The sequence below is a fragment of the Nothobranchius furzeri genome, chromosome 11, assembly GCF_043380555.1.
Source record: "Nothobranchius furzeri strain GRZ-AD chromosome 11, NfurGRZ-RIMD1, whole genome shotgun sequence".
Lineage (NCBI taxonomy): Eukaryota > Metazoa > Chordata > Actinopteri > Cyprinodontiformes > Nothobranchiidae > Nothobranchius > Nothobranchius furzeri.
Genome location: NC_091751.1, coordinates 54,479,616 through 54,539,965, shown reverse-complemented (window position 1 = coordinate 54,539,965; position 60,350 = coordinate 54,479,616). Strand labels below are relative to the sequence as shown.

The 60,350-nt window shown below is 41.3% G+C and overlaps 6 protein-coding genes across 13 annotated transcripts; 4 read left to right on the top strand and 2 right to left on the bottom strand.

Moving 5' to 3' along the window:
• Nucleotides 1-3,270: 3,270 nt before the first annotated feature.
• On the bottom strand, nt 3,271-16,615 carry rc3h1b (ring finger and CCCH-type domains 1b). 5 transcript variants are annotated; one of them, XM_015956985.3, is made up of 20 exons: nt 16,458-16,615; nt 14,952-15,364; nt 13,393-13,513; nt 13,040-13,279; nt 12,782-12,957; nt 11,883-12,083; nt 11,629-11,761; nt 11,386-11,504; nt 10,262-10,374; nt 9,939-10,175; nt 9,594-9,799; nt 8,853-9,247; nt 8,598-8,756; nt 8,310-8,465; nt 7,886-8,108; nt 7,583-7,673; nt 7,379-7,472; nt 7,000-7,269; nt 6,804-6,907; nt 3,271-6,710 (listed from the first exon to the last, which is right to left on the bottom strand). In XM_015956985.3, exons 2-20 carry the CDS (start codon nt 15,180-15,182, stop codon nt 6,554-6,556), a joined length of 3,426 nt encoding a protein of 1,141 aa, XP_015812471.1. In that variant the 5' UTR covers nt 15,183-15,364; nt 16,458-16,615; the 3' UTR covers nt 3,271-6,553. The 5 variants fall into 5 exon arrangements, with proteins under 5 accessions (XP_015812471.1, XP_015812473.1, XP_015812475.1 ...); XM_015956987.3 differs by having other exon boundaries at nt 7,000-7,218; XM_015956989.3 differs by having other exon boundaries at nt 7,000-7,191.
• Nucleotides 16,616-17,832: 1,217 nt separating this feature from the next.
• On the top strand, nt 17,833-28,103 carry si:ch211-13f8.1 (uncharacterized protein KIAA1614). Its single transcript, XM_015956990.3, has 10 exons — nt 17,833-18,180; nt 18,711-19,858; nt 21,023-21,095; nt 23,527-23,676; nt 24,024-25,195; nt 25,599-25,746; nt 26,660-26,879; nt 27,269-27,381; nt 27,485-27,675; nt 27,750-28,103. The coding sequence occupies exons 2-10, from the start codon at nt 18,742-18,744 to the stop codon at nt 27,929-27,931; spliced, it is 3,366 nt and encodes a 1,121-aa protein (XP_015812476.3). The 5' UTR covers nt 17,833-18,180; nt 18,711-18,741; the 3' UTR covers nt 27,932-28,103.
• A 2,717-nt stretch (nt 28,104-30,820) lies between these two features.
• Nucleotides 30,821-35,600, top strand: tal1 (T-cell acute lymphocytic leukemia 1). Of its 3 annotated transcripts, none has more exons than XM_015956994.3 (4): nt 30,838-30,995; nt 31,910-32,589; nt 32,896-32,984; nt 33,777-35,600. In XM_015956994.3, the coding sequence occupies exons 2-4, from the start codon at nt 32,039-32,041 to the stop codon at nt 34,304-34,306; spliced, it is 1,170 nt and encodes a 389-aa protein (XP_015812480.1). In that variant the 5' UTR covers nt 30,838-30,995; nt 31,910-32,038; the 3' UTR covers nt 34,307-35,600. The 3 variants fall into 3 exon arrangements, with proteins under 3 accessions (XP_070397793.1, XP_015812480.1, XP_015812479.1); XM_015956993.3 differs by having other exon boundaries at nt 32,896-33,014; XM_070541692.1 differs by lacking the exon at nt 31,910-32,589 and having other exon boundaries at nt 30,821-30,995.
• A 2,888-nt stretch (nt 35,601-38,488) lies between these two features.
• On the bottom strand, nt 38,489-53,431 carry otol1a (otolin 1a). The gene is made up of 6 exons (XM_015956991.3): nt 53,297-53,431; nt 42,453-42,564; nt 41,352-41,824; nt 41,184-41,264; nt 39,708-39,779; nt 38,489-39,608 (listed from the first exon to the last, which is right to left on the bottom strand). The coding sequence occupies exons 2-6, from the start codon at nt 42,488-42,490 to the stop codon at nt 38,740-38,742; spliced, it is 1,533 nt and encodes a 510-aa protein (XP_015812477.1). The 5' UTR covers nt 42,491-42,564; nt 53,297-53,431; the 3' UTR covers nt 38,489-38,739.
• On the top strand, nt 43,921-54,461 carry ppm1la (protein phosphatase, Mg2+/Mn2+ dependent, 1La). 2 transcript variants are annotated; one of them, XM_015956980.3, is made up of 5 exons: nt 43,921-44,050; nt 44,355-44,821; nt 48,515-48,689; nt 49,848-50,009; nt 50,314-54,461. In XM_015956980.3, exons 2-5 carry the CDS (start codon nt 44,423-44,425, stop codon nt 50,664-50,666), a joined length of 1,089 nt encoding a protein of 362 aa, XP_015812466.1. In that variant the 5' UTR covers nt 43,921-44,050; nt 44,355-44,422; the 3' UTR covers nt 50,667-54,461. The 2 variants fall into 2 exon arrangements, with proteins under 2 accessions (XP_015812466.1, XP_015812467.1); XM_015956981.3 differs by having other exon boundaries at nt 43,921-44,596; nt 44,720-44,821.
• Nucleotides 54,462-54,776: 315 nt separating this feature from the next.
• LOC107384003 (ADP-ribosylation factor-like protein 14) lies at nt 54,777-55,586 on the top strand. The gene has a single exon (XM_015956982.3). It carries the CDS (start codon nt 54,777-54,779, stop codon nt 55,374-55,376), a length of 600 nt encoding a protein of 199 aa, XP_015812468.1. The 3' UTR covers nt 55,377-55,586.
• Nucleotides 55,587-60,350: the final 4,764 nt, after the last annotated feature.

Genomic DNA, 60,350 nt, shown 5'->3' with positions numbered 1-60,350 from the left:
ACCGATATACTAAAGAATCAGACTTACTTCCTACAGCAGCGTAAATAAAGACAACAGAGGAAACTAAATTCAAATGAATGTTGCACATCAAAATCATTCATGCTTAAGTGTCAAGATTATATAAAATTCTATGTTTTTTAAATGGATTTCTAATTATTGACGGAGAAATAAATCAAATATCAGTTATTATAATTGTTGATTGTAGTTTATTTTAATAAAGAACAACATGCATGCAGATTTATTGGCAGACTGCGCTGAATTAAAAAGTGAGCTTTTTTTTAGAGCAAATAGAGCAGGGACAAAAGGAAAATTACTTAAGATGATCATAAAACAAAGAAAACTTAGTTTTTACAGCGTTTAGGAAGATTTAAGATAAAAAAAAAACTTCATTGTGGCAACAGGACATGTCTCACCTGGAATGAGTCTGAGCTTTTTGCCCCATTAGTCCAAGAACTCCAAAGCACTTCACACTAGTTAGTCATTGTAGGAGTGGCATACATATATATTTTGGGTGCTTTTTAAACTCTGTATACTACACTACACTTTGACCAGTAAGATGTGAATTTCTATATAAATATGGAAATTCAGTCTGATTGGTCTTTGAATTTTTAACCAGAAGGTTTAGAATTCTTTGTTTATTCAGGGATTGGAAGACATTTCGTATCAATTCAAGAAGAGAATCATAAAAAGTTAGAAATTTATTTTTCTAAACAATTAAAACATGACAACTAGGAAACACTTTATGTGATGGATGAATCTAAGTGGATGGAATGTGAGGAATGATGATGTGTGAATGTGATGTTATCAGAACCTCTCGTATCTGAAGAAACGTTTTTGACAGCTTGTCAAAAGATGCTCGGGGTTAAAGAGGTTTTGCTCCGGATAGCTGGTCCGAAGCTTTCTCAAGAACTGACTCACGGTGAAGTGAGTCCTGTTTTAATAATCATCATATTTTGATTTACTAACAAATCAGAATTTGACATGTTCTGAGTGGGAGTGAATTTGGTCTGCTATAAACTATAAGTTGATGGTTTATAAAACCACATCAGACACAATCTGTCGAGTCTACGTACCAGCTCGAAGACACCCGTGGTAGATCTTGAATGTCTGGCAGTTCGTAGACCCCAAAGGTACCGAAGTCCGTCGAAGCAACCGCAGTGCCATTAAACCGTTCTCAGAATGTCTCCAGGTCACAACAGGTAGTTATTTGCGTCTATGGAAGGACTCTTAAGGAGTCGAAGTTGGTTCAGCTTTATTCTGAAGGAACCGTTTGTGGTCAGCTGTAGCGTGCAACAGGTTTTTGACAGCTTGTCAAAAGATGCTCGGGGTTAAAGAGGTTTTGCTCCGGATGGCCGGTCCGAAGCTTTCTCAAGAACTGACGCACGGTGAAGTGAGCTCTGTTTTAATAATCATCATATTTTGATTTACTAACAAATCAGAATTTGACATGGAAAAAGGGTTTTACCAACAAACCTCAGAAAACACCTTGCTTCAGATACAGGAGTTCTGATTGGTGGAACAGAAAACAATGTGTCATGATATTAGTTTAACCTTGTCATCGTCACGTGTCTGAGTGCGTGAGCTGTCAGTAGATAGATATTCACTTGTTAAATCTAACTTTACTGATCATAACATAATAATATTCATTTCAACCACAGTAATTTAAACACAGATTAATCAAAACACTGTTATTATTCTTCTACCATTATTGTTCATTCAACCATATGATTATTTACTCATCTTGTTCATTATGATTTAATTATGAAAGTTCATGCATCTTCTGCTGTGAAGCAAAGCAGTCTTAGATAAGAGGGACCTTGGGCAAGCGCAGTATCTTTCTTGCAGATTAAAGCCCTAGTTAAGACTTATGTCTCCATGTGACCCGATACTAAAGAGATCAACCTGTAGATGGAAAAACAGATCATTTCTGGAGGCTACATCATTCAACAACACCGACGTTGATCAGTTACGCTTACTGGTACAGGATGTAGGAGGGGCTAAAAGTGTTCATTTCTCTGAATGATAAATCTCAGGGAACAAATGTTCTAAGATCTGATTAAGATGTTTAAACAATGCCGCATGTCAACTGTCAAGTTAATGAAGTCATTGATCAGCAAAATAAATGGTGTAAGCTGTCAATACCAGCCAAAGATTATGCATTAAATTATCACACACAAGACCGCATTAATATTCACTGTTGTGTGAAGAAAAACAAAGTAAGTTAAACTTAGCCTAGAAATCTAGGTCGGTCTAGCCACGCCCCATTAGAGCGTCAGCGGGCCTCAACAGTTTTGTATTTTGTCAGTCAGAGCAGATAGTCTGTCTACGGTTGTCTTTTAAGCAGTCTCCGCATGCTATTGGACAACGAACAGCGTGGCATTCTCACCGCTACGGCTGTCAGTCAATGGGGCTGTCTGCTGTACATCGTCAAAGACGGAATTAGGTACATTTTCTAAATAAAGGACTGAAGTACCGCTTGACTCAAATTAAATGTGTCTAAATAGTCCAAAGCCATTTCAAAGGAAGTCGTCGCCATTTTTGCCATTTCGCTCAGTCGCAGTAACATCCTACTAAACCGATAAGAGCCCTGTGATTGGCAAGACAAAAGTGTTCAGTCCAGTTGTAGACCTGCTGAGGCTAAAAGGGTGTGGCTAGACCAGCCTTCAGAGCAAAATCTTTTTGTCCATGTCTAGGCTACAAAAACACTGGTAAATACACTAGCACACATATAACAGTAATGGTGGAAGGAAACCCTCAGAAAGGTGCTACACCTGTTGTCCTGGAAGGAAACGGCTTTGCAACGCTCCTCAAAGAGAGGTCCAAGGGGGAAACGTCTTCATCAATGCATGTGCGTGATTCTGAACCTGAGCAGATGAAGTATAAATCAGGCTGTCGGCTCTTTACAAAACTTTGTTGCATTTTGCTGGCTGTTGTTGAACTACAAATGCCGGCACAACTGCGTTCGCTCAGCACAGACTGCAACCCTGCAGACTCACAGATAGGACATCTTGGCCTCTTTGGTCTTTTTGAAAGGAGAAAAACTGAAAACCCTCCAGCCAGCTGAGAAGGAAATCCACTTTAATGCAACTTTCAGTCTGCTCTCAAGTCAAGTTCGCTACATTTTAACAATTATATCTTAAAATATGTAAACTAGAATAATATGAACTGTGTGGGCTTCTTGGTGGTCCAAAAGTGATGAACATTTTCTCTCAATGGAGGGTCTCCTAACCTCATAAATTAATAAAAGAAAAGAAAAAAAGACTAAAACAATCAGTTAGCAATATCATTTAATTTTTCCCCTCAGTTTAGAATCACTGTTGCACATAAGTTACATTTTGTTTTCTCGGATTCACAGGTTTTCCTCTCTTCAAACGTCCAGTTTGACCTTTCTCGTATCAAACAACAAACAAAAAGAAAGCAGATTGTATTATACAAAAATGCAAACCAATTTTCACACAGTGAATTCTCTTACAAAGTCATAAAATGGCGTAATAATGGCTACATCCACATTGGAGGAAGATAATTCTAGACATTCCTTAATGGAGTATAATATACATATAAAAACCTTTTTTTCTTGCTGAAATCAAACCTGTACCTTAATTTAAGAGATATTTTACAAGGGAGTAATAATATAAAAAAGCCATTTGTAAATTTCCCCAGAAAGTCTGAGAATAAAACGTGAGCCTCGAACAGCAGTAACAGAGGTCAGTCAGTGGTCAAAGGGTGTGGATGGGGGATTAACCATCAACAAGGGGTGTAGGCAGCATGTCCACTCAGAAAACAAAGCACACAGGACTAAAATAAACATCTTTGCCTTTTACTATCTCGTTATAATCTCCCCCCGATACATACTGCATGAAAGCTCTGCTAAGCTAAAGGTGTTTTAGGCTCAATTAGACCTGCAGAATCAGTTTTGGTTGTCTCAAATACAGAAGTGAGGGAACATAAAAGGTGTTGCAACTTCCCCTTCCTCCTTTCAACTTGAAAGGTGACCCAAATATAAAAAGAGAAAAAAATGTCACGTGGACTACTGAAGCTGTTGATCACACGTCATTTAAGAGTTGGGGGTCAGTAAATTAACAATTTCCTTAAAATAAAGTTAATTTCAACTGTTGCTTTTTCTGTAAGAAAAATATGTGTGACTGAGCCTGTTGGATACTTTTCTCATACTCCTTAAAAAAAAGTCCTTTAAAAGGAGCATTACAGACCAGATTAAGGCTAACCTTTCCTAAGAGACTTCCTGGTGTATCTCTTTGGGGCAGTGGCGGGCAAAAGCACCAATAACTCTTCTAAAGTCTCAACACTGTTGCCCAATACAGCACAGTTCAAGGGGAGGTAACCAAAAAAATAATAATTAAGGGTACATTTCCTACAATACAATCTAGCACACGCACAAAACATCTCCATATAATTTTTTTTTTCAAAGTTACAGATTTTGTCTTCTTCGGAAGCATAATCTATAAAGAACATCTTTGTTTGAACACAAAAGTTTAAGTGAACACACATCAATGCACACAGAGGTCCTTCGTCTGGGAAAGGATAAAGTCTGTGTTGGCAACCAATGGACACAAAACAAAAACAAAATAGAAAAAAAAAGCTGATTCTAAGTAGAGATCATTTAATATAAATGCTGAGCAAGTAGAGTAAAAGGTGGCACATTAATAGTGCTTTAGTATATTAATGTATGTATACATACTCATATGTATAAGTGAGCTGTGTACCTAAACAATAATTGTAGCAAAGAGCAGCCCAAGTGTGGTCGGAGATGAAAACAAATTAGATTTTTTTTTAAATGCTGTTATGGCGCTGGAAAATTGAAAGAGGTGCACATCAAATCCCAAAGTGGACACTGGACACAAAAATATTCACGAGTAATCAGGGATTTGTCCAAGTGTCCGTTTTTCAGTTCCCCTTTGACCAAAGTGAAGGCTCAACTATAAGCTAGAGCAAGTTGACCCAGAGCGTTTCTTGTTTATAACCGTTTAAGCACAAGGACTCGCTGTCGGCAGAGGTTTGAAACTGTTGTCAAATGTTTACAGAAGGCAAAGAGCAGCTGAGCATCAGAGGTAAACAATCGATAGATTAGAGAAAGAGTATTAATTGTACTGATGGTGATGAGGACAGTGTCTTATGATCCGGAGACTGACTGGTCTTTTCTGCCAGCTGTTCTACAAATACACAGCACAGTTAAAAATGACTGTATGAAGAATGTTTATTTAGTAACTCTCGCCACTATTTTTAGCTGTAAACATGACGTTGGATGTACTGCGCGCTGCTGAAACTGCAGCCGTAAGCTTTTGATGCAACTAATTTATAGCTGAAAGGACGCGTCCTCGGTGGTGTTCTTTAGCGTAAACTACACCGCCCAAAATCGTAACAATGTAAAGCACAAGACACGCAAAATTAAAGCAGAAGAAAACAAACAAGCAAAAAAAATTTCAATAAAAATAACAAACAAGGGAAGGCAACTTCATAGAAGTTATGAGAACAAATGACGAGATAATCCCAATGGGGAGGCCTTTGCGTGACCAGATTAGACACCCAGACGAGGGAAATGCTCTTTATTTATTTTTAAATGCCCCGATGTTTTGAAGTTAACACTTTTTTCAAAAAAAACTCCTGAAATAGATGGATTTACTCCCAGCCTGGTAACCCTCAGAAAAAAATACTGAGAATTTTTACAATCGACTGGAGCTAAATGCACTCAGAACAATAACAACTGCCTTGGGCCACACCACAACCAGGAAAAGCACTTAATATTCCCTCATGGAAAACAAAGGTTGTTGTTCTTTTTTTTTTTATCAAAAAATGTTTTGCAATCTTTAAAACAGAATGCTTTAATTTTATATATACTGCTTTCAAGTATGAAACAGAAACATGTTCATAAAAATGCATGACATGGCAGATGAAGAAATGTGTGGTGCAACTATTTGTTTTTAAAACAACCACCGGGTCAATTCTGGCTGAACAAAGGTGGAATTTAAACAGCATTTCCCTCTTCAGGCATCTAGATCTGGCCAACTTCTCATTACGATTTTGGGGGTGACTTGTATATTTGTACGCTTTTATTTAAAAACGCTGTCACAAATCACAAAACTTTAAGAAATGTCCTCAAAGAGTGTCTGATGTGACAGTTAACCGTTTGTTTACATGTATGCTTCCACAACTGAAGAAAGTCTCAGAGGGAGAATCCGTGTTTGCCTCGACTGCGCTGTGGGAAAATAGAGTAGTCATACCTAGTTTGAACAATAACACTGTCAACATCACCACCATGTTCTCTACCTGATAGATCCATAGTGAGCCTTGTTGATTAAATCCCAGTACAAAAAAATAAGTAAGAACACACACAGGAAATGTTATCATTTGCTCTGGTTTCCAGGCAAGGAAAGTTATTTAAAAAAAAGCTCATTCACAGAACAAAAAGAAAGAAAATTCATCACGGCAGATACTGCTCATCTTCTAAATAGAATGGGTGTATTGGTGCCTGTGCATGCATTTCAAATGAGCAGTGTGTGTGTGTGTGTGTGTGTGTGTATGTGTAAATGTGTAATTCCTAAGAGCAGGAATGGACAACACCATTCTTCTGCATCTCTGACCCAGAGGCACCTGAATCAGAACACAGGCTCAGTGCAGATGTCTTGTTTGTCAGTGACAGCATGGACCCGCCCACTGCACTTTCTTGCAAACTGCTGGAGCCGTTGGACACGTCACTGAATTAGGGACAGAGGGGGAAATGATCCATAAAGCTTTAAGTAAACTGGCTTCTTCCACCACTAAATTAACTGGTTTTAGTTCACACTCACCCAAGAGCCAGAGACATTTCCTCCAGCTGAGTCTGGTGCTCTGGTTGTCCATTTTCTGCAGGCATCATCTTGTATGGCTGAACATCATGGGCTACTTGGTTTTCCTGAATAAAAAAATAAAAAAATAAAGGCGGTATAAATTACTCATCATCTTAAAAACCACGTCCAAAGTGGTGCTCAAAAATGATTCTCATACCATAGCCATTTCACGAGTCCTTTTGCCAATTTCTCTCTCCACCTGATGGAGCTCCAAGCTAAGCTGTTCGCTTGATACAGCTGATGCACTTGCACCCCCTGCTGGCCACTTGGGCTGTTGCTGTTGGGATGCTACAGCTGTCTGGCCCTGGCTGGCCTGCAGAGGCTGACCTGCCAATGCACCAACATCCCTCTGCAGGAGCAAAGAGTTACTGGCAGTCTGCAATTTTGAAACAGGAAGTGAGGAGTGGAAGTGTGCAGGCTGGAAATTCTGGGAAATAATTAAACAAAAATACAAGAACATTTCTAAATGTGGTGACAAAATTCACAAGCTTAGCTATGTATGAGTGTTTTACTCGGCCCTACGGTTTCACACGCACCTCCATGTTGTGCATCTGAGTCTGCTGGTTGATCTGCTGGTTGACCTGCTGCAGCTCAATCTTTAACTGCTCTCTGTCTGAGGCTGCCGTGAGGCTGCAAGGACACACATACATTTACAATGATAATATGCTAGGTTGCACCATTAGTAATTTATAAATTCATATAAGTAGAAATAAATGATAAAAAAAGGTAATGGGGCTAACCGCTCAAAGTGTCCCTGAGAGGAAGAAGCATTTGGGTGGGAGGGATATGGAGCTCCACTCCAACCACCATGACTTCCATATGAATATTCTGCTGGAAGCAATGGGGCGAAAAGAGGAAACAGAAACAAAGCAAAAAGATTTATCATGTTACAAAAAGCCAGCAGGGCTTACAGTACATTTGGGTTTAATAAATATTAAAGTTTTTGGGAAATAACTGGAAATTTCAACTGTTTGTGAACAATTTTGTAAAACAGTAGTAACTCAAAAGTGTTCAGCGACGTAACTGACTGCGTGGCTTCTTACCCGGCATGACCATATGTTTAGAGTTGGGGTTCTGGGGGGTGGAGGCTATAGCTTGCACCGGACCAGTGTTCTGGTAGCCCGTCTTTGAAGTGCGAGAAATGGCACCAAAGCGTGATACTGTGGGCTGGGGACCAAACGGTATAATCGGGTCATCATCCTTTACTTCTGCACTCCTTCGAGGAGCCTCCAGTGACGGTTCTCTCAGACCTTTGGCCTCCACATTCTTAAAAAATATACAAAAGGTAAACGCAAAATGAAGAGAACGTTTTTTTTTTTAGAAATGGCATTAAAAAAGTCTAAGGTTGCATTTAGTGAAACTAACTCGTACAGCACAAAGCTTTAAATAAACACCGTACCTATTCGTTTCTTTTGCATGGTTTCTTTTCCCTAATTCATTACTTATTAATCATTATTCCTAACTTACCATCATCTCCATAGTTCCAGGAACCATGACATCTTTGGGTTTGGGGTCTTTTGTGCCAATATATGAACCAATAGTTTCACAGGACCAGGGGGAGTACTGCCCCGCGTAGTCAGGCTCCCTGCACTTCAAAACTGCTTTGGAGCTCTCATCCCCATACTGCAAACAAGAAAATATGGAAATGAGCACTTTTACACACTACATTAAAATAATATTTTGAGCTGTAAAATTGCTGTAAAAAAAGTAAAATATTGCTGTCTGGTGTTTGTAGAGGATTGATTTAGTGCTCACCTCAGTGGGGTAGTCACTGGGGAAGGGATGTGGAAGTGTAGGGGAGGCAGCGAACGGCGGAGGAGAGATCACTTTCCTTTCTTCCAGTTGGGATATCAGCTCCTGTCGTCGTCGGTGCAGGTAGTCCAAACTAGGCTGTGGACTACAGTATGATGGTCCCTAAGAAACAAACAGATATACACAGATAAATGATGCTGGTTTGTAAAAGTAAAAAAAAAAAAAAAGTTTAATACAAGAGATTTCAATTAGCTTTACCCTGACATAAGTCCTCATATGTGGAGACTGGTTGCCCGGTGGATAGTAGCCATCTGTTGGATATCTATCCCGAGGACTAGGCTCCTGGTGGTACAGCGGGTTGGCCGGCCCCGTTGATGATGGGGGAACATCCACGGGTGCTTGACTCATTTTTACAAGGCTGTTACTCTGAGGTGGGTAGGGCTGAGGTGGCGGGTTGCTGTAGGTGCCGGGGCGACCTCTGTCATAATGAGGAGGATGAGCATAGGAGAAAGGTGGGCCGTGGTGTGCTGGGTACGGGCGCTCTGGAGGACCATAACCAGTGTAAGGGTCATGGTAAGGGGGTCCTGAATCACTTGGGGGAGGAGGGTTACGCATGTATGGATCTCGAACATACTGTTGCTGGTAGGGGTAGCCTGGTAAATGAACAGACAAAGTCAAGAAAATAATTAAACTTTCATCTCTCGTGCATTAAAAACAACACAGGGTACCAACTTCCAAAAAGTTAAATGTTTTTTTAAAACAGTGCAAAAGCTGTGCTCTCACCCTTCTTCGACAAATTACTTTTAGTCACATTTTTAACCGTCAAAAAAAAAAGAGAAGCAAACTAGAAGCAAGTTACCAGATTACTGTGGGAAGCTACAAATGGCTGCAAAACTATTTATCTTTTGAAGATTTATCAAAAGTAAAACCCAAAGACCTGGTTCAAGTGTCCCTGCTTCCTGTAAGGGCTGCAGCGTGTGGATAGCAGCTGAAGCATACCTGGTGCATACTGTGGAGGCTCATACTGAGAGGCAGGTGGGGGACGTGGGTCATAGCACATATCAGACGGCTGCGATGGGGGATAAACAGGTGATCCCCTCGCTACCATTGACACATGCTTAATTCCTTGGAGGTGGTCTGCGGGCATCCTGGCAGACATTGCATGAGGCGTCAAAGACATTCCAGATTTGGGCATAGGGTCCAGTCTACAGAAAAGAAGCATGTCAAAAAAAATACATCCTCTTAGTTTTAAAGCGGTGTGTATTATCCAGTAAATGTCTAACCCATAAATCAGTTGGTAATCAGACACCAACTAAAATAATTATTAGGTACAAGTCCACTCACACATCAGGCGGTGACCCTGGGATACTTGGACTTCCTCCATCCAGCTTAACTGGCTTACGCATGATCTCATAAGAGACTGTTTCAGTGCCTCGAGCAACTAACTGTGGCAGATTTGGTGTTCCACCGCCATTGATGATCGGTGAGATCTTCCGGGTTACTGCTACATCAGGAGGAAGGCCGTCATCTGGTAAAAGCCCCCCAGAGCGAGCAGCCAGGCGCTTATTCATCTTACGGTACCTGATAAAAAAATAAAACACACACACACACACATTACAACAAAAGACAAAAACGAAATTGTTTTAAACGTTTGATTTTGGACTCACTTTTCCAGTTCTTCCTGAGAGTGGGCAAAGGTGCAGCTGGCTCCACGAGGACAGCCTCCCTTCTGCTTCATGTCACGACACATGTACGTCTTGTATTTGCTGTGCTGAGGTGGCTTTAAAATGAACAAACAGGTGACGCTAAGCTTTCTGTACATGGATATAAACTTACCCATCAGAGATCAACAACAAATAGAGCCCAAGAAGACAATCAGCGTCATCGGGCTCAAACATGGAGCAATCTTTTTTTACAAATAGCTCGTCTCCTGTGTGCTCCTGAACTAGCTTTGGACATTCACATTTGAATTAGTAATCTGATCTAGCAACTCGTGAATTTGAGAATCTGGATCTCTATACAGGACTCAGGAGGTGAGGCGCTTATTGAAGAAAAAAATAAATAAATAAACATCTTAGAATCTAAAGTAGTCCACAGATGTTTAGGCATAAATTTGACCAAATTTTGTTTTAATTAGCTAGTCGAGGAAGTTGGTAAAAGTAAACGTTTCTCTGTAGAAAAAAACATAGATTTTTGACTCATTAGCACTGTTGGACCCTACAGAGCTGACCACACTTAGCAAGTGATCCAGTCGGCTCAGGAACTGTAGTCATTAATACTGCTGTGCTTCAGTGGTTTCAGGTCGTGTGTAACTTATTAATGATTTAATCCTCTGCAGGTGCATGAAATCAGCTCAAATAACATATCCCCTCAGAGAAGGCCAGTTAGATGGTAAATGATTTTTACAGTCACTAGCTATGTGGCATTGATCCATCTGTTAAAGAAGCAGAATTCAGTTGTTTATGTGTGTGGTCACTTGAAGGTAAACGTTAATTACAGAGACGCAAAAAGATCAACTACCTTACAGAATAATTACCAGTTGGACAATGTTTCTTTTTTCATTAAGTCAGATGCAACTGCTGCAAAGCCCAACAGAGATCAAACATTTCCAGATGGGATTTCGACCCAAAATAAACAAAATTCAACAATAATTTCTTAATACAACTCATATTTTCATATATTAAAAGGTTTGCTTCATGTTTTCATGCATCAAGTTTCTTTGAGTTGAATTATCAATAAATAAATAAATAAACAAATATTTTAAATTCTTTGAAGATTTGAAAACACTGACCTGTTGAGGGTCAGCTCCTTTCTTGCTATGGTTCTGGATGAAATCCACCAGGCCGTGTACTACGGTTTTCACCGCTACCAACCCCTTCTCCAGCTGATCCCAGGTAGGAGGAGGAGCATCTACATGCAGACAAGAAATCTTATCAGAAAACTATGAAATTAATTCTTAGGTTTACAATTACAACTGGCATTTCCTTGCACCGCTTTGTAAAACACAGATCTGTAATGTAGGCGTGTTTCTTACCAGGACTGGGATCGATGTTTGCCAGTAGTTCTAAGTGGGGCCGCAGCCTGTTAAGGTTGGCTGGATCTCCAGTCCTTTGCAGTGCGATCGTCAGTTCCTGGACGCTTTGAGCAAAAGATGCTGGGGTCTGCAGCTATGGAAGGAAAAAGAGAAATAAATAAAATACAAAGTATGCCACAAACAAAAAAATAAAAACCTTATTCTGGGGAGTTAAACTAACAGAAGTGAATATGTATAAAAAGTCTGTCACGTACCTTATCGATGATTGACTGCATGTGAGACTTGTGAGACTGATCTCCGTACAACAGAGAGGACCACTGGTCGGGTGCAATGCGCAATCCACCCTCCATGGCTATCTGAACAATCTGAGAGTCATGCTCACGCCGTAGAGCCTCATAAGTACGAAACTCTTCTTTCAGTTGCATCAAGGATGAATCCTCATCACGTTTGGTGACCTAGAAAGGCATTTAAGAAAGGTTGCACCATACAGGTCAATTTTATCTACAGCTCACATGATAAACTTACAATGCCTTTAAGTTGTACTCTATGGAAATAAAGCTCTGGTGCGCCTGTTTCAGCATGAAGAATTCAGCCAGAGGAGAAAGTAGCTTCACATGACAGGATTTGGAGCCTTATTTCCTGATATTTGGACATCTTGCCTCATATTGGCTAACAACAACATGACTACCGCTGACTCCGTTTGCTCTACAACAATGTTTTATCTCCACATACAACAAAAGCCTGAAGGAGTTCTGCCGTGTGGTGGAGTTGCTAATGTTAACGGTTAGCTTCTACTAGTCTAGACGTGCTCTGCTGTTTCTGGGTCACTAAACCAACAACAGCATTCACATGTTGAGTCAAGATGTGTGAGTACATGAATGTAAAGCGACAGTGTGACATAGATCTGTCAGGCTTTTCAAATCCTGAAGTTTCACCTACTATTTTCTATCAGAAGCTAATGCAGGAGATAGGTGTAGGAGACTATTTTCCTGTTCAGCCTGCATGTTAAACTGAGAAGGACTAATCATTAAAAAATGAATAAATAAAGTAGAAAAGTTTCTCAGGAAAGGACCTCTTTTAAGAACATACTTCATGAAATTTTAGCCCATTTTCCTCAATGGAACATAACCAATTAACCTCATACAAGTCTTACCTTAAAGCAGGAAGCTCTGTAAAGGAGCTGTACCACGTGGCCTATGCTTGTTTTAGAGGCCTGTGGGAAGCGTGGCTCAAGTCTCTGGACTACAAAGAGAACTAAGACCTTCCTGGACAATGCAGAACCATCTTCTAAAGCAAGAAGAACCAGCTTTAGCGCTTCCTCTTGCATTGCTGGATGAAGAAAACACAACGAGAATAGACTTAAGCAATAGATAATTATAAAATCACCCGAAATTTTTTGTTAACTACCTACCAGGGCCAAGAAACTGACAACCTCTTGCACGGACAGCAGCCCAGAGATTGGAGGAGAGCTGCTGAGGATTCTGGTGCTGCAAGATGAGCTCAGTAACTGTTCGCTCACCAAGAGAGCGGGCTGCCCTCATGGCTCTAATACGACCTTCTTCCTCAACCAGCTGGCAGTGGACGAGAGTTACCAACTTCCTCTGCATGGGTCGACTCAGCATGCTCTGGGCCGTGCTGCTCAGACCTACACCTGGTAGAAACAGAAGAATCACTACAGACTCCTCTTCACTCGTCAGCATCATTCTGACAAGTATTTGACGCAGTATGTCAAAGGCGACGCTGATCTACAGAAAGTTTAGGTACCTCGAGTGTTGCTGAGAGGTTTGAGGTAGAGGGCCAGTTCCTCCACACACTGCCTAGCCATCTCATAATTCTGTGAGTCCTCTGGACTGGTAATCAAGGCAACAGGCTGAGCCTTAGGAACCTAAAAGGAAACTCTACATGAAAAAAGTACAACCCACGCAAACATCCAAAACATCTTAGAGCAGTTGTTTCTCGGCATAAACAACACCATGTAAATATTACCATCTTTGTGTGCAAATACAACGGTTTAGAGGCCATTTAGGGCATTGTATTAATAAACTAAATGAGCAGTTTCTCATCATTAATCATAATAAAACTTAAAATGTATTTGAAGTGTTATGCAAACACAATTTTATGCTAAATTACAATTTTTTGTTCAAAAACAAAAATGGTTTTCCATTGGTCTAAATGTAGTATACTTTAACACTTGTTTACTTCTTATATACACACATATAGCTGTTAAAACAATAGAGGATTTGCTTTTTTAAATTAACAATATTCCACAGGATTAGAAAAAAGAGGGAATGCCTCATGCAGAGAGGTGTTTATTATTAAACACAGTCCACCATGTTGGCAGAGTGTGGATTATTAATTAGCAACCATACAAGCTGGTGGGCATCATCTCCGACTTAGACTCATGAATGCATTCCTTATATCAGTGCTGATGATGCACTAAATAACTATTAACTAAAGGCCTTCAGGCACAGGGTGCAGAAGGATGCTCTGTTGCCCTTGGTGCAAAAGGATCACATGCTGTGAGTTTCCCTCTGGGTGAAATGAATGCTCGCAGGATTGAGAAATCTGACAAAGCACACAAGGTGTGCTGTTAATCCTATCTCCACAGGACCAGCACTTTTGAGGAAGCCATGTCTAAACTTTCGGACTAAAAGTACAACCACCACGCAGAGTCTTCTGTCTCCCAAATCTTCCAACATTTACTTCTGCAGCAGCATCTGCTCAACTGCTGGTACTTCCTGGATATTGGTTTAGTTATAACTTGCAGTGTTCCTGAACAGTGATGATAATACAACTACCTAATAATTAAAATAATAAAAATGACTTAAATTTAAAGCATACATTTTGACATAAACAAAAAGTTAAAAAAAAGTGGTATTATTTTAAGATTTCTCCCCTGGCATATTATTTTCATCAAGGAGGTAAAAACATGTTAAAACATTACGTTACTAACGATTGAACGGTTCAGCTTCATTGCCAATGCACTGATCTTTTCCATTACTACTAAGTCTAAACCTGGAAACTGTGGTAATAACATCAACTGGGACTCGCCCTGCAGGTCAAATATTACCTAAAAGAAATACAGTTACTTATGAAGGAAGCACTCGGTAAAACTAATTTCAAGCAGCCGCTTAATAACTCTCGTGCAACTCATAAAGCCATATAAAAAGCTCATGCACCAGACTACAAATGACAAGCACCTCAAAAAGGAAACAACAAAACATAACAAGGAAATAACCTGATCTGTGCACAGGTTATCTAAGCTTCTATCACTACACTTGTATGGTAATTAAATGTCAAATACACACGAACTCTGGTCTTACCTGGCCTCCCACCAGCTGCAACAGGGCTGTGTTGACAGGTAACTGCTCAATGTCAGTGCTGATGGCCGTCTGGTCAAAAGGACAGGCCTTACGGTGCAACTTGTTCAGGCACATCTTGCAGACAGTATGTCCACAGCCCAAACTGATGGGCCGGCGAACAGTCTCCTCAAACGTCTGCGTGCAGATTGGGCACAGCAGAAACTCTGTCCATTGTGGCGCTTGCACTGGCATGATTATATGTTGGTGGGTTGGGTGCGTGTATATTTAGGAGTTAACACAAAGAAAAATATAATAATTATATATAGATATAGATGTATGGAAGATTCCACTGGAATCGAGATTGTTTTCCGAACTTAATTGTTCTTAAATGTCCTCACACATTGTGGATGTTGGATCACATCTCGTGATGAATACTGTAAAAGAAGAAAAAAATGAATCAAAGTTGTAAAAACATTTCTTGAAATAACTTGTTTTGAATAAGAGCCAAATGCTTCTTTACAATCGTTAGTAATCTTTGTATGTGCCGACATGAACCATCAAAATATTACCATGATGGCTATATATGCATCTAGCAAAAATGCTCTAACCTAGAGGGTGGCAAAGTCGACAGCTAATGCTTTTGTGTCGACTTCTTTTCTGCAATTTCCATTTTACACTCGCAATAACAACTAAAATATCAGTAAATAAACACAATATGATTTAAAAACAAGGCCTACTGAACAAACGACAACAACAGCTGTGTGGCCTACTTAAAGAAGCTTGTAGCCTCTCTGGACAAAGGGTACAGAAAGAAGCTAACTTACAAGTCACTGCTATCAAACGCAATGAAGCTAACATAGTTAAGATACACTCTACTTCGAGAAAACTTAGTTGAATATAAACAGAATATATTGTTAACTTTGCATAAAGTGCTACAATGATCCACTTAAGACAATATAAATAGTAATATTAGGCGATGCGTTAGCTCACTTTAGCAATCTAAGCTATGGGTGGCTAGCTGACAATCGTAGCTAACAAAACGTAGTTGGATGAAAAACATTCGCTTCACAACAATCTCGAACCAGATGTTTCTTCGCTATTATGTAGTAGTTTTTCTAACGCTAATCACACATGTGCAGCTATTACAATATCAAAAACATCAGCTGCCACTCGTGTATAAATATACAAGGAAATGATACCTAGTAGAGACCGAATAAAACATTCGACTTGTATAATTATGTAACGCTAGTATCTCAAACTAACAAGTAGATATATTACCAAAAATGTATATTAACAAGATCCACTAACTAAATGGCGACACTTGGTAACTACAGAAATAGTCTTGGCCAAAGCGGCTGACTCGAACGCTTTTCTAGTGAGACAGCTAGCTGGCTAATGAACAAATGTTGCTCCTCCATGTTAACAGCAAATAACCATCGCTATGCGTCCGTGTGACTTTAACTAATCATGCAGCGCTTCTATCAGTTTCCGATATGATACCGACGACATTTTGTCGATAATACTCACTTATTCCAAATGAATTGGAAGTATCTCATCTTTCTTTACAAAACTGTTGCGATATTTTCCTGCCATGTCGACTGCGCAGCTTCGCTGCTCTTAGGGGAGGGGGTTGTCAATTCGAAGACAGACTAGCTTGAAGGTTGGTGTTGTGACAAAAAATGCAACCCTTCCGTAAAAAGGAACCAGTTACGCGAAGCGAATTTCTAGATGGCTTTATTCGCACATAAAATAGATAAAAATGAAAGCAAATGAACAGGACTGAAATTTTCATTTAACTTATTATGCAATCGTTGTTATTTATAAGAATGGACCCTCAGAAACAAAGGAAAAGCGAATATCACCATTCAGTAGGGATAGGCTGCCAGCGTTGGACCCACTATCCACTCTGTTTGGTATCATCACTGCGTTAAATATTTACTATATTTATAAGGTTTGCAACTTGTGTACGTGTGAAATATGTTTTTTTTACGTTTTTTTCTTTTTAATTTGCTGCATGGACGTAATTTTCACTTTAGATGTGGGGGGGACACGGGGGGGGGGGGGGATCTTTACAGTATGTTCTAATGGGAAACAGGCTTCAACACAAACGTTTCTACTTGGTCCTAGAGCTCAACCAGTGTCAATTTAATATAATGTAATATTGCTTTTGGATGGTAAAAAGTGCAGGGGTCAAAACTTGGCTTTGGAAAAAGTGGGGGGGACATGTCCCCCCTGTCCTCCCCCAAAATTACATCCATGATTTGCTGTAAGGAAGAAAACATGTGCCTTGAAAATTTTGTCCTGCGACGAGGGTTTTCTTTTTCAGCACGACACCGTTCAGGGCTGCGCGTGTGCGAGCACCATGGCGAGCACACGTTTACCTGCGTTCGTTGAACGCCCCCTATCGGCGATAAGCCGCATGCACAGCCAAAACCAAACGATCTCTTAAGTCTGGTGAAAACGACAGCAAAAACACTCAAATGTGAGTCAAAAGAAACATGAAACGACGCAGAGAATGAAAATGACACCACGGTAACGGTTTCTGATAAAAAAAAACTGATGTATTTTTTTCATGATGTCAAAATCTCATAATAGAAAATTAACAGATACAATATTGCTCAAATGACACACACACCAGACCCAGATCCAACAGATAAAAAAAATTGTGAAATTATTATTTTTTAATCTGGAAGCAAAATGTCAAAAGAAGGAATAACATAATCACAAATAAACAGACAATTAAATAAATGGCAACCACGACTGAGTAAACACACGTTTCAAGGGGGGGTTTCCTTTTTTAATTTTCCCGGGCTGTTATAATGTTTATTCCGTCACGATTCCCGTTGGAGGGCGCAGGGAGGAGGAGGAGCGGGGGCGAATAGGATAAAAGGAGACAGAGGGAGGGCTCAGCCATATCGACAAGTAAGAATCAGGTGACAGCACACAAAATCTGTTTTTCATTTTCAAAACCGGGCTCTGTCTCGTCATCAAGGTAACCCACGAGACAGAATTACTACTTTTATTTCATCCGGTTGCATTTGGATGGACAGTTTGCAGAAGCTCTTACGCAACAGAAGCGTGGAGTTCGTTCGTGTGGCAAGGAAGAAGGACGAAATTAAAGCAAACATTTCTGTATGCATTTTTTTTATTTTTGTTAATCCCACTGATTTTTGAAAGGATTACCGGAGCGAAGATGACAGAGAAACGGCTGGCTCGCGTGACATTGCTGGGACTGAGAGCTGCGTAGACAGTAAGATATAATCTTATATGATCTAAAAGCACAAGGAACTTTTATCTGGACATCATATTAATCCGATTTGTTGTTGTTGTTATTATCATTGGCTTTTTTTAACTGCGCTGATAGTATGGCTGCTTTCAACAGATCTGTGCAGAATCTGACAACTTTTTGCTGATCCAAGTTCAGTTTTCACCATGTGTTAATATTCCTGTTTTTATTCTTACTTAACCTTTTTATGTCAACATTTTCCGAAATGCAAGCTTTTGCTATAATTACTCATTTCTGTTTCGATGTGTGAAAGCCTAAAGAAGACTTTTTGCTTTTTTGTTATTGTGCTTAAAGGAAACAGAAATATATTCAATTGCTTAGGCTCATAGGGTTTCGGTAGCAGACAGCCGTTGCTTATTCTCATTCTAAAGGATTATCCCATGCTTTGCAGAGTAATCACTGGCTATAGCAACGTGACTGAATCTACAATACATATCTCCTCCCTCCTGAGAAAGACAGTAACAACTGTAAAGCACTGTTATTTTCCCCCCCAGAATCACCTTGGATCTCGTTTAGCACGACCTAATGGAGCAGGGACACGCTGAAAAGATGCATCCAAAGTCCAGCTGCCCTGCACCCTCCGGGCTCCCCATTAACTGGGGACTCATCACCGGTCCTGTTCCTGAGCCCATTTTCCCCACAGCCTCTCTGCACACCTCCTTTCCTCCTCCTCAGAGTTCGGCCGTGCATTCGCTGCAGACCAAAGTCAAGTCGCTGACTCAAAGAAAAACGCGAGGGAGAGAAAGAGACAAGGACAGAGAGAAGTTGGACACCGAGGCGCACGTGAGCGCTCCTTCTGGGCAGATTTCGTCCGAAGTCTTTCTCAGGCAGAGACCCAGAGGTAACGATCAGCTCTCTGTGCCTTCGTCCTCCTGGAGATCAGGTGCAGTGAAGGACTCCAGTAGTGATGAAGAGGAGGAGGTAGAGGTCCAAGTCAGGCTGGAGATCCACAGTCCTCCAGCTGAAGTGCAAACTGAGGAGGAAAAAAAGTTGGTAAAAAATGAAGGACAGAGCAGTTCTATGATAGAGAAAATGCGTGGAGAGGGCACCAGTTTGGAGAGTCTTCTCTCAGACAGCTCGAGTAGTAGTAAGGACGATCCATCTCCTCCTCCTGTTCCTCCTCCTCCTGCGCCTGTGCTCTCTTCCACCTGTTCATCTTCACCGAGGTCCTGGGCTCCTCCGAAGGGCTTCTGGAGAGTAGCCCGTCCAGAAACACTGCTTCTCAACGGGGTTGGACCCCACAACATACCCCCAACTTTACCTCTAAAGGACTACACTCAGATAGAGGTGCAAGCAGAACCTCAGAAAAAGTCCAGACCATCCAAGACCGGATCCAGGGATGAGGCAGACGATGCCACGTTGAAGTTCAAACACTCCGACAGCGCAGAGTTATACCTGAACAGGTGTGAGCAAAGAGAGGCGGACGTGGGCGATGTGGCCAAAGCACCGTGCACTTCTGACAGCTGGGAGAGCACGTCTTCACAAAGCGGGGTGCTCTGTGCTGACCTGAAGCTCAGGGTGAAGGAGAGGGCCTATGCAAAGTTACGGGAAAGGCAACGATCCTGCAGGGAGAATCACGATCAGCCTGGAGGAGAAAGTGTCGATTACTATGGAGACATAACATACAGGGTGGATTATAAAGGTAAGCGTTTATAGGGAATCTGTGAAAGAAACAGAAACACCATTCCCTCATTACCTCAATCCCGAAGTGGCTTCATAGTCATCGTGTTTATGAATGGTGGGGCTGAATGACATGAGTGATGAATGGATAATCACGAAGCCTCTGATGACAACGTTAATCTCATGTTATATAAATAATAACATCTCTGTAAAGTGCTGTGCATTTAAGGACACATGAAAAAAAATCAGACAGCAAACATAAATATTTTTAAAAAGGCTTTTAGCTCGGAGCTCATGTTTATTTCATCATCACTGTCTTCCTTCTGAAAACTCAGCTGGTTGCATCTGCGCCTGAACTCCATCAAAAGGCTAAAATCTGTGTTATCATTCTAAATAGTGACAAAAATCCAAAACATATGTTGTTCCTGTAGCGTGTTTCCAGTGTGAACATGCTTGTCAGTCCAGGTTTTTCATCTGCTTTTGCTATTTCACGCACCCTTCACAAGCTGCTGCCTGCACGTCTAACCTGGGATGCTGTACATTCATTCAACTCAGTATGCAACCTGGCTGGTTCCCAGAACTGAACAGATGTCAGATGTGCAGATGTGCATGAAGGCTGTTGCTATTATTAGCAGTCAGAGCGGCGGGGGGAAGTGTCCCTGTGTTGGTATCTCTCTGTTGGATGGATGCTTGGTGTCTTTGTATGCATGTAGGATGAAAGATTATGTGTTATCCAATGCTGTTGATGTGTGAATCTGCACATGTCCACCCTGTTAATGTAGAGGCCAGACAAAAGGTCAGTGCAAGACGAGCCGACCCAAAGTTCGGCCTAGTCGGGGTTATTTTTCCTCGTTGTTTATGCAAATCCACTCTTAGTGGTTGCATAACCATGATTATTTATTATTTTTTGACTGACACAAAGTATTGGCCAGGTGTATTCTAAGAAATGAACAAACTCACAATAATTATGCAAATCCTCAAAAACTTTAAATGTCCTAAATGCCCATTTAGGATCAGAGCACGGATGGTTGCTTTTCCTCCGAGCAAACACCAAATAGGAACTGAACTTTAAATAAGTTGATGCTGTAACATGTTAGATGACTTAAATAGGTTAATAAAGGGGGTGATTTTTACTTATTTGTGAGTTATAACCCATTGTAACCCACATCTGCTCTTTTCCTCCCAGTTTCAGGTGACCAGGGGGTTCTGGACAGCACAGACTCGGCCCTTCTTGCTCAGGAACTTGAACCCTATTTTAGGTGAGCGCAAAGAAAACCTGATGACGCGTTTTCTTTCTTTAGAAAATTAACTTTTACATTACTTTTTGCTCAATATGTGTCTCTTTTGACAGAAGAATAGGAAATATTTGAAGCCAAACACTGATTCTGATGCTATTTATGTTAGTCTTCCATACTCTTCACGTACCAGAATAAAAATTTCCCTCATCAGTTTTCTAAATGTTAGTTTTGTTGTGTGCCAAGTCACAGATCACTTTCCTGCTCCTCCGCCCTACTGGTTGAAAGTGGAGTTACAACTGCCGTAAACAACCCTGCTGTAGCTAGCGCTAATAATGAGCTAACAGCAGCCAACTAATACTAAAATAAACCACGAAGTAACAAGATCCACACTGTTGGACAAAAAAATGTATTACCTAATAGTCCTGCAGCAACAAAGACAGGTCACCATCAGTCCATTATTTTGTAGCCTTCTTTAGCTTGCTCAAGCTAGTGAAGCCACACTGATGTTTACTCCAGTGCTAGCTCTTTGCTTCGCCTCCAAAGGCATTACTCTCTTGCTCCTGCTGCACACTGTGTTATTTTTTATTGAATGAAATAAAGAAAAAAAATAAAATAAAAAAAAAGCGGCCAATCCGCCAAACTCCTCGCGAGATCACGCGATCCCTCGAGACTTCAAAGGTTACGGTTTGTTTACGCAATCTGCCAATAAACAAAAAAAGGGAACTCACGTTTGATATTGCTGTTTGATGCCATATATGATGGTGTTCCTCTTCACTGCCAGGAATAAAGCCATGAAAAAAACACAGCTGCACTTCTGGAATGATGCTGTGAGTAAATAAGTCATTAGGTCACACGTAAGCTTCACATATGTGAAAATGCAATGCTGCAATACGTTTATTTAGAAAATGAATGGCGATTTTACACTGAAACTGTGTGTGATTTCCTGTCTAGCCCTAGGTTAACTGCGGTAATTGACGCATCCCAGGTACGGATCGCAGCAAAAATAAAACCTGATCCCATCCTTAGCGGTGCGGCGTGCCGCTTCTGGGAAGCGGCTGAAAATTGCAGCGACGTGCCTGGTTTGTTACTCTCCAGAGACTAATGGGTTATATCTGAGGCAGTGCCGTTTCGCTGCCATTCCCTGCCACTGATGCTTCCAGTGTGCAGTAGACGTTATTTTTATTTCCAGACTCGGCCACGATTCCAACACAAAACACACACTACCTCTTTTTCTTCTTCTTGTGCTTTTTATTGATGATTGGCAAACTGAAAATGCTAACTACTAGCGTTACAGCTAAGAGCCATAAAGCAGGTAAAGAGCTCCCCTAGAACACTTTTCCATTCCAAAAAAAACCATCTAGTGCTGTTTTTGGTCGGCAGAGGGCTGCAGAGTGGTGTCAAATATGAATCTGGTCAAGTTTCTAACCCAACAGTCTCTGACATCCATGTTAAAACTCTTGCATAAAGTTTAAAATATGATCTGTTGCTACTTTAATGATAATGAAAAAAGGCCTGTATTTATTAAGTACCTTCTAGGGTTCTACAACCCCCCAAGGTGCTTTACAACTAACCAGTCCAAGCTGTAACATGTTAGATGACTTAAACAGCACACACAATAAGCCCAAGCACACACACATTCACACGTTGGTGATGATGAGCAAAATTTTAGCTGCAGCTGTTCCAGGGCACTATGACAGAAGCGAGGCTGCTGTACACAGGTGCCACCACCAGACCCAACCCCCACGACTACCACTAGCAGGCAAACGGGTGAAACATCTTGCTTAAGGACACAATCACTGCATCAGATGGGATGCAAACCTGCAACCCGCTGGTTACAGGGTGGGTTCTTAAATCCTCTGCCACCGTTACCCCTTAATCATGAACACTAGAGCAGATCGAGACACCAAAGTGGACAGCCATTTTTTTTTTGTTGCTGTTATTGATGCCACATAAGTGACAGGACCAAGTCTAATCTTCTGAAACACATCATGTTCTCGTCTTGGCACACAGGAGAAAGTGAATCACACTTGATCCATTGCATTGATAATCCACGTGGCTGGTGTATCATGCTATCTTTATCACTGGGCCAGGGGATAAAGACAAGTACAGACGATGAAGCATAATGCAGAGGAGCTTAGCTGCTTGGCCCGAGGATAGAACGGTGCATGGCGTTTCCCGCTGCAGCTCACGGTCGTGACCACTCCCCAATCTAAGTATCTTATATTACACACGACAGCTTAGAAACATTCATTTTGACTCACTCTGCATTGAGTCAGTTTTTGGGACAATTGATGATGTTGCTGGAAATGAATCATCAAGTATTAGAGGTAGTCAAACAAAAAAAAAATCTAATGTTCTTGAAACTTACAATATTTCCGGAACCATCTATCCCCTAGCTGTTTGAATTTAATTATTTATTTTTTTTTACTAATTAACATGTTTCAATCATCAGGTCACTTCTTGTAATCAGCGACGAGCTACCTCTAAGTCCTCGACATGAACAAGCCAAGCGTCTTCTGGAGCGAGCCAGACTGAAGGCTCGGTCCACTCACGTCAAGGGTGACCGTACCAGACGCTCCCAATCTGACCAAAGATCCACAGCGTGAGTCACATACATCTGCTTATCTAACAGATCCCTGCTTTGTTAAACATCATCTTGCCTTATCTGACTCAATTTAAACCTGGCTGCACTAAAAATGTTGTCTTTTATTCCGTTTAGGGTTTAGGGTTAGTTTTTGTGAGCAGAACACATTCATGTAAATCAGGATTAGAAGTAGTTGCAAAGGATTCAGCCATTAGGTAATAACATACGTGGTGACTGAGACGATTGCAGAGTAAATCTTTGATCGCCATGTAGTTTGTGGATCTGATGTACATCCATGAAAATCTGGGGTCCGTGTTATTTTTTTAAGATGTCGCTAACCTGCACATTTCTAAACTTGTTTGCAGCAAGAAGCCAGAAAACGGATCTCCCGGTGGAACAACAGAGCAGAAAGCTGTTGAAACCAAAGAGGACCCTCCAGCTCAAACGGTGTCTGGTCCCCTTCTTGTCCCCACTCAAAGAGACACATCTCCCAGTGACCAAGCGGGTCCATCTAGGCGATATGGCTGTTCGCCCACACGTGTGCGCTTTGAGGATGAGTCTGAGAAAGAAGCGGAGTCTCGCTATTTGGACCGAGTGAGACAGCGAGGCAGACCTGGGATGCCCAAGTCCAAAGCAAAAGAAAGCACCACGGATTCCAGCAGCAGCGGCTCAGAGAGAAGCAGAGGCCAGAGAAGTGTTTCTATGCCACCTTCTCAGAAGCAGGAAGACCTGGTTCCAAGTAACGAAACAAAAGTGATCAAGGAAATAATAGTGCTGGTGAAGACATGTGAAGCCTGTGGCGCTGTAGTTAGGGAACCTCAGACAGTCTCATCACCGTCAGATCCACAGAGCAATGAACCACAGCTGTCTGCCAGCCTGGAGGAGCCACGGGGAAGAACATCTCTGTGCTCGGTGCTGTCAAACAAAGTGGAGACAAGCACTCGTCCCAAAGCTCCCCTTACTGTCACGTTTGCTGGAGCTTATGTACTGGGTGAAGATAAAGAAACCAGCACAGGGTGGAAGCCATCAGGCTTTGGGAAACTCAGGAGAAGAAGCAGGAAGGGAGAAAGTCGGTTGGAATCGGGCCACGGCCCTTACGGCCCGTCGTGGGCTCAGAGGCGTAACTCGAACCCACGGAACAGGTTGAACTTAAACACAGCCGTTTCCCTTGCTCCTGGAAGCCCCATCACGTTGGAGCCCCAGCTACTGGAGGCCTCTGGTGGACTCAGAGAATCACCCGCATCTTTACTGCCTATAAAGTCAGCACTAAAGTCAAGCTCAAAACATCGCCCTGCTACGGGTCAGTCCACAGTTCAGTTCCAGATGTCCTCAAATCAAGGAGACGAAGGCAGATCCCAGTCCCTTCTGGACTCTCTAGAGTCAAGAAGAGAGTCTCCGGTTACTCTTAACCAAGGAGCAGCATCAACAAACAGCCCAGTGCCCTTCATCAGGCCCTCTACCCTGAGGTACTCCCCAGTTAGACTCGCCTCAGATCTGCCATCTGCTGAGCTCTGGGACATCACTCCAGAAGGAGCAGGTGAGCGGGGATAAGCCGAGCCACTGTAGAGGCATCTAAACCCTTGCAGTTCCAGCTGTTAATTTTATGCTGTAATGCTGCCTCTTACATAAGTGGATCAAACAGATTACTTTCTCCCTGTCTTTAGTTAAGTGTAAGATTAAACCGTTCTAAATCATCAAGAGTTCAGCTCCTTTTTTCATTGATGTGTTTTCCTTGTTTTAATGTCTCACTTTGTAGATGTGGAACAAGTTCTAATAAAATGTTTAAACCATAAATGCACCGTCTATTATAAGTGGAACGTTGTAACAACCCAAGGTGTCGGCACCCAGCTGTGATGTACAGAAACAAGTCTCAATTTTTAGTTATTAAAAAACGCAAAAGAAAGTTTTAGTCCAATATTGTGGTCGTTCTCTGTCTGCAGGTCTCAGCGGAGAGACTGGTCCTGGACCAGAGTTCCGCTCTCTCCGTGGCATGGCCATGTCTCGGTCCGAGGACCTCAGAGCTGAGCTGTTGAGATCAGAACATTTGAAAGCTGAGGCATTATGGGAGGAAAGCTCAGATGGTTCCAGGTAGGACAAAAACCCTCCATCTCAGCACCGTTCGGAAATTAAAACTCTGACCTACACTTGGTATTATTGTTCAAATTAATCAGTGAAAACCACAACAAAGCTGCCCTCTACTGGCGATACAGATTTATTCTTGATGCCCTAAATGATGGACATTTTTTTTAGTATAACCCAAAACAAAATGCTGATTTATTCCATTTTTACTTGTTTTTGTAGTTTTATTTTTCATTTTGGTAATAAAAAAATCACTCTTCCAAAGTGTTTTTGTATAAATATTAGGGATATTGGCTTTTTGCATTATTATCTGACTCCTAATTTCCTACACTGATATAAAACGATACTGATTAATGCGGCGTCCCTTCTCATAGATAAAGAAAAATTTAAACATTTGATGTTACTAACATCACATACCTCCTATCATGCATGCTTAAATTTTAAACATGTTTTGTGCAAAGTGACAACTACTTCTATTTAGGTAAATAACAGGAAAACTAGCTGTGCGGCTGCATGTAGCTACGTGCTGTGAGGACAGGGCAAATTTCTACTCCAAAAGTTGTGCCAAATAAACTTAAACATCTCAAAAACTTTACCTCAGAGATGTCATCTTTTGATCTTTTGAGAGAGAAGAGAAGAAGATGAAGAGTTTGATGGGTCATATGTGCCTGGATGCAAACGCTGTGTCATTAAAAGACTGAAAACTGATATTTTTTGCAGATATGGGCCGATATTAATGGTTGACCGATAATATCAGACGTCCCTAATGAATATCTAAGTTTTGCTACAATCTGACAAAGCAATGTCTTATATACACGCCGATTAAAGGTGTTTATAAGCATTGGTAGAGCAAAACATGCATGCTAAAATACAAAACCAAACAATGTTTTCACTTTTTATCACAATTGAACTTCTCTCACAGAAAACTGGACGGAAGGCCGAAGCTCTTTCTGCGTCGCTTCTTTTCCTCCATTGGACTGAACAGCGTTGGCAGGCTTGTGAAAGGGGGTCGCTCCAGTAGCATGGAACAGCTCAGCCTACCCACAGTCCCACGGGCAAGCTCAGCCTCACCGAGCCCCACCCGGAGACCTCAGCCAAGCATCCGGATACAGAGGACTCCCTCGCTGCAGACCCTGCACACGGTCTTTGTTTTTCACCTTAAATTGTGGAGATATCACGACTCGACCTGAGCTTCATTTAACAGTTAACTGAAAGTTTAATGTCTGCGTTTGGATGTAAAAGTAATGGGATAATGAGTGTCAGGGGTATTCAGTTGTGGGCCTGGAGGGCAAGTCTCCAGCACGTTTGAGTGGTTTCTCTACCTGATTCAGTGGTTGAATCACATGTGCTCATCAGGCTCTGCAAAAGCCAGTTAGTTACCTGCTGACTGATATCAGGAGTGTTAAAACTTAAACGTGCTGGATACCGGCCCTCCAAGCCCAGATTTGAATACCACTGTCCTCAATGATGCATCACACTGACCCACAGCTTTTAGGAAACATGAGCTACAATACCCTGTTTTTGCCACTAGGTGCTGCCACTGGCCCAGCTCCGTAAAGCGTCCTCAGTGCAGAGCTTAGAAAGAAGAACTGAGCGTTCAACAATACTTGGAGAAGTCCAGATACCTTACGGCCTGGCACCCAGGTGAATATGAGAGGAAAACACAACACAGAGAAATGACTGGGTAAAGCCAGTGTGCTTTTATTTTCTTAAACGTGTCTAATGAAATGATTGTCTGCTCCTCCAGCCCTGAGAGCCCCCAGCTTGAGCTCCACAGGACCCTAAGCGTTGAAGACGTGGTTGTCTCTAGAATGGTGCGTCCGGTGGGCCGAGTCACCCAGGCTTTCCCTGATGGCACCATCCTCCTGGAGCTCATCAAACCCCCAAACGGCCCATTTGGTTTTGTAATATCAAGGGGGAAAGGTCGACCAGACACAGGTAAGCTTGATATTTCTCACATCTGGGGTTTGGGTTTACAGTCCTAGTGTGTTTTTATCTTGTGTGTTTTCAAGGTGTGTATGTTGAGAAGGTTGGTGACGGCAGTGTGGAGGGCCTTCTTGGCGTTGGAGATGAAATCCTGCAGGTGAACGGGGAGGTGGTGGCTGGACTCAGTTTGGACCAGGTGACGCGACTCATGACCCGGGAGAGCAGCGCCTCGCTTCGGATCCTGCCTGCTCGACGAAATCAGCGCTGAGTGGTGGGAGGGACACGGCACGCCGCCGCTTCTTCTGGAGAACACAATCCAAACATGACTAAATGACTGCAGCGTTGCAGTTTGAAGTAATGGTTCATCTCTTATGAGAATTGCATAAAGGATCTTTACTTTTTTATGAACAAGATTGGATTGATAAAGGACTGTAATATCTTTTCAGTTTTTTTCTTTCTTTTTTTGCTCTTTGCATTTCGAAGCAGCAAAGCTTAGACTGATCAGTAATTTAGTTAAATCTAGTGTAACATTATTTTCTCATTTAGGATCACTATGAAAAAGCTGCACATTTAGAGAAAATAGCCTTTCTCCCATCACCGGCTCTTTGCTCCCAATCTGTGCGTCTATTCTACCTCTTAGACTATTCAATTAGATTGATGTGCTTTTTATTTCTTCTGAAATAAAGCATTTTATTTTGGCAACTCTTTTATTCTTGGATTTCATTTCATTTTAATAAAAAAAAAACAGAAAAAAGAGACACTGTGGCTCTTAGATCATGTTCTGGAAACTTAAGTGCATCCTGCCAAGAACTGTGGTCAGAAACCAGTAACATTAGATAAATAAAGAATTTGTTGTCTACATTTTTTACCCAAGCGTTAGAAGGAGCAAAGAAGGAGAAGGGGGGGGGGGGGGGGGGGGGGATTGTCAAGGTTTGTCAGAAATGCTCAAATAAACGATCTATGATCGAAATGTGAACTCATGGCCTCATCTTATTTACATATTTTCACAGCCTTGCACTACTTTCATAGTTTTCATAATGAAAGAGGAAACAATATATTAAGCATTATCTATGTGACTGTGCAATTTCTAAGTTCATTTAAAAATATTTGGGGTGTTAAAATAAGGGCGTTGTTGCATTTTGAGAGAAATAGAAATTTTTTTTCTAACATAAACGTTTTAGAGGCGAACCTGCAGTGAACAGGATAGTTCCAAAGAAAAACTTTTTTCCGTGTGGGATGACGGTCGTGACTGCTGTTGCAACAGCCCTGGAAGGTCGTGACTGAGCGTAGATCCATTTAAAGATAATAAAATCGCCTGCAGCGTTTTCACCATTCATTTAATTGCTGCTCATCAGAAGTTCACTAATAACTGATTTATGTTCAACAGCTGAAGAAAGCAACAGAGACCCTCAGACTGCGACTGATATAAGTGCCTTTTGGCTTCCTTTAGCCCCGCCCACCTGAGAGATTCAGTAAAGTCGGTATATTTTCGAAAAGTATGAGAAACTTGGCTCCAACTGAAAACGATGCATTAAGGGCAGGAACATGAAGCTAGGGTCATCTTTACATGGATTTTATTACAAGCAGCATGGAGTCAGTGAATAAAGTCAACTTAGAAAACGTAAACACTTGTTCATATGATTATATTTATTTTTGTTCGATTTGGGCCAGGATGTTGAATTGAGATATTTTAAGTGAAAATTATTGTTGCTGTCATAAAGTGTGTAGACTTATTTTCAATCATGCGGTTCTGTTTGAAAATCGATTAAATTAATTATGTTTTTAAAAAAATTATCTGACTTTTGTTTTCTATCTATCTATCTATCTATCTATCTATCTATCTATCTATCTATCTATCTATCTATCTATCTATCTATCTATCTATCTATCTATCTATCTATCTCTCTCTCTCTCTCTCTCTCTCTCTCTCTCTCTCTCTCTCTCTCTCTCTCTCTCTCTCTCTCTATCTATCTATCTATCTATCTATCTATCTATCTATCTATCTATCTATCTATCTATCTATCTATCTATCTATCTATCTATCTATCTATCTATCTATCTATCTATACTGAAGATAGTTCTTAATTACTTAGACTGGATATGTTTGGGGTCACCCACTTTGCATTTTGTAAATGATCCAAATAAACGACCATTACTAAATGACTGAAAGCATCCTTTGTTTACAGCCTTTAATCACCAGCCTGACCTGCCAGACACGTCCTCTGTTTACAGAGAGCTATACTTCCCACAAAGACGCATAGGCTGGCTGGTCAGGCTATTTTTTACACCTGCCTAAGGTAATTATATATATATATATATATATATATATATATATATATATATATTCGTTTCACCTGCAGAATGAATATATTCGTTATTAGGGATGTACCTGCTGGCCGAAACGTCACCGTGATAGAGTGTCACAGTTGATGCTCTGCCCGGTTATCTGATGCCTCCAGAGCCAGAGGCCTTTTCTGTCTTTTTTTTTTTGTCCTTTATCTCTCCAAGCCACGACTACAAACCCCCAAGGGAGTGGTGGCCGGCAATTTATTTATTTATTTATTTATTTAGTTAGTTAGTTAGTTAGTTAGTTAGTTAGTTAGTTAGTTTCCTTGTTGTCTATTAATTTAGTTATTCATTATCAGTTGACAGAGTCGCTCCTTCAGACAATTATCCATCCCGGAGCAAGGGGAAAACTCAATGTAGGTTCTGTGATCATAAACAAATGAGCAAATGATCACGTGATTTTATCAGGTTATTGTTTCATAATTGGGCTTAACTAGTGCCTCCTTTTCTCAAGAGAATATAATTTAAGCGCTGGGCTCAACCCGAGCTTTTGTTTATATCGTGAGAAAATAAAAAAATAAAAACACCTTAATGCAGCTCAGGCAGTACAGTCTGCTGCCTCACGTTGTTACAGGCCGTTGCGCTGTGTCTGTTTGCTTTTTTTCATGGCTTGCCCTCCACAAGACTATATAGCCCACGACAGCCAAATAATAATGAATCATTTCATAAATAATGGGTTTAGGGGCTTATCGCGAATGAAGAGGCCGCTGCCGCGCGCTTATCTCACTCGGCCACATTGCGGCCTGTGTTCCGCTCCCCTTACAGAGGGAGCGCACTGGATGCGGCGGGGAATAACTCAGCTGCGCGCGCACACACGCACACACACGCACACACACGCACACACACACACACACACACACACACACACACACACACACACACACACACACACTGCTTAACAACTGGCTGGGAAAAAAAGAAAAACCTCAGACATGGATGACCCACTCACAAAATGGCTCCACAGTAACATCAACACGACTGGAACGGTAAGTGCCAAAATCACCTACCCATATTTAAATCGTTCTATTTTCTACTCCAAGTGATGCAAAATATCTACTATCGGAGTCGATTTATTGGTCTAATAAGAGAAATTATCCGTCTTTTTTTCCTGCGATCGGATGAGAAGGAATAACGGAGACGAGGCCTGCGGGAGAATCCCCTAAAATAAAAGTGCGTCTTTTCTGGATAATTGGTTGTTCGATTTAAAAATACATTCCGATGACGTTTGTCTTCTAATCACTGAAGAAACACCTGGTTTTATTATAAGCTTCTGTGTTGTTTGGTTATAATAACATAAGCATTCCGGCCTTTATGGAAGAGAAAAGCAAAATGATGTTTAACTGTTTTCTTCTGTTGCTTATTTTTGGTATTCTGTAATTATTAAGGGCAGACATGAAAAGATTTCGACGCATAACGGTTTTACCAAGCTCTTCTGGTAGTAATGTTTGTGTGAGAGTCGAGGATCTGCTTTAAAATACATTTAAATAAACCCAAACGTATCTCTTTGATTAAAGGTAACTCTCATCTGAACGTATATAAAAAGCTAAACTGTATAAAAACGTTAAATATAAGTACAGAAAACACACAAATAGATGTAATAGATTACAAAAATGTTTTAAATGTGGTATTTTGTGTTAAAGTGATTTCTTCATTGTCAAATCTCTGTTCTATAATAATGAGTTAAGTGAGCTATTTAAACCTAAACACACATTCCTGTAGGAAAAATGCCTCTTTTGTTAATTTAGCAGCAAAAACACATTAACAAAATAAAATGCAGCAGTTATTTATTGGCATTTGTCAGATAATTAGAAATGTGTAAACCCGTTTAATCACACAATTTGTCCAGATGTAGCGGTTTTTCGGGAAAAAAGTCGATTAATTATTAATTTTTCCTCCAAAGACTCCCAAGGACATCAAACTGCTCATCATTTTCGACGTGTCTGCCACAAGTCATGTTCCGGCGATGAATTAATCGAGGGGCATTTTATTTAGGATACAGCGGGACTGCAATAGGGGCCACGGTTTCAAAATGATGGAAAAAAAGGAGCAGGAGCTTTGTCCTGGAAGTCCCGACGCAGGATCCGGCCCTGGAAGGCGCGAGGGCTCCGCCATCATCTCCAGACAGAACGGATACAAGAAGGACGAAGAGCCGCGGAGAGAAAAGAGGGAAGAAGAGAATGAGGATGATGATGAGGAGGAGGAAGAGGAGAAGGGGAGGGGGGGTTTCTTCAAAGGGGTTGAGGAGACGGATGACGTTCCGCTGCAGAACTCGAGCAACGGGACCAGCATCAGCATCATCATTAACGGCGTTGCCAAGGAAACTGCCCCTCACAACGCCCTAGACCTGAAAAGGGAAGTGCCGGTGATCGAGCTCTCCAGGAGGGACGCTATAAAGGCGGTGCAGCGCAGGACTGAAAGCCATTTGGTGCCGATCACGGAACTTCGCAGACCTCCACCGCTGCCGCTACCACCGCCGCAACGAGACGACGCTCGAATGGTCCAACTGAGCCCAAACGCGTTTCCTGTCCCGGCGCGGGCGATGCTCTACAACCTGGCGCAGCCTCTTGCCGCCATCAACAGGTCAGGGAGAGATTGGCTATCACGCATGCTCCGTGTAATTTAAGTTTTCACCTCTGAAGTTGGATTAATGTTGGGTCTGTGTGGCCTTTTAGGTGTGAAGTAAAAGACACCTGAGGTGTAGATATTTGGATAAATGCTGTTTTCTCTGATACAGATGCATGTGTGTGTGTGTGTGTGTGTGTGTGTGTGTGTGTGTGTGTGTGTGTGTGTGTGTGTGTGTGTGTGTGTGTGTGTGTGTTTATGGTGATTTTAAAATGCCCATATCCTCATATTTGTTTAAAACTTGTGCGCTTTCTTTTCCTGCAGTCTTGGAGGAGAGTCAGAGCAGTACAGCATGTACCCCAGCAACAGGGTAAAGCGCCGCCCGGCGCCTTATGAGGTTGAACTCGACGAGGGTAGGCGCATTTTAGATCTTTATAAGTATGGTAAGATGCACTTCTGCTGTGTCCTCCTTCTGCCAATAAAATGTCCCTTCTTCATCTCCATTGTCATTCATCCACTGACATGGACCAATGCAGCTTCTGCACTGAGTGTTGCAGAAGATGCTTTATTAAAAAAGAAAATGATCCAGCGAGGAATGAAGAATGCCATTTCTGGCACAAATTATTTCCGTTTGTAGCCAAATTCATATACCTTTATATCATTAAAACATACCTTTCTCAGGCAAATTGGAAGTAATTTTGATTTGGAACATTTCTAATTGTTTTGCTGCTGCCCACTCCCAGCCACAGGAGAGGAGGATGGGGGTGCTGCTGCCTCCATGCCAAGGTTTTGCTGCAGAGTGGGCTGAGGGATTAAGATAGACTGGGTGTGTTCCAGAGGAAACAATAGCCCCAAAGACACCATTACTGGGGGTGGGAAGATCTAACTACCTGCAGTGAAGCATTTTATTATGCCTGACAAAATACATTGTACAGAGAGTGCTCAGTGGGGTGAACACAACCCCCTCAGACCCCATGAATAAAAGATTTCTTGTGTAACGTCTGGAAACTTTATGCAAGATTTCTAATAACCCATGGCTGTATGGAGGACAGCTTTGCAACTTTTGCTTTAGAAAATGTTGTCACAAATGTTGTGCATCTGTTTTCTGTTGGCTTTTTGCACCTGCCACGTTTTCTGTAACAAGCTTTATCTGCAGTGTCCTTACTGTCTCTGTCCTCTTCCCTGTTTTCCATTTATTCTGACAGCTGGCCAGCCAAAGATTGTCCGCCGCATCTTCACAAACAGCCGCGAGCGATGGCGGCAGCAGAATGTAAACGGTGCATTTGCCGAGCTCCGTAAACTCATACCCACTCACCCTCCAGACAAGAAGCTGAGCAAAAATGAGATTCTGAGACTTGCCATGAAGTACATCAGCTTCCTCTCCAACCTCCTGGAGGATCAGGACGGAGGAAGGAACGTTGGCGGCACAACTGACGGGGACACGGGGCTTCTGGTTGGCGTTGCGACTCATGAGGGAGGCCCTCAGGGAGCGCCGCATCAGGAAACTGTGGTGGGCTTGGCGAGGGATGATCTTCTGGAGACAATGTCACCGAGCTCCAGCTGTGGAAGCCTACCAGACGGTGATGCAGAAGGGAGTCCTGAGAGCTTCATGGAGGACCAGGACTCACCTCCAGCTCCAAGGACTCTAACAACCTCACGCGGGCCCTCGCTGCATCTAGCAGCTAGAGATCTCAGGCGCAATGGACGTCCATTAGATGGTTCCACTCGGCGATGATGCTGATGCCAGCAGACCACAGAAACAACACCTAAGACTAAATAAAACCAGTTAGGGAGAACTTTTTACAAAAGATATTCTTAGAATCCCGTTATCTCTGAGCTTTCAGATTAGCCAGATAAATCCAGCCACAAAGTGAGATGGTAGTATTTAAAATGGATCTCGAGTACCCTCTTGTCTCTATACGGCACACGAGACAATGAACTGATCCAGCAACAACTTCTAAAACTCAGCATTTGTAATCCAATCTGCAGATTATTACGTTTTTGTTTGAAATTTCCAACGGCACTCTGAAAATACATACATAAAACCACAAAAACGAACGAGAAAAGGGGAAATACAACAAAAAACAAAGTGAAAGGTCACTCCTCATGTTTGTTTACAAAATGAGCTGGAAGTATGCGGATCAGGGATCCCAATAACTTTACCTAAAATGGCATTAGAGCACAATAGAAACGCTATTATTCTTTGTAAATATTATATTTCCAGTGCACAATGTTAAACAGTGACAATTCTAAGTCATGTGGTTTAAAATGTACCATAGTGTGTTTGTCAATAAGTTTACTATCAAAACTGTCTTTCAGGGGGACAGACAACAAGAAATTAGAAAACTTCTAAATGTAAAGCTAACAACCGAACGTACAGATGAAATATTGTGGTACCGCTTCCTTCTGTTAAACTTTGGTGATTAAGAAAATGGCAACAAATATTTCTAGAGACAGTCAAACAATTTCACTGTCTGGGGTCAAAGGTATCTGTTTGACATTGTTGTGGAGGTACAAGATGATCAGTGCTCTTAAAGTGTACAAAAAGGGGTCAAATGAAAGCAGGAAGTGACTCGTGCAGTTCTTTTTATATGAATGTGTCAGTGTTTTTTTTAAACTGTACTGCAGATGTAGTTTAGCAAGGTACATGAATAAATCCCTTTGCTCCTGCATTATACATGCACGCACACACGTTTGCATGCACACACACACATGCATGCATGCACACACACACACACCCACACACCCCGATAAGCAGTGTTAATATCATAAGAACACCAGCAGTTTTCTGATAAAGGCAGTTAAGTATTGCTCACTGTTGTTGGTTATTCTGCATTTTTTTTGCAGAACCTAGTAGCCTATACTGGTACCTTTGATATTTTATGGATTACAGTAAAGGGACATTGTATGTTTGGTAATGACATATTTGTTGTATGATAGCTGTAACTATAAATATATCCAATGTTAAACTGATGAATTTTATACGAAGTAACTGAATAAAATATGCAGAAGAAAATTCTGATATTTGATCCCTCTGTGGTTGTGTGAATTCTATTCTATTCTATTCTATTCTATTCTATTCTCAAATAAGACACATTTATTCTGCACACAGTTTAAACCACAGCCTCTTTCAGTGGACGCTGTAATCCTCACTTCCTCCCCAACAAGTGACAACTTCCTGTGGAGGTTAACATGGCTCGCTGACCTGCAGGATATCCTGCCATTGTGAAAGTGGCTTTGACAGCCTCCGCTGCACTCGTTTTACCGCTGTTGTGTCTGTGCATTTGGTGAAACACTCAATTAGATTGGAACTTCACCTCCCATGATTCATTCAGTTACAAATAGAAGATTTACGGCAACACCGACTTGCATATGAGGGAAAAAAAACAATCATAATAGCAGAAATACGGGAGCTTGAATCTGAACTTCCTCGCATTCTTCAACTTTATGTGCAATGAGCGATGCCACCAGTTCTGCTACCACGTCAGACAGCACTCGGGCTTTTCTAAAGGCTATAATTGCTTCCAGAGAGCATCAGAGACATCCAGGTGTTTGGAGACCTCTCCTGTGCTCTGCTCTGGCTGGGCCACAGCTCCACTGAGGGGCTCTCTGGGTTAATGCCTGCCAAGCGTTTACCTGCTTCCGTTTTCCTGACTCTCAGAAAAGACACAGACTCACAAAAGAGGAGGATAGAGGAAGTATATGAGGGGTTGAAAGGCAGGGAGTGAGAGGATGTGTGTGTGTGCTTGTGTGTGCATGTTTATGTGTTTGCAAGAGCTGGTTGGTGTGTATGTGTCTGCATTACATGGATTCGTTTGTGTGAGCTGGGCTGTGTGTGTTTGTGCGTTTATCAGCTCAGTGCAGATGGGTGGCAGAGTGGCTCTTGCAGCCAAATGATTCAGTATGCTAATGAGTTGTTATCTGCGGTGCTGCAGGAACAATATACTGTCTTTCTCACAGTGGGAATCCAGCCTGCTGGGAACAGATTACACTGCACACACCGCCAAGGTAGTTATTTATATTTTCACACAGAGTAGTTGAAAATACATAAATGTTACAAACACACTTGTGCACTTGCACACTCACATATGCATGCGTACGTGCATAAACAAATAAGCCAAATAACATTTTTACAAACTGACACAAATATGGCACCATCTCTACAAACAGCAGCATAAATATGATGAAAGTTTGAAGAACACTGCGTGCCCTTCACCAGTAGATGGAGATGTCATTCTGGGCTTTAACAGGTATCATCGTTAGGTTTCTATTCTGTACAGTCCACCCTTAATTGAAGTACATTTTTAATAATTTGCATATGCCTCAGTAAATTTTGCAATTCCTTTAGCAAAACAATGCCTGATGCTATTTATAATGCTAAATTATGCAACACAGATTTAATTAGAATTCTTGCTTAAAAACTGTCGTAAACAGCATCTTTAGCTACCACTACATTCACATGATGTATTTTAATAAATTGCATGAAGATAATTGCTGGACTCCTTTTTAACAGATCTACACAGCTTAATCGTTTGTGTTATTCCATCTGAATTTCTTTTTTTAGTTCATTTTTTATATAATCATCAAGTGCAAAACTAGTAATCGGTTTAATTGACTGTGATAATCTGAATATTACCAAACACCTCATTTATCACCATTATTATCATTATAAGAACTGTTCATCAGCACCTGGGGTGCAGGTTGGGAGATGTTTAGAGAGCAAAAGGAAAAAAAGTCATAAAAAATCAGGATACACTTAATAAACAATTATTCAACTAAAAAAAGTCATATCTCCTTTTTGTTGCTTTTCTTTGCATTTCATAAAGGAGTGTAATTTGAATTTCATGATAACATTTTTAAAACTAATGCTTATCAAACGTGTACCTGCTCTAAAATAACATTTAATACACATTCCAGGGCAGTCAAAATGTGGTCAATTATGTTTTTGCATCTGTAATTAAATTTGAATATTTTTAGAGGGGAAAAACGTAATACAATGCAAATATAAATAAACAAATCAATCAATCAATAAACAAATCAATCAATCAATTAATTAATTAGTTGGATTATTGCATCTACAAGGAAGTGAAAACGCAAAAACTGTTGAGAAACTCATGTTCTATTGATATTTTCAGTGTTTTCTTTTAACTATTTTTTACCTGAGTCTGAACTTAAGTAAGTGCAGCATCCCCTGTGTGAAAGAGTGCTGGAAATCAATTTTATTTTCTGTCATCTGTCATGTCTTTTCCCAGTTTACAGTCTAATAAAGTATAAAATGTGTAAGAATCAGAGCTGTTTTTGTTGTACTGTAGGGACCAGGAGTAACAATTTACAGCTTGACTTGCTGTGCTAGAAGGTTATCCTCCAAGCTCATAAAGAATGCAACTTATCTGACATTACAAGGGTCTGCATAAAACATTGGTCCTTCAAATTCCTGTAAATCCAGCTGATTTTATGTGAAGCAGTTTTTCAGCTTTTACTTCTAAACCAGATCTTTTTTTAAGATGGATTAAGGAATTTCAAAGAGGAAATGACATCAGTGAGTGAGAAGTGGTGTGAGAATCCAGATTTGTGATTCCTGTTCATCTTGTAATATCTGTGGTTTAATAACCTTCTGATTTACTATTAACCACAACTAGTTGGATTATTGCATCTACTTGGGGGCTTATTTTAAATTATTTGCATTAAAATATACATTTTGCTTAATAATGGAGACTCTTATTCTTTATTACCTCATTTTTCTCTTTCTTTCTCTCTCAGCCATCATCTTCTGTAATTATTTTCCAAACCTGAGCATATTATGCCCTCTAGTGGACACTAAAAAGATCATTCACTTTCTCCAGATCTGGTTCACTGGGACACATTTATCCTTAGTCAAATACTTTGTGAATTAAATAAAGACTCAGTTTCAAGTAAATAAAGCTTGATGGGTTTATTTCAGCTGTGCACTTTTAATGTAATGTTACAAAAAACAGAAATGTTGCATGCACCTATTTAAATAATCAGTCACCCACCACCTTTCATACAACAAGGCAAGCAAAGCACTTGGTTTGATTAGCAGAACAGCAGAAAGATTCTGAGCAGCAACATTTAGCTGAATGGTGTGAATCTCACGGAACAATACGCTGAGGGTTCAACATCTACAGGGAGATAAAAGCTAAGCCTCATCTACACAATTTCTAAAGTTATGTTCTTTTCCATTAAGTCTTGATAAAGCAGGAAGCCAGAGAAGGTGCTATCGTCTTCACTGCTGGAGTAAACTCCGTTCCAGTCTCTCAGTGTCTCCAGCCACACCTGGTCGCCCTCCCTCAGCTGTAGTAGCACAAAGTTGGATGCCTGATCGATGTCCTGGCCATAAAGGGAATCTCGTGTCCGTATCTTCCGTATCCCATTGACCACCAGGGCGGCACGTAAAGGTCGGTTGCGTACGGTGATGTGATACGTGAATAAGTAGACGCCTGAGTATGTGACATTGAACTTATTGAGTGCTGGGTCCCAGTGGCCTTCTCCGTTGTAAAACACCTTATCAAACTTCACAGGCAGGCCAGGTGGAGGGAACGACCTGCTTGGGAATAAACCCACACTGAATGCAGAGCGAACCTGCTCCAGACTCTCTCCCGGACTGCCTTTTGGGCCCCGAGGGCCTCGTCCACCTTTGACACCTCTCTCGCCCCTCATTCCTGCTACACCTCTTGCACCTGGCATCCCTCTTAAACCAGCATCCCCTTTCATTCCTGGGGGCCCTCTGTCTCCCTTTGCACCATCAGTTCCATTGGTACCTGAAGGGCCCTTCTCACCCATCGGACCCTGAGGGCCATGATCACCCACCTCCCCTTTCTCTCCTTTGTGACCTAGCAAACATTCGCCAGCCAATCCCTGTTCACCTTTCTGACCCATTGTCCCTTTTACACCAGGGGGACCCATGAGCCCAATGGTGCCATTGGTCCCATGTAGACCAGGTTCTCCTTTTTCTCCTGAGTCCCCTTTCATTCCACTGAGGCCATGCTCACCTTTCTCTCCTTTGGGTCCCAGACCACCTGTAGAACGTAAAACCAAAATGGCTTTAAAAAAAATCAATGCTTTTCAGATTTCCCAATATTATTTTGAGTATAATATGAAGTATTTTAGGAAATAACCTTTTTCTCCTGGTTTTCCTGGCATGCCTTGGGGACCAGGTGAACCAGCAAGTCCTCGATCACCTTTTTCACCTGAAGCAATCATGATTTTAAAAACAGAAAATAATACCTACCTACTCAAAGCAGCGTTTTGACAGAATGATCATCAATTTTATGTCTAGTACCTTCCACCACCCTTGCAGAGGCCCACAGTGCTGTATACCAACAGTACAACAGTAGCAATACAACAAAAACACGATAAATATAGATAAAAGGGAGACAAGAAATACTTGTAGAAAAACAATCCCATGATCAAAAATAAGTAAAACCAAGTTAAAGCTAGAAAATCAAGAAAATTCGTGACTAATTACAGGCCAAGAAACTGAATTAAACCAGATCAACATTTCAGGGGGAAAAGGCCAATCGATAAAAGTGTGTTTTGAAGCAAGACTTGATGGACAGGAGGGATGGAGCCTGCTTCACAAGCAAAGGTAACTCATTCCAGAAGTTAGGGATACCACAGAAAGTGCACAGTACCCCTACCCTTGTATCTATGGTTCTTCTTCCAAAATCCTCTGTTTAGAGAATGCAAGTGCTGCAAGGGGATGTGTCTATGGATCATTGCTGAGAGGTACTGAGGTGCAGTACCCTGAAGGGCCTTATATACATGGGACAATGTTGTAAACCTAATCGGATACTCAATCGGAAGCCACTGAAGTTAATCCAACACCGGAGTAATGTGCTCCCTCTTTCTAAAACCTTTGAACAAGTTGAAGGTGGACAACTTCTCCCAAACTAACAACAGTATGCACAGCATTGTAGTAGTCAAGGCAATACAGTATGAATGCATGTAGAGCTGTAAATGTGCTCTTGACAGCATTGGCTTGATCTTAGCAGTCTGTTGAAACTGGAAGAAACAGGCACACTCAACCACCGAAATTTGTGCTTGAAATTTGAGAGCAGTATCCAGAGTTACTGCTATCCAGTGTTACTGCTAGGTTAATGACTACCAACATCAGCTGGTTTGCCAGTGAGGAAAGGTCAACCTCGGAAGCCAAACAGGGAGTCCTACCAGGGGTCAGCCAAATCACCTCAGTTTTGCTCATTTAGATGTAAGTAGTTGGAGCTCACACAAAACTTTATTTCCTCCAGACAAACAAGGAGTGGTGAGACCGAGGTACTCGCCCCTTTGCAATGAGAGACAGTTGTCAACATAAAAAATGAACTTCACATTGTCTCCCAGTGGCAGCAGATAGATTACAAACAAGAGGGGCTAAGAACAGAGCCCTGTGGAACCCCTTATCTAAGGTTTGCCCAGACAGAGGGGGTTTCCCCTGTTTTAACACAAAAGGTCCTATTAGCAAGAAATGAATGTAGCCACTGGAGAGCCAAGCCTGTAATCCCAACCCAGCGTTGCAGCTGATACAATAGTATTTCGTGGACGATTGTATCAAAGGCTGCCGTCATGACTAACAAAAGTAGGACGAGATTTGTTACCTTTGTTGCCACTGAGTCCATTTGCACCAGGTAATCCTGCTGATCCTGGAGATCCGGTTTCTCCCTTTACTCCCTGCAACCCTGAAAAGAAAAAAAAGTAAATATTGGAAAAATTAATTTATTTAATAAATTAATTCATAAAATGATTTTGCTAACACTTTAAATTACCAGGGAGGCCGTTTACTCCCGGTGGTCCCTGTGGGCCTCTCTCTCCAGCTGGCCCTACTGGACCTTTTACTGGAGGACAGCACTCACAAAAGTTGAAGAAGCATTCATTGTAGTCGAGAGAGAAGTTTCCAAGGGTGTTGCCAGGAGGTGCTGCTGTCTCTGAGTAAAGGTCAGTTGGGTAAACGTTACCATGGTTGGTGCTGCTGTCCGTTGGGGAAGCGGATAACGTGTCAATCATGAGCTCTGTTGTTTGATCTATGTGAAGGCTCCTGAAAGGAAATGATGGGGCCGTTGGGGCCATCTGTGCAAATTTTCCCGATTTTCCACCTGCACCTCCCAAGCTAGTTTCAGCTGGAGGCGGCTTATTGGTGTTGTGCGGTTTGGGCCAGTGTGTAGTTCTGGCACCAGAGGTCAACAAAACCATGAGGGCCATGAAGAGAATGTTCAAAAGGATGACATCTGTGGACAGCATACTGAAGGCAGAATAATCCGATGGTTAGAAGGTGCAGCATTGGTTATTATTGTTTTTACGTAATTCCTTTTGCAAAACAGAGATGCATTAAAGATTCAGAAATGCTAGAAATAATGCCCCAAAGAGGGACAATAAATTATATATATATATATATATATATATATATATATATATATATATATATATATATATATATATATATATATATATATATAATAAAAGATAAAAAGAAATTGAGATAAACTTTCACTCATAACAATCTGCAAAGGTTTCAGACTTTTTGGTGGTTTTTGGTGGTGGAGTCAAAAACTAATTCAAGGCATATAAGAAATTATATAAGCTAATACTGAAGCATGTTTTATTTCTGATGTTATTTCAGGAGGACAGAGATGAAATCACATTATGTGTGATTTCAGGTCAGATCTACATTCTGAAGAAAATAAAAGAGCAGCAAGAGAAATGAACAGTAACACCTATGGACTGTTCCGTGTCTATGGTCTTTTTCTCAGCAAGATAGAACACAGATTTATCTTGAAAATCTGCAACAAATACAGTTTCTTCATAGTCTGAAAAATGTAAAAGTCCAATTAAAATGAAGTTTGAAGAAAACTTCAACAAATGTAATTTACCTTCTGAGACAGATTGTTGATTCTTCACTCCACCCCATCCAAGCAGGTACCAGTCGTGTTCCCAGACATCTTTTTATTGCCCTTGTAACCCACCGTCTGCACCTTTAAACCACTGAAAGAACAAAAGACATAAAATACTGAAGGTTATCATGAGGTAGGTGGGCTGGCAAGAACAGATTGTGTGACTCTCAAGGGATATAGAATAAAGCAGATTAGACACAAAGAAAGACTTTCTTCTTTGTCTGGGATAAGTACAAGTGGACTATTTAAGAGTAATTCGTGCACAAACTTGGTGCATGAAGTTGTCAAAATAAACACAAATTTAAGGGAAAACTCATGTTGCCTATGCACACAAATATTCAATCAAAGATGCAAAGGGTACCAATCACACCATTTGGCAGAGCCTCAAAGTAGAAAAATGGATCACCCAGTGGGAGAAAGATCAATGTCCTGAAGCAGGTGGCATGGCAACACCGATCCAACATTTACCTCCTTGATCTAACACACTCAAGGACCACAGTACACCCAATGATACGTGTCATGGAAACCAAGCATCAATGAACCAGGCTCAGATGTCTCAAAAAGTGCGTCACAGCTCTTACACTGCCTGAAAAAATGCTTTTTGTTCAAAACCTTAATTTTGGCTCACCAACCAACAAGAATAGCTAAGAAACTAGAGATCATGGGGCTTAGAACAGGCGAGGGGTGGATAGAGGGGGTTATGTTGAGGACAAAAGTTTGTCAAGTAAAGATTGCACATTCAAGAATCAGCAATTAATATAAATATATAGGAATGGGAGTATTTTCCTGTTTTCAAGCAAAATAAAGTAAATCCCAAATGCCACAATTTGTTTTATTAATAAAATATAAAGGGGAGAAACCTGTCAAAGATTTAGCTTTAGTTTTGTTTGTAAAAACATTCACAGCATAAACATGTTTTTTTTTAGAAACATGAGCACAATTCCACGCATTAACTGTGGTTATTAGAATAAAAAGGGGCTTTCGGTGCCAAATTAAAAGTTAATCTTTTTTTTAATTGGGGTTTATTTTATTTGTATGCATGTAAAATGTTGTTTAATTTGTTTATTTTGGATTGGTCTAATCTATTTCATTTTATTCTCTGATTACATGTTCTGGTTCTGTGATCTTCAGTTTAAAATATTAAAAAGTCACTCATGATTTTTGATATTAGAGACAGGCTGAGAGGATTTGTTTTTGGTTCGCTGGATGACATATTTGAACTCCGTAGTCAGAGCCTCGCAGCTGCGCGCGCATGCCGACTCAGACCACAATGCTTGAGGGTCAAGTTGCTCACAAAATAACAACGTTTCCGCTACTCAATTTCAAAATAAAAGCACAACTCTAAAATCAGTTATTGAGAACCTGTTGCATCTCTCTCTCCCCCCTCATTTTATTAGGACAAATATTCCACTTCCGGTGCTATCCTTACTGTCTCCAAACAATTTGACAACTCAAGAATGGAGGCGTGTGGGAAAAGATGATGTTGTTGCGGAGGCTGCATTGACAAATAGAAGAAAGGGGGTCAAAAGGAGAAAAGGTCGACACCTTCGGGTGACCCTGAAGACTCTTCCCTGCCGGTGACTCCCGTGTTCGTGCTGGCTCCGACCCAAAGAGTCGCTCGTACTACCATGTTTCGTGTGAGATCGTCTCAAGCAGTAGAACCCTTCTGTAGCAGATCTAATAGCCAGGACATCGGATAGAGCCCTGAGTGGCCCGTTGGTCTTGCGCTTCCTGACCAAACGAGCTGTGCGTAAATACGCTCGAAGGAAGTAGAAGCGGAACCAAAAGACGCGTTTTAAATGACGGAATTCTCATGTCGCACATCGTACTGAGTCGATCTTTTGAAAAAAATTACATTAAATATATTTTTTTATTCTCTAGGTTCGCGAGGCGGATGGAGTGAATCGTGCAGAAAGGAGGAGAGTTAGACTGCAGTTTGGTTGCGTGTGATGATAGGAGACACAATGACGCTCTTGTCTCTTCTGGGTCGGATCATGCGCTATTTTCTCCTCAGGCCTGAGACGTTGTTTCTGTTGTGCATCAGTCTGGCGCTGTGGAGCTACTTCTTTCACACCGACGAGGTGAAAACCATCGTCAAGTCCAGCAGGGATGCCGTGAAGATGGTGAAGGGGAAAGTGGCGGAAATGATGCAGAATGAGCGGCTCGGAGGCCTCCGTATCTTGGATGCGGAGTTCTCCAAGACGTGGGAGTTCAAGAGCAACAACGTGGCCGTGTACTCCATACAGGGGAGGAGAGACCACATGGAGGACCGGTTCGAGGTGCTCACCGACATCGCCAACAAGAGCCACCCGTCGATATTCGCGATTTTCGACGGTCACGGTGGAGAGGTAAGCTTGTCCGCCTTGTTTTACTGCATTTTGTTTTAGATGCAGTCACTCCTGCTGCGGTGCAGAACATCAGCTTTTGATTGCTGCAGTGGGTTGTAAGATAAAATGCTGAAAACAAACAAAAAGAAATAGATCACATGCATCATCAAATCTGTTAAATGTTATTTTCTGTTATCTTCCAAGCTGTTTGATTTGTTTTCAAGCACCATATCTCAAACAAAGCACTTCCTCCATTATTCTGTTATACACCCCCACAGTCCCTCTGGTAGAACTGGCTCCTGATTACAAAGAGCTGTGTGTGTGTGTGTGTGTGTGTGTGTGTGTGTGTGTGTGTGTGTGTGTGTGTGTGTGTGTGTGTGTGTGTGTGTGCGTGCGCGCGCACACGCACTGTCAGGGGTCAGCGGTTTCTCATGGGGGGTCTTTGAGTCATTTTGAACACCATCTGGCCTTGAGAGGATTGAGAACTCAGAAGGAAGGACTTCAAATTTCTTTTTTTGTTATTTAGTTATTAAAAACACTTAAAATTACAGAGGAGTCAAAAATGATTTGAAATTACATAAATAAATCCACCATCTTGCAGCTTAGAGAGACGAGAAGAGAGCGTGGGTTCTTATGTTAATATAGAATAAAATGACTTCACTGAAGCTTTAAGTTTTACAACATATTGATCAATTACTCAATAACTTCCACTGTGGGGGAAAAAAGCTAAATCCTCTAAACTTTCTGTGATCCCAGCAGACATCCATTCATCAGATTGCCCATTTAATCTGTTTCCTGTGCTGCACTGCGTATTTAATATATATATATATATATATATATATATATATATATATATATATATATATATATATATATATATATATATATTACAATAATTGGTTCCAAACTTTTTGTGCATTCACTGATGTTTGTTTATCAATAATTTTAAATATATGCAACCAACATTGAAAAAGTCAGACCCACGAAGATTATTTTTACCATTTTTGCATGTTAGTTATACCTAAAAAAAAACAAGCTGTTTAACTTTGTAAAATGCGATGAATGTGTTACTTTTTGGTTTTAGCTGTTAGTTTTTCCTTGTTTATTTAGCCTTTTTATAGTTTAGGTCACATCTTCTATACGGTGGTGAAAAGGCTTTGCAGCAGAGTAGGACACACCTTTTCCTGACATAAAAAAGAGAGCCAGAATAAATGAAAGCATGCTGTCAGGCCAAATATGGCCACATAGGAACAGTTGTTTTTCAGTGCGACGTGTCCTGGCTCTGAAAGAATGGAAAGAATTTCTCCGAAATGTCTCAGATTTCTTTCTCTTGCGTTTATTAAATGATCTATGCAGCCGAAAACAAAAGCGTCAGCACAAGCTGCTGCTGCATTTTCTGCTTGATTTACTAAGGCAGTCCAAAGAGGCTCTGTTCAAGCTTTCATGCAGCTTTGCTTTATGGAATTTAATTTATGGTTATTGGTGGTGTGAGGCGGAATGATGTTTTATTACAGCAGCAATCTAAGCACGAGATCCACTTTGTTTTTAATGAAGTGGCTCCTTGTATTTTACACTCAGTAATTGAATATAAAGGCTGGGGACTGTTCAGAAGGTTGGGAGTGTTAACTTGAAGCTCTTTACGTATCTGCAATGCTCTTCTCTTCAGGTTATTCTTGCAGGAAAAAGCAAAGGGGTTTACTTATTTGTAATATCTGATACATTTAGATGCAGTTCCATAAATGTCATAATAAACATTTTAGACTTTGTTTTATTTATTTATTTTTAGCATCAATTCTCTACAGAATGTTCAGGAAGAGCTTTGAAACTGTTGCGTGACGTGCTCAGTAGTAAGTCACTTTTGTATCTTTGCTGTGGTTTGGGGATCTGTTTTGCTGCATAATCATGCATAAAATCAACAACCGCAAGAATACTAGTTTAAACTAAATTACACAACATTAGAGTGCAGATAGAATATGTTGACTAGAAAGCCAGAAGGTCATTCAAACAGGATGGACAGTTCCGTTTTTAGATTTTATTCAGCAAAACGTGTTTAATGGAAGTACAGGTGTAGGAAATGAGAGGGGAAAGATGCTAAGTGAATACTGGAGGAGAAGGAGCGAAGTGGGATGGTTGCTCACAAGGATGCTTAATAATTCAACACAGAACACCTGGTGTATGTGTGTGTGTGTGTGTGTGTGTGTGTGTGTTTGTGTGTGTTTGAGAGACTAAACACAGCATTTCTCCAAATTAAAGCTGCATTATGCCACACCTACTGTAGTTTGTATCCATCTAAACTGGACAGCTTGTAATTGTTGGAAGCAGTGGTGCCCCCCCACTGACGGTTGGCAGTTACAGCCACCGGCCATTCTGGGATCCCAGACTTGGGTACCTTTGACATTTGAATCGATTCGGTACTAATTCCCGGTACCTACGAATCGATGCCGGTACTTAACGGTACCAATTTTCGATACTTTTGAGTGTTTATTATTTTAATTCTCTTTTATAATTAAATATATATTTTTCTCAATATATAACAATATTTGATAAATATCACGATAAATAACATTCAGCTGTTTGTATTTTAACATCGTCCTTGTAGTTTTATGAGCTGATAATTTAACTGAAGCAAACATCTTTACTGTGAACTGAATTTACTGTGTATCTTCATTCCTTTTGCCGTCTTTTTTCATTTGATTTTTCCTACTGGGAAGTTAGAATTTCCGAGGAGAAAGCAAACACACCATTAGATGATAACAATGGTGGCATAGGAAGTTAACATATCAAGCTAACGTTATCTTAAACAGTTTATTTAACTGCTGGAGCAGATTTAAACAGTGATGCCTCAAACTTAAATCGTTGTCACTGGTTTCATCTTCACCCGTCACATTTAGTAAAGTGAAGCCAAACTTTAGAGCGCGTTCATGTTCTTCTAGTCGGAATTTCGGAGTTATGAGGAGAAAGCGAACGCACCATTAGTGAAACGGAAGCTAACAAATCAAGCTAACGTTATCTTAAACATTTTATTTACCTACCGGAGCAGATTAAGATGACGATGTCTCACTTAGATCGTTGTCGCTGAATTCATCATCACCCAGTTACCCATCACATTAGTGAAGTGGACCCAAGCGTTAGCGTGCGTTCTTTCTACCATGCTGCTCTGTTTACAACTGGCTCGCAGCGACCGATGACATAACGCTCTTGCGCATGCGCAGCTGTCTAGGCAAGTTCTCGTTATGATGGACGGGTACCGAAACGAGGCACCGTTTGAAATGACGTGAATCGGTGCTCAGTCGGTACTATGGAATTCGGTCAGTACCTTAAAAAGTACCGAATTCGGTACCCATCCCTAGTCCGCCGCTGGAGTTCAGTGACATTAATGGCTGTCAAATTCTGTTAAAATACGCCATGCAACAATCTAACCCTGTAAAAATTGAAGTAATAAATAGTTTTTGTGTGTAATTTTGGCTACAAAGAGTATTATAATGACCGCTTAATGTTGCTTTGTTTTTGGTGCAAGGTAAATAAAATAATAAAATTCCAGATTTAACGCTTAAAATCTTAAAATCTTTCATGTCTGCAGAATAATATTCTGTTTTAGTTTATTTAACAGCACCTGTCCCATAAACAGCTTAGTTCTGTGCCTCTGCATTTCCTTTCCCCATCCATCGAATGACACTTTTTGTCTGTGCTCTTCTGACTTTCTCTCCACCGCAGGCTGCAGCTGACTATGCAAAAGCCCACCTGCCTGAGACTCTGAAGCAGCAGCTGCAGGCCTTTGAGAAAGAGAAGAGAGATGGCGCTGCGTCGTACACCAGCATCCTCGAGCAGCGTATCCTGTCCGTGGACCGTGAGATGCTAGACAAACTCTCTGTCAACCATGATGAAGCAGGTCAGGACGGGTGGTGGGAGTGAGGAAGGAGGTCACTTTAAGCATTTTGTTAAAGACTTAAGGTTGGTTTATGCTTGACGCGTCCGCGAGGTTTGCACGGTTCCGCGCGGCAAAATTGCGTCATTTTAACAACCACGCCCCTCCATCTGCGCCTCCGCACTGCCTAAACTTTCCGCACCGCGCACCTAGGAAATTTTCTAACCACGCGGATGGTCGAACACAGAAAAACATTGGCGAACTTGCAAGAGCTAGTATGGCAGAGTTCGTAAATACAGACATTTGTATGATTCAGCTCTCATAGATCACCGTGATCAACATGTTGTAAATAATACTTGGAGATAAATAGCTCGCACTGTCGTAAAAGACGAGGACACTGTTAAAAAATGCTGGAAAAACATGAGGGACCGATATGTGAAGGCAAAGAAGGGGAAGAAACGGAAAAGCGGTGATCCTGGTGGAAACAAGAACACCACCAATTCTAAAAGAGCTGAGTTGGCTTTCAACTTTCATTAACAACTGCTATAAACAACAGTAATTTCTACTTCTACTATGGTGTAGTGTTGGATGCATGCCGTAGAGCTCCATGTTGCCCCCTACAGTTTGGGAGAATATTGGCTCACCGCAGAGACGAGCCGCATGAACCATAAATGCTGCAAGTTGTGAAGCGTGTTCCATCCGCGAGCCGCATCACCAAGCGTTAAGTAAATGTGTCAAGCATAAACCAAGCTTTAGGGTCAAATTTTAAGCAAATATAAATAAGAAACAATGCTTTCTGTGCTAGTATTGTCATCAATTCTTGACTTTTGCTGCTGCATGTGAGGTATTGAGTAGAATCCAGGTTTTCCGTCTCAGCCCACTGCTTCTATAAGTTCAGAATAACTTGTTTAATACACCACCCAGCTGAAAATCTGCAGAAGAAAATGTCATTCACTGATTTGCACAGCTTTATATCCCAATGCCGCTTATTTACGATTCAGAAAAGCAGATTAGATTGATCCGGTGGCAGAATTCAAGACACTTGTCAGATAAAACAGCTGATTTTTGGCCTTTTATCATCGACAGCCAGGATTTACAAGTCACTAGCTCTGACTTACAGGAAGAGTGGACGACTGCCAATTAAGAGGCTTCTGCTTAAGTTCCTTTAAATTCTCTACTCAGGTACCACGTGCCTGGTGGCACTGCTGTCAGATCGAGAGCTCACGGTGGCCAATGTTGGAGATTCCCGAGGGGTGCTGTGTGACAAAGATGGGAATGCAGTTGCACTGTCACATGACCACAAGCCGTACCAGCTTAAAGAGCGCAAGAGGATCAAGAGGGCAGGTACATGCTGAGCTCAGCCTCCCTCTGCAGCTGCACCACACACCTCACATTCATTGACTGTCATCTGCTGGTGAAATAGAAAATAACACTTAACATTTGGGTCAAACACCCTTTAATGTTTTCTCACCCCGACTTTAGCTTTGATTATGGCATAAATTCAGCGGTATTTCTTTGAAGATCATACGTTTTGCTAAGATCTTCACTTCGCCAAACATTTAAGGGACATTTTTATCCATTTTTTGTAATACCAGATACACGATTATGCACATAAGTGTTTATTTTTTACTAAATGCTTTACTTGCAGGAGGATTCATTAGCTTTAACGGATCCTGGAGAGTCCAGGGAATCCTCGCTATGTCCCGCTCCCTGGGCGACTACCCGCTGAAGAACCTCAACGTAGTAATTCCCGACCCTGACGTAATGACCTTTGACCTGGACAAACTGCAACCAGAGTTTATGATCCTCGCATCCGACGGGCTGTGGGACGCCTTCAGTAACGAGGAGGCGGTGCGATTCGTCCGCGAGCGACTAGACGAGCCTCACTTCGGTGCCAAGAGCATCGTCCTCCAGTCCTTCTACCGCGGCTGCCCCGACAACATCACTGTCATGGTGGTGAAGTTTAAAAGTGGAGCTGGGGGGAGCAGCAAGGCGGGTTAGCAGGACGGGGTTGAGTGAAGAGCTCACACTGTGATTTATCCGGATCCCGAGGAAAACGATCCCAGGACACGGGTGAAGCATGACTACTAAAAACTACTTTGGACGAGTGCATTTACCTACAGGCATATGCACACATACCTACTAACAAACGTAAAACCGGTTTACTTTGTGACATCAGATTTGGAAAAAAAAATGCATTTAAACAAATGCATCATCACCATCTTCTGTATGAATGAATAATTCCTAAAATATCAAAGAACACTGCAGACATGCAGGATTTGCTCTGAACCAGCACACATTAGTCTGTGATGACTTTATTATACATACACACGACTGATGCAGCTCCTCTGGATGTTTTTATTTTCTTTAGAGAAAAAAAGTTGTGCCTGTGCAAGAGATACTGTTTAATTACAACACGGTGCTGCAAATGCAACTGCTAAATCACCCCCTGGCTTGCAGCATTTTGATGACACACTGGATTGTTGTACATTTTGACTTGAAATCATTTATGAGAAGACACGTGAAAGGATGCTGAACACAAAGCTAATGCTCTGAGTGTAAAACACTCACCTTCTGCACACTTGACCGAAAGTGGAATGCATTTAATTTTAAGTCTTTCTTCATAAAGATAGATGATGACAGTATAAACATTCAAGGAGAAAACCCCTAAAACTGTAAGAACTGGATGATGGTAGATTATTTTTAGAACAGTTACATTTTTCTTATTTGTTGTTTCAAAACATAAAATTTTGAATTTGTGATTGTTATCTAAATGTTATACTAAAATCTTAAAATGTTTAATGTGGGGTAGGGGTGGACCGATATATCAGGCGTGTTATTTAAAAAAAGTTATATACCTGCATCGGCCGATATTTCTCCTTAGTGAAGCTAATTTAAATTCAGGCACATCCTCAGGCAGCCCTGTGCTGTTGCAGAATTTGATTTAAATTTTACGTTCACATCTGCATAATAGATACTCTAAAATAACTTTATGTAGGTGTCTTAACACTGAGCAGTGCACAAAGTTCAGTTTAGCAGTTTGTTAAAATCAGAGTTCAAAAACTGATTCAGTTTCAGAAATGTGCATCATCTGATATCATTAGTGATATAGTAGCATGAAATCAGGTGGAAAAAGTCTGGGTATTGGTCATGAATATCGGCAGTACATATCGGCCATCGGCTGACTACGTCTCCTACATATCAGCATCGGTATCGGCAATAGAAAAACCAGTATCGGTCAAACTCTAATGTGACGTTTCTGGAATTGACCAATCATCTGCATTAGGAGCTGAGATCATCAGTATAAATGGATTTCTCTGTGGTTTCACTTAGTTAAAGTGGTTTTTCAAAATTCTGCATATTTTTCCCCACTTCCTGAAAGAGTAGTTACTTCTGAAACCTTCATAGTAATACAACCTTTATTTACTTATTTATTTAATTATTTATTGGGACAAAAACTTGATTCCAAAGCAGCATTTCAAGTTTGCAGAATGTGGGTGATACTCAAAGACATATTTGGGGCGAAATGCCAAGTTAGAATGAGGAAAATAAAAAGCATTAACAGCATATGTGCTTCTTTTTAAAACCGTTTTAATTCTGAATGCTAACTCCTACATATCGGCAGATGTTCACACTGTCGGTACCTCAGTAAGGTTTTGATGTATGTAAAACCTGACTTACAACCTGAAATGCTCTTCTGCAATGTTATGGAGCTAATCTGAGCTGTTCCCTCAACCTGGGTCTCGTCTGCAGCAAGGCATGTCTTTGGCTTCTCCGTGTTAATGAACCAGGTACTTACACATGTTTGTCACAGGACACTGATGGTGGCTTTGACCTAGAAAGTCCTCTGGACGAAGAGATGACTCATGCAGACTGCATGCTGCAGCTATGGAAGCTGCAGAAATATGATCCTGAAGCAATACGGACAGCAGCGACACATCAGAGAAAGTTCCAGTAAACCATACTTGATTGATTACTGTTTTCAGTTCAGCTGTTAGCACCTACCGTATGTACAGTCTATGGTTAGCACTGTAGACGCTTGATGTTTCATTAGCTGAGAGCAACAATGAGATTTTTTTTATTTAACATTTAACCTAATGCCTTATTTATTGTTAATTTTTTGGGGATGTTTCTGGCAGAATACCAAATCGCCATCAATATGTTTTTTCCCCATCCTTCTGTATGCAAGCAAAAGTTTACAATAAAACATTTTACCAGAGAACCCATTCCCACGGACTGTTTCATGTGAAACAATAAACTATTTTGCGTGAATACACTGGAGATGTCAAGTTTTTAAAGTCATATTCATGAACTCTTTGGGAGTTAAAATCAGAGCTCCTGCTTGGAGCCACTGGGCTCAAATGAACTGCTTATTAAACAGCAACTAGTCACAGTGTTGGGATGATGTGATCATAGAGGGTTTGGAAAACAGCTGATATATTTGGACCATCAGAACAGAAATAGCTGCTTCTCCGTGTCACGCCCCCCGACTCGGTCCCGCTGCAGCACAACTCGAAACCGTCCACATTCAAGGTTAGAGACAGCATGCAGCAGGTGGAGATTAAAAATAGCTGGAACATGAGCCGATTCAGTTTGGTGTCTGTAAGCAATGAGTCACGTTTCTGACTTACAGGAACACTTCACCTTCTGGTGTTGTGGTGGCATAAAAGTCAACCATAAGGAAACAGGAATACACTCGTTTGGTATCTACAGGTCCACGCCGTTCGGTTCATTTGGTTTCTGTAAAGGAATAATTGGAAGTTTTTCCAAACAGCATGGGACAGCACGGCTCCAAATCCTCCTTTGAAGCCCGCGTAATCTTCCAGCGCACTGGCACAGAGGACGTTTATCCTCAAACGGATGTTTTCTCCACTCCAGCCTCTGTAGTCCACATCCAGAAAAGGGTGACCACTCCAACGATGTGTTTTCACCCTTCTACCCGGAGCCAGGAGAAAACAACATCCCACTCTTGGCCCCAAAGTCGCTGTGACGGTGGTGGACTGGTGTACGTCATGGACAATCCAACTGGTGGAGTGTGGGTGAAACCTAAAGAGAAATGGACTAGAACCTGATAGGAAATGTAAAGTACTCAGGGAAAATTATATTTGATCAGAGGAGTCAATCGATTTTTGACTGGATGGTGTCTGTGCCCTTGTTGGGATCCTCAGAGCAGAAGATGTCCATGTCGGTTTCTGGTGTTCACACTGCAGCAGAGGGTGTGGAGCTGGAGTGGAATGAAAAAGCCTCCACGATGAAGCGGATTGTGAATGTGTTATGTGGAACATCCAGTCTCAGGCTTGACAGAAGATGGCCACAGACATTTATTTGATGTTTTATGATATAAACAGCATATTTGTTTTCATAAGAAGCAAACGTGCATAAAATTACTTTAAAATTGTAATAATTAATGAAACAAAGCAGAGATGAGGTTTAAAAGAAAGGAGCTTGGATGAAGTCAGGGGCAACTCGCCACGACTAAACTTTATTTATTTAATATACTCTTAAATTTATTATTTTTAATACAACCTATTTTATTTCTACAGAAATATTTATTTTGCATTATGTGGATTTTCTTGTGCCAGTGACTCATGTTAGCAGCTCTGACTGAAGGCAGTTTTTAAAGGAAGTGTTTAATTGTTGAACACAGTCTTGGTGTGCAGCACAAAAAGCTGTTTCAACGTTTTCTTATTGACACATTCTTTCATTTTTTTTTGTCTTATGGAAGGAGATTTGCATTTTGCTCTCCAACCCACTGTTTTCTATGACACAATAAAAGCTGTCAATTATAACTTTTAAGTAAAATAGTTTTTTGTTGTTGTTGTTGTTGCCTTGTAATTAACCTTTTATGCTCTCTGAAGACAATTTGCTGATAAGCAGGATGAAATTTGAAAGATGAGATCATTGAGCACTGGAGTGAACTTTATAGTGTTAAAGGAGTGGCTTGGATCAAACTTTGTCCCTGGTGTGCCACCTTATCAGTCTACAGTAAACCATGCAGCTAATGGTTTATCTATTAAACTCCAGGAAACGCTGTGAGCAAACAGTGCGCCACCAGCTGAGATATGTGACTGCCCCTCATCCGCTGAAGCACCTGTCTATGTCCACGTTGCTATGGGCCACCCGGTATCTAAACAGCCACAAGTCCAGGTTCTGCTCCTCGGTCTGGATAATGCTGGGAAGTCCACTCTCCTCTACAAAATGAAGCACAAGGCGAGCGTCACCACCGTCCCGACCATTGGCTTCAACGTGGCGACGCTGGAAGCCCGAAAGAACAGGAAGAACTTCAACGTGACCTTATGGGACGTGGGCGGTCAGAGGAAGATGCGCGAACACTGGCCGAATTATTACCAGAACACTGCCGCTCTCGTGTTCGTGCTGGACGCGTCGGACCGGGGTCGTCTGGAGGAGGCGCGCAGGGAGCTGGAGAAAGCCATGAGGAGCGATCAGTTGCGCGGCTGCCCTCTGATCCTTCTGGCTAACAAACAGGACGCGAGCGGCGCGCTGACTGTCACAGAACTGAAGGACAAGTTCCACATGAGGAAGATGTGTTCCGGTCGAGATTGGTTCGTTCAGCCGTGCTCTGCGTCCACGGGATTCGGAGTGGAGGAGGCTTATAGGAGGGTGGTGCAGATGGTCCGGCTCCCCTCCGAGGATGTGAAGGACAACATCAAAGAAACAGTGCTCTACCTCCGCTCCAACACCAGACAATGAGTCGGATTTATTTTATTTATAGGAAATGTCATTTTTAATATTTCAAATGCATTTTTGAATTTACTTTGTTAATAGATTTCCACTCTCTTAAAATAAATAATGTCGCTTCAAATCTGAGATCTTGTTGAATCCAGGTAAAGTTTCTTTCTGCTGTAAAAGAGCTGATATATTCATGCAAGTTAAAAATAAAACACGCAGCTGACCAAAGGGTGATTGGTTTGCACATTACGTCACAGTTTGTTCAGAAGAACAAAACATTAACAACGCAGTCTTAATCAAAGGGCAGGACATTAGTGAGATGCGTGGCTGAAATCCGGTAGTTGTTATGAGAAGCAAATAAATAATAATCAAAAGCTAAATTATTAATGAAAGCAGTTTTTGTCCATAAGTTTAAATCCGATCTGTAACCTGATCAACTTGAAACACACCTGGACATACCTAAATTTTAAAAGTGCTGAAACAGCCAATCAAGAACTTTGCAGTGGTACACTGTTCCAGTTTCAGGATAATTTAATCGAAATAAACTAAATATCTGCAATTTAAAGTCCCCAAATCCTCGTCATCATGAAGCTTGTCCCATATTAGACCCCGGCGGTCCTCGGTTTCCATCCCGAATCGTCTCTTCATAAGTTGGCAGACGATTGCATTCATCATAGCTGGGCAACTGAGGAAAAGGAGCTGGATCAGTAAAGGCTTCGGGCGGGCAGCTCTCCATCAGTAGCTCCCGTGATGTAGTAACAGGGGGCGGTCTACTCTGAGACGGAGTGGGCTGCCGAGATCTGGAGCACAAAATCCTGTGAATAAAATATCCCACAGCAAAGAGGAGCAGGATAATCAGGATCCCGGAGAGTTTCCGGGTGAGGACGGCGATGCTGGAGTAAATGTTGACCGTAGGCTGCTTGCAACAAGTGGAGTTTCTGTTTCCGCAACAGATTTGGTCTTTCGCGCACCATTTCTGTCCGCATCTGTTTAAGCAATAAACCAGAGAAGGGTCAAGAAGGAAGACGCTGAAGACAGGCAGGTATCTACTGGAAAACATCGCTGTCGTCTTCAGAATGCAGAGATGAAAAAGTCAAATCAGGTAGAATCTGGAGGAAGCAGGAAATCCCTCTCAGGTGCGGAAAATGTGGAAAGCCACCACCCTCATGTCCAGTTTGGAAGTTAGCACGGTAGCAAGTAGTTCCCATCAGCTGAATTAAAACTTAAAATGGCTGAAAGTGCTCCAGAACGCGTAAAACAAGTTTTACTGCAACTCCAATGCACACGTCAGTGTCCCCCAGATTCATTATGCGAAAAGCGGATGTGACGACGTCGTCAGAAATAGCTGGCATTCATGGACGTAAAGAGGCGCCCAAGAAGTCGAAGATCAGACTTGCCGACACCGAGAAGTGACCTGTGACCCAAAAAACTATGTGTGAGGTTAAAGTGTCCAACCATGAAAGAGCTTAGGTGAACGTTTCAGCACCACGGACAGCGCTCAGCACGCCCTCCGACGCAAAACAATGTGGGGCGCTGTCCGAGGTGCTGACGCACTTAACCTCCAAACTACTTAAAGGTCTTCTCTGGCAACAGCACGTGAGCCTCCATTATGCAACACAACTTGGTGTGTGTGTGTGTGTGTGTGTGTGTGTGTGTGTGTGTGTGTGTGTGTGTGTGTGTGTGTGTGTGTGTGTGTGTGTGTGTGTGTGTGTGTGTGTGAGAGAGAGAGAGAGATAGAGAGAGAGAGAGAGAGAGAGAGAGAGAGAGAGAGAGAGAGAGAGAGAGAGAGAGAGAGAGAGAATTTAAATTGCTGCAATTCTTTGTTCCATTTAGGCTGAACCTTCCACAGAAGACAGTAAGTGCTAAGTGCAACCCTGTTTTCTCTGTTAAAACAAACACTTAAGAGTACTACGGGAAGCACTGCAGTAATGGGTTTATAATGAAAAATGTGTTTAATAATCTTTAACAGGGCAAACACGAATTGTTATTGAATTAAAATGGAGCAATATTTGTAATTTGTCCCCCCCCCCCCCCAAAAAAAAAACAACAACAACAAAACAAAAAACAAAACAGAGCTAAAGATGTGACAAACCGTTTTACTGGATGCAGTGAGCATGCTGTCATTTTATGCTTCATCATAGCCTTCAGGAAAATAATCAATTCAGTGACTACATGATTAGGCTGTGGGCAGTAATGGAAGGAAGTGGTCCTTAATAGCATGTCTGCACGTCTCCTGAATTGACAAGAGCTGGTTTCGTGTTACTCTTGCATTACAGATACAAACAATATCTTCCTTTTAAACATCCACTTTTGTTTCTGGAGTTTAATGAGTCTACAAGCTTGAAATCCAATTCTAAATAAATTGTTTGCTAAATCCATATCAATAACATGTAGAGCAATTGTTAATGGGTGGAATGGGTTTGCGTGTTTAAGCAGACGGCAGCTGAAGAGAGACAAAATAGAAACTTTGAGCTTTGAACATGATAAAAAACCAGGCAGACTGTTAGCTAACCTGTTCTAAATAAATGAAGTGGAAACAACCAAACAACTGGGAATGCAGTATTTAGAGACGTTTACAAAACTTTATACTCACATAAACCCATCCGATAATGAGATCAATCAGTTCCTTTACAAAATAATAATTCCTAAATTATTGGATAGCCAAACGGTGGCTTTGGACTCACCAGTAACATCAGCTGAGCTCCAGGAAGCCGTTAAAACCCTGCTCAACAAGAAAGCTCCAGGTCCTGATTGGTTTCCAGTAGAATTCTGTAAAGAATTCTTGATCATTCCGGCTCCAACATTCTTCAGAATGATGAATGAAATTGAAAAAAATGGCAGGCTACAATATGAATTCAACCAACATTAGTCTGCTGTTAAAACCAGTTAAATGCCCCATTTCTTACCAGCAATCACCCAATATCCATTATTAGTGTTGATATGAAACAATTTGTAAAGCCCTCGCAAAAAGATTACAGAGGGTAATCCCTTTCACATTACACCCTAACCTCACTGGATTCATAAAGGGAGGCATTCGTCCACAAAATCACATAGATTGCTTAATTTGATATTTTTCTTACAATTTAAACACTGAAACTAGTATTTAATCTTTTGGTGCAGAAAAAGGCTTTTGACAGAGTTAAATGGACATTCTTTCAACTTTGCATAAATTTGGTTTGGAAATTCCTCCATAAACTGCTTGAACCCCTTAAACAGTTCACCAACAGCAAGTGTCAGGACAAACGACCAAATATCAGCTAGCATCTGTCTTCAGACAACACATTCTCACAGTCAAAACATCAAAAAGTGACACGGGGTGACCAAGCGTTTGTTTCCAACGCGCCATGAGTCGACATGTTGTGCCAGAGCATCGGTTTCTGACACCCACGTCAAAACGCACATTTCACTAACATTTCATCTCTAACCTCTTGCTATTCAACCTTCCCATCCCCCACAGCCTAACCATAACCCTGTTGGTCATTCTAAACTTCACGTTAACCAGAACAACGTTTTGAGTGCCCAAGAGGGTAAAGGTTAGGATGGGGGTGAGGGGAAGGTTAAATAGCAAGAGGGTAAAGGTCAGAATCTGGTGAAATCTCAGTTTTTACCGCGGGAGTTGGAAAAAGATGCTTGGTCACCCCGCAACATTTTTTGACGCTTCGGGTGTGAGAATGTATTGTTTCAGAGGGGGACCAGGCAGGGATGCCCACTCTCCCTCTCACAGTTTACTCTCTTTATTGAACAACTAGCAGCAACAATCGGGCAAAGTATAGTTATTGAAGTCATAACGTGAAAGAACATAGAACATAAAATCATGTTATGCAGACGATGTTACTTTTTCTCCAGAATTCACATTCCTCTCTCTCTCTCTCTCTCTCTCTCTCTCTCTCTCTCTCTCTCTCTCTCTCTCTCTCTCTCTCTCTCTCTCTCTCTCTCTCTCTCTCTCTCTCTCTCTCTCTCTCTCTCTCTCTCTCTCTCTCTCTCTCTCTCTCTCTCTCTCTCTCTCTCTCTCTCTCTCTCTCTCTCTCTCTCAAGCAATTGAATTGATAATTTTTTTTTCAAGAGCTTCAGTGTTTCCAATTAATCTTGTCTCTCAATTCTCTTAATACACCATTGGAGTCAGGAAATATTTCATCCTTGGTCATTAATATCTCTGCCAGGCTAGCAGATGTGACAAAACTAAACTACATCCCACTTTTAAAGGTGGAAGATGATCTTGCCAGATGGAAATGTCTACCGATAGCCCTTCAGTTAAAATTATGGTTTTACCAAGAGTCAATTATTTATTCTCAATGATCCCTTGCTTCTGATGTGGTATTTTTGTGGTTCCCATGCCCCAAAGGGACCTCTGGATGTCAAGGCCTCGGTTCTCTGCCATGTTTGCCATGGGTCTTGGGGGCATTTCTGAGGTCCCTAACACTCACTTTTGTACACTTTTATGGTGAAACCATACACACACAAGCGCATGTACACACAGGTGTTCACAAGAATGGACTTAAGTGTTTTTGACACTTAATCTTGAGCTGTGGTTGACACTAAATGCACCATGAATTATTTAAAATCATGTGCTTTTCAGCAAACATTGTTACTTTTGTATCATTATGTTGTTTGGAGCTGTTCTTTTTTTGGTTCTGTTGTATTTTTACATGTACATTTTTTCTCTCTTTCTGCAGGTCTAGAAGGGGATTCTTTTACATCCTGTGTTTATTTTTGTGAACTTTGTCTCTACCTCTTCCATTCCTCCCCCTCCTTTCTCATTAATTTCCATCTTTGTGGGGATCCAAAATAACCAGAAGCCATTCTAAAAAGTTTTTATACCAGCTGAGGCATTATAGCTGAATCTATATTGCGCCACATTTGGGAGTGAAACTGTGAGGCTTACTTTTGGCACTTAAACAATTCTGATTGCTTTACAGCTGGACGGGGAGAAAAAAGATGGTTTTCTGAATAACACTTGTTTAACTAATGAGTATCCTGATATAACTATTCTAGTGT

Bases quoted from the DNA above. Each gene is read 5' to 3' on its own strand.
- rc3h1b (XM_015956985.3), bottom strand. From the start codon at position 15,182: ATGCCAGTGCAAGCGCCACAATGGACAGAGTTTCTGCTGTGCCCAATC. The intron at 10,176-10,261 runs GTGAGTCCAAAA...TTTTTTTATCAG, and splicing joins TCTCAGGAAGAACTGGAAAA to GTACCGTAAGATGAATAAGC. The intron at 9,800-9,938 runs GTGAGTGGACTT...TCTTTTCTGTAG, and splicing joins CCAGGGTCACCGCCTGATGT to ACTGGACCCTATGCCCAAAT.
- si:ch211-13f8.1 (XM_015956990.3), top strand. From the start codon at position 18,742: ATGGAGCAGGGACACGCTGAAAAGATGCATCCAAAGTCCAGCTGCCCT. The intron at 25,747-26,659 runs GTAGGACAAAAA...CTTCTCTCACAG, and splicing joins GAAAGCTCAGATGGTTCCAG to AAAACTGGACGGAAGGCCGA. The intron at 26,880-27,268 runs GTCTTTGTTTTT...TTTTGCCACTAG, and splicing joins CGCTGCAGACCCTGCACACG to GTGCTGCCACTGGCCCAGCT.
- tal1 (XM_015956993.3), top strand. From the start codon at position 32,039: ATGATGGAAAAAAAGGAGCAGGAGCTTTGTCCTGGAAGTCCCGACGCA. The intron at 32,590-32,895 runs GTCAGGGAGAGA...CTTTTCCTGCAG, and splicing joins CCTCTTGCCGCCATCAACAG to TCTTGGAGGAGAGTCAGAGC. The intron at 33,015-33,776 runs GTAAGATGCACT...TTATTCTGACAG, and splicing joins TTTAGATCTTTATAAGTATG to CTGGCCAGCCAAAGATTGTC.
- otol1a (XM_015956991.3), bottom strand. From the start codon at position 42,490: ATGGGGTGGAGTGAAGAATCAACAATCTGTCTCAGAAG. The intron at 39,780-41,183 runs GTAACAAATCTC...TGATTGCTTCAG, and splicing joins TGGACTCAGTGGCAACAAAG to GTGAAAAAGGTGATCGAGGA. The intron at 39,609-39,707 runs GTTATTTCCTAA...TACGTTCTACAG, and splicing joins AGGAAAACCAGGAGAAAAAG to GTGGTCTGGGACCCAAAGGA.
- ppm1la (XM_015956980.3), top strand. From the start codon at position 44,423: ATGATAGGAGACACAATGACGCTCTTGTCTCTTCTGGGTCGGATCATG. The intron at 44,822-48,514 runs GTAAGCTTGTCC...TCTCCACCGCAG, and splicing joins TCGACGGTCACGGTGGAGAG to GCTGCAGCTGACTATGCAAA. The intron at 50,010-50,313 runs GTACATGCTGAG...CTTTACTTGCAG, and splicing joins CAAGAGGATCAAGAGGGCAG to GAGGATTCATTAGCTTTAAC.
- LOC107384003 (XM_015956982.3), top strand. From the start codon at position 54,777: ATGGGCCACCCGGTATCTAAACAGCCACAAGTCCAGGTTCTGCTCCTC.